Source organism: Solanum pennellii, chromosome 2 (genome assembly GCF_001406875.1).
Source record: "Solanum pennellii chromosome 2, SPENNV200".
NCBI classification, from domain to species: domain Eukaryota; kingdom Viridiplantae; phylum Streptophyta; class Magnoliopsida; order Solanales; family Solanaceae; genus Solanum; species Solanum pennellii.
The window spans coordinates 57714159-57783812 of record NC_028638.1 but is presented as its reverse complement, the minus strand read 5'-3'; the positions used below and the strand labels follow the sequence as shown (position 1 = coordinate 57783812).

Sequence of the window (69654 nt, the reverse complement as noted above, 5' to 3'; positions counted from 1 at the left end):
CTTATAAAAAATGATATTTTGCAACTTATAAGCTTGTTTAGGCTTCGAAAGAAATATTAATTACACGAGTGAAATTGAAAAGTTTTAAGTAATTTAAAAAACTATTTATAATAAAGTGAACAATAATATGAGACGGAGGAAGTTATCTAAGTTATAAGCTCTTTTTTTGTTATGCACTCAACTTTACGGAAGGAGAAGATGCTTTATAAGTGATCGAAATATTACAATGCATCATCAAGTCTAAATAGATCAAATACAAAAGAATCCTAAATTGCAAGCCAATTTTTTCTCCAAAAATTTGAATAACAGAATATTATAGTAGTAGTACCATTTAAAATGAATGCAAAGGAAGAGGAAAAAGAAAATCCAAACAGTAATTTAAGTTTGTATTCAGTTGGCCGTTGGGTATATTTAAAAAGGGTGAAAGTGACTTAAATTAGACCCGAGAATTTAAAACACATATAAATCAAAAATGGTCCTAAAAGGAATTTGTAAAAATTAATTACCTTAGCTGGGATTCCATTCACCATTTTGGGCTTGTTTTTCACTGCTGAAGAATCGACGGAGATTTTCTTTGAATCGAGAACAAGGCCTCCACTTTCCCTGAGCAACTTGCCAAGTTTCACACACTTCTTTGCAGCAAACTCTTTTAGTACATCTGGAAAAAAAAATGATCGATCAGATTATAAGAAATTATTGAAGAAAAAACAAATTGAGATATTTTATTTTTACCTTCGAAGCAGATGAGTCGATAAACTTGTCCAAGAAGCAAAGTATCTCCGGGGCGGAGAAGCTTAAGCTGCCTGACGGGCGAACCGTTGTGTGTTCTCTCAGTTGGAGAAGTGATAACAAGGGCGACGTAGTGGCCAGGATTCGAACTCATGACTTCATGTGCACTTATAGACCAGTAAATCCTCTCAATTTTATTGCCTGGGTGTTGAATCACTACAGTGGCTGCCTCTGCCGCTTGGCAATTCCCCATCTTAAACTCAAACACCGGCCGGTCGATCGATTGATAATGCAGAGTGCAAACTATATCAAAATGCACGAATTTTAATTTTAATTTTCTGCGTTATGTTAAAGATGAATAGAAGAAGATGATTGATTACTCCAAAACTGACTTGTCAAGTAATAATAAAGGAATGAAAACCGAGAGAACTCTGACAGTCTACACACTCACCGATGCAGAAGAATCCACACAAAAAATTCAATCACCAATAAGGGAAGAAACGGTTTTCAGTTGTGTAATTTTTTTGGAGTTTATATGAGCTAAAGAGAAGGAAGAAGAAGAAGTAGTAACAGGGGGGAATAATGATGTAAGGAAGCGTGGCAGAAAATGAAGTAAATTTGGTGGTAAATGAAATTAAAGGGAGCGTGTGAAGAAAGCATGAAAGAGATGAATGAGGGATTAGCTTTAAATAGAGAGACGTAAGAAAAAAGTATAGATCTGCCAAACCCCCCACAACCTGAGCTATATGGCATATTGTTGTCAAACTACAAAACAGCGGTAGGGGTAGATAAATCTACCGTACTTTCCAACTTTTGTGTTACTTGATCTATGTTGATTTAATATATTTTTCAAATATTTTAATAAAAGATATGTATTAGTATTAAATTAATTTTATTAAAATTATTTGAAAATTTAAATCTAATGAATTAGTTAAATGTTAAAATAATATGAATTATTTTTAATTTATTATTTAAAATAAAACATCTAAGCAAGTAGTTTATGAGTTACGACTTCACGTTTGCAGGTGAGGGACTCTGAAAGTCAGAGTGGCATGTGGACCCTCCTTTCTGAGACTTCTAATTTTTTAAGATACGATGAATTAGTTTAGGTGTATGTATGTAGTTACTATTAAATTTTAAGTCGATTAATAAAATTATACAAAAAAAATAGTAGTTGATGTTTAAGCATATATATATATATATATATTTGAGCTATTACAGTCAAAAAGTATAATATGAACCAAATTTTAGGCCATGCTACTATGGGAAAATTCCTAATTTCCCCTAATATGATTCTATTTTGCTTTCTATCTTTTGTGCATCATCTTGTTTAAAATATATTTTTCTTATTATATATTTTAGAACTTCTTCGTATATAATTTTTCTAATATCTCTTATCATTCATTTTTTTTTTACTATTCTCTCCGTTTCATTTTATGTGGCGTCATTTGATCCGACACGAAATTTAAGAAATAAATGAAGACTTTGAACTATTTACTAAATTGTTTTTCAAAGTGAATTCACTTTTCTCTCTCCTCATAAATGTATTATAGTAATATTTAAAATTAAATGGAACCAATAAGGGTAAAACAGATTTGTACCTTAAATACTTACCATATAATGCAATGTGACATTCTTTTTTGGACTGGCCAAAAAGAAAATGGTGTCACATAAAATGGGACGGATGAAATATATATTTTAGGACTCCTTAATTTTTAATTCCTCTTACCATATATATTTTTAGAATTCCTTGGTTTTAAATTTTGTAAAGATAATCTATATATATATATATAAATCTGGATATGAAAGTGCTGATGTGGCAGCCCTCATAGGCCAGCATTAGAATTTATATATTATATCTTTTTTTAAAGATTTTTTTTCTCTTTTTTTTTATCTTGATATGTTAGTTAAATTAAATAAATATCCTCTATTGATTATTTCTCTTTAAATTCCTCCATTAATACCTTTATTATTTTAGGTATATATAAGTTACAATTTATCCCTTTAAATATTTAAACCTTTCCCTATTCCTTCTTGAAAGTATTACTAAATTATAATTAAGACACTAATGACCAATATAAGTTACAATTGTAGGTATTGATTACTCCATTACTCTTTTAATTTATTTATTCAATAGTTAAGAATTTATGGATTACTATAAATACTAAAACCATGTCATCTTCACCAATGCAAGAATTTTTTATTTTATTTTTCCTTTCTTCATCATATTTATACTAAATAAAGTACATCAATTTGGTTATTTCTAATTTTATAATATATAGTTTATTTGTTACTAACTTTTACAATGTGGAAGATAAGATGAGCATTTGACAATTTTGGGAATTCAAATTCAATGAGAACAATATCTAATTTGAGTTACCAAGGTACATCACTTTGATTATGTCTAATTTTATATATATATATATAGATTCTTTGTGACTAACTTCTATTGTTAATACTTAACAGTGTGGACGAGTAGACGAGTATATGACAATTTTGGAAATTCAATTTTGATGAGTACAATATTTCAATCATGTTACTCTTTTTATTTCAGTTTGTTTGATGTCTTTTATTTACAATATTTTTTTTGTTCTTTTTTTTTTATTGCTTTTTTCCTCATTATTGATGATTTTAGTGTACTTATTATTTTGCACATTTTTTTAAAAATAATCTTTATTATTTATAATGGAAGACAAGATGAACATATGACAATATTTAAGTTTAACTTTCATAAACTCACAAGGAAAAGGAACCCTACATTAATGTTTATGTCCATTAATCTTCAAATGGTGTAGTGAACATTGAGAGTGTGTACAAATTGAATAATTAGAGGCTAGGATAATTTTCTTTGGTATTCCTACAAAGATTATTTTGTTTATTTGTTTAATTTTAATTTATTTTAATTTTCTTTGGTACTCCAACAAGGATTCTTTGATTAATTTATCTAATTATAATTTATACCTACACTAAATAATATTATTGAAATTTCAGGTATATTAATTTTAACTTTGAAGACTTGAATCGTTTTGTTTATTATCTTTTAAGGTTCTTTTAATGGTTTCAACATTGTATATATTTTATTTTGAATAATGAAATCAATTTTGAGGATTAGGCAATTTCACAATTTTTATTTATGTTTACCTTTTAGAATAATTTAGAAATTGTAACTAAAATATAGGTAAGTTTAAAGTTGTATTTTAGTTAATACATATATATAATTTGGGTTTAATTTATTTGAATACTTTATATTATTTGCGTAATTGAGACTATTTATCTTTCAATCTATTCATTTTTATATAAATAATAGGCAGTATATGACAATTTAGTAAAATTAGTCAAGATAGAAAATGATTTACAAACATTTCATAATCTAAGATTAGTGAAAGATGAAAAAAAAATTCATTACTAAAGGAAAGTATAATACTTTTGAAGGAAAAGAATAGATTTTAGAAAAAAACTATATTTACATTAAGCTTATTATATTATTAAATTAAATTTAAATTTCATAAAGAGTTCAACTTATTACATTAAATTTACTTTTCTTATTAAAATAAAGAGGATAAATTTAGGATTTTTTTTCATAATTTCGAAAATTCTTAAGCGATTTCAAATTACAAAAGATATAAAATTTAAGTACTAATAATAAACTTAATTAAGACTTAAAATTTGATATATTTAGATTAAAGACTATAAATAATCTTTAGAAATATATTTAGTAATCAACTATTCAAAAAAGTTAATTATTTAGCAAATTTAACGAGTAATTTTTTATCGCGCAAAGCGCGGCTAAGTTCACTAATTAAGTAATAATTTGAAGTAAATAGTGAATGTCACTTTTGTCTATTAATTGGGAGAAAAATTCAATCAACATTTTAAAAGACTTTCGTGCTTTTATTTAAAGTAACATAGATATATTCCAGTTAGACACTTAAATAATTATCCACACATGATAGAACATTTCTATTAGATATTTTCCATTCAAAATCTTTTTAAAATTAATTATGCATGTTCTTAAACTCTCATTGTGTCAATATATTAATCACATAAAATATATCACTTTTTAATTATTATTCTCAATAAGTTGTAAACTTCATATTTATTTCAAATTGATATCGTTGTATATAATTAAGGAATGATACGTATAGCTTAAGTGATTAATTTTTTTAGGTGCTTAAAAATATACAGTATAATTATTTTTTTTAAATGCATAAAAGTGTCTGATATAAATAATTTATTTGATATCCAATTGAAATGTGTTGTAATTATAGTGTCTAAATATATTTACAGCCAAATGTTAGGGGAAAAAATGTTGACGTACTTAGTAATTTTTAGTTCACGTGCACAAATTAATTTAGCATGAAATAAAGAAAAAAATTCAAGTCATACATATACTTATTTTAGTTTATTAGGATAAAATAAGTATTAAAATTAAAATATTTATAATTTTTACAAAAATAGTATTCTCTTTTTAAAACAAAATCAAAATTCAACTGCTATTTTTTTTTGGAAATATGAATGTTCTTATTTTTTATCAAAAATATGACCAAATTTTTTTTATTTAATAATGTCATAAATTTAAAGTGAAAATTATAGTGTCAAACGCCTACTAACGAAGTATAAGAGAAAAAGTATTTTGGAAGAATCAAACATTCTACTTCAAGCAAGGAGTTAATTTAATTTGATTTGGGAAGGAGAAATAAATAAATTGATCTCTAAATTTTAAAATATATATACGTGTTAAATTAAATATTTTACTCCCTTCAATATAATAATCTAGAGTTTGGAGGCAAAAGAACAACTTTTTTTCTTTAAAATACATAAAGGGTCACTAAATTTTAATACTGTCTAAAATTCAATCTTTTTCGCTGTAGGGGCAAAAATTGATGCATCTGTTCTCTTCCCAATTTTAGCACGGTTTTTTGATTTATAGTCAAACTTAATTATTATTTTTTTTATAAAATTCATTCTCTGCAATAATATTACAATATATTAATAGTCAATATTTTTGGTATCTAATTTTTTATTATATTTAACATTTTTATTTTAATAGAAAACAAATTAATTATTTAATATAAGAGAAAATGAGAGACTTTTTGGATGACTAAATCAGTGACATGAAGCTAAGTAACATTAAGTGATTTTTTCAAACAAAGGAAAAATAATGATTAATGCACAGTTATAGCAAAATAGACAGGTAGTTTTTGTTTTAAGGAAGCTTGTATTGTACTACCGACATAGTAAGAAAAATATATTTATTTTTGCCTTTAAATTTATCGGATATAAATTGATCGAACATAAGATTAAAAAAATATTTTTAAAATTAAAAAAAAAACAATAAAGTTATAATTTCAAATTTATATTAAAATTGATATTACATTAAGGACAATTGAATTAGACCGGCATGAATAAACAAGTTTATAATGTCCTGAGTTTATTTTTTAAAAAAAGAAAAATATATTTTTCCCTTTAAAAAATCGTATCAATTATTAATATAACTTTTTGTTACTTCATAAAATTAATACATAATCTTATTCAACTATACAAATAATTAAAAATAAAATCGTTCCTCCTAATAGATACTTTATTTTATAAAAAAAAATTGAAAGAAAACATATTAGAGTATTTTTTTTTATGAAATTGTTGTTGCTATAGTGATTTCAAAAGAAAAATATGAGTCGAATTGTTGCATCTGTGGCGATAAAGATTGAATTTTAGACATTGCTAATGGTGTTATAATTGAGAAAGGATCTCGATACTAGGGAATCGAGTTGTCCGTTTTGGTATTAAAAAAGTTTCAATGGTCCTTTATGCATTTTAAAAAGAAAAAGATAATTCTTATGATTCCGAACTCTAATAATCTATATAGCATAGCTTTACTTAATTTGAGAATTTACAAAATAACATTTGTACGATACTTCACTTCATAAATATTTTTAATTCAAAAATATAATCAGTCACCTAATATGAAATAAGTACATTATATTCTCCGATATGACATAATATGACATAAGTTGAGCTTGGATTTTTAACAAATTAGAGGCCTTATCGAGTGTTTGGGTCGTCTTGGACTTTATGTTATGATGACTAATTTATGTTTTGGCATACTTAATAATGTACATGTGTAACAAATGTGATGAATTAAAGGGCCTGCATAGTTTGTTTGTTTTTTTTTTAAAAAAAGATAAGGGGCATTGGTGCATGCTATGTTTAGTTGGTGACCACATTCATCTCTTAATTTGGTACCACAAAAGATAAAAGGAGTAGAAAAATAGAGGAAGAAGATAGAGCAGACTCCTAAGAGTCAAAAGGTTCCACTATAGAGGAAAAATACCAAAAATAAAGAATAACTAGCGCAACTTTGTGAGTTAACGTGGCGGCTCAATAAATCATATTATAAGCAAAGGTATATTTAGAATTTTGGCTAGATAAGTGCATAATTATGAAAAATGTATTTTAAATATAAATATGATCAATTTGAATTTAGATTTTTGATATGAACCAAAAAATTTAAAAATTATAGGTCTAAAATATATACGTACTATAAGTTTTAAATTAAAATATACACATTTGATTAAACTGTAAAAAAAAGGAAAATGCACAAATACCCCCTCAATCTATGCCCGAAATTTCAGAGACACACTTATACTATACTAAGGTCCTATTACCCCTGAACTTATTTTATAAGTAATTTTCTAACTCTTTTCGGCCTTAGTGGCATTAACTTGAAGAAAAAAAAGTCGACCAGCGTTGGGCCCACAAGATAGTGCCAAGTAGGCCGAAAAGGGGTAGAAAATTATTAATCAAATAAGTTTAGGGGGATAATAGGACCTTAGTATAGTATAAGTGTGTCTCTGAGATTTCGGGCATGGTTGAGGGGGTACTTGTGTATTATCCCTAAAAAAAAATTATAGTGCTAATTTTTTAAAAAAATTTCAATGTAATATATTTGAAAATTTTGAAAGATTAAAGGCTAAAAAACAAAAGCAAAATTAATTGAAACGTCAAAAATATAACGGACAACCACTTCGAGAGGGTTATCAAAAAGACAAGTGCACCCAATCATCATTGTATTATTATATGATACTTTAAACATGAATTCACATATTTATTTTTAAATATTTTTTAAAAAATATAATATTAATATATATGTTTAGAGAGAGGAACATGATTTCACACGAACCCACGGCACCTCCTCTAGATACGCCTCGGACTAAAAGTAATGCATTGTTTTATTCATTTATTTGCCTTTTTTTAATGATATAGGACTAAACGAAGAAAAATATCAGCAAAATACCTTTAAATCATGGTTGTTTAGATTTTAGAAATATCTTGACATGAAATAAATACATAGACAAAGAAATTTAAAAGTTCACTGATATAAACAGACATATGAATAAAAATGTGAGTTCCTCACGCGTGTTATTATTAAAGCCGTTAATATGGGCTAGGCCTGTTGGACTGGCCTGACCTAAACTGGGATTTAATAAGATTGGACTACGATTTTTGGAGGCCATTTGAGATTTTGTCCGGCCTGAATAAGCATGCTGATTTGTGGGGCTTGAGATATATTAGTAGAGCCCGCCCATGGGCCAATAAAAATTAATTTAAAAATATAATATAATATTAAAATTTAAAATTAAAGAGAGTTTAAACTCAAAACAATTAAGTTAATATTTTTTATTTAGTTATTTATACTTTTACTTGAAAAAGAACTTGATAAATATTATAAAAATAATTTTATCTGTGGATTTGATTAAAATTAGTAACATTAACATCATGTAGTATTGTTTTGACAATATTTATGATAATATTTTTTAAATTATAATTTATAATTTATTTTAATAATTCTAAAAATAATATAATTTTTAAAAAAGTAGACTGACCCGGCAAGTCTGTAACCCGCGTACTTATGGGTTGGGCCGGCCTTTTTTTGCCCCACACCAAAAATGGGCTAGCCCGACCTGACCCATAAAATGTCAAAGTCTGTTGAATTAGCTCCGATGTGGTGGAATAACCCATATTGACGGCTATAGTTATTATATTGACGATGAAAAAAAAATCTCTTTTTCTACCAAAAATCTTTGATAGAAAAAAAATAAAAAAATATTTCTTTTTTTCTTTTTGGTCTTAAGAGATGACCATTATGTCTTTTAATCTCTATCGTCTAATGTTTATTGTGACTCATCCATGTATCTTTGGAAATCCACTTACCTTAAATGGATTTCTCTGTATATATGTCGTTCCACCTTTTTACTTTGACCCACTTGAAGTGCTAAAACACACCGTTTACTAACCACAAGTTGTTGTCATGATGGCTAACTTTTCTGATGTCAATAAGTAATTAACAATTACTCCTATATCTTTTGTTTTTAAAATCTTAAGTGCAGATTAATTAAATTAAACTATAGTGCTTTGTGCTGTTTTTCAAAAGTAAAATAATGTCAATATGTAAAAACATCTCTTTCGACGTGACGGATGAAAAATGTCAGCCTTCTAATTGGAGCTAAGGGGGTTAATCGAAATTCATTAGATAAAAAATTATACAATATAATTCAAGATTAAAATTATTTGCTATGTATATATATATATTATAGATGGAGGCTCTTGATTTTCTTTGTGTACTATACCTTTTATTTATTTATTAAATCTTCTTAATGAAATTTGGTAGCATAATCAAAACAACCTCAAATTGCAATTAGCTCGTGTCCCTATTCTTAGTTCTCTGTATGTAAGCACTTGCGTGTAGTGGTCAGGTCAAAAGAATTGGCCAAAATCAATCACCAGTCACCACATTTAATGTGACTTACATGTGCATATTAGCTTGTCCTCTGTTTCTTTTAGCAGATTTTAACTCACAAAATTGAAGTGTATGAATAATACATAAATCTAATTCACGTAATTAAGGTATGACAAAAAAAAAAAAAACTTCCATTACAAAATTTAATTTTACCCCCTCTATTTGATATTTTTTCTTTGTACATGGCAAAATTCAAATTTCACATAAATTAAGGTTAATATGATTTATTATTAGTTATTTAAGAAAATATCTTTTCCATTCATTTTATACGATACTATTGGCACAACACTTGATAAATTATTGACGATTTTACATATACAGTCAAGATAATTACTTTACTACTGGATAAGAAAGACGAGATATTTGTTAGTTCTTTAGAATTCTGTGTGCCTGTAAATCTTCAAAGGCATTTTAGTGTTTTTTCTATGAAATTTACTGAAGATCTCGAATTTTTCCCAAAAACAAAATGAATTTATGGTTCAAGAATCTTTCACTTTTATGTAGGGGTGGGCATTCGGTATTTCGATTCGATTTCGGGTTTTTTTTTCGATTTTTTCGGTTTTTGTAAATTGTGTACCGAATATCGAACCGAAATATTCGGTTCGGTTTTTATTATTTCAGTTCGATTTTGTTATTTCGGTTTTTTAATGGGCCTGCTTAGTTGGACTTTTAAAAATTTACAAAATTTTTTGTTTGATTTTCAGCTTAATGGGCTAAATATAGTTATATCAAAAAGTCTTTTACATTTTAATTTTAAATTATAATATTTATTATTTAATATTAATAATTAATATAATATAATATATTTCGGTAAACCGAAAAACCGAATTACACAAAATTACATATCAAAAACTGAATCGAAATACCAAAAAATACAAAAATATATATCGAATACCGACCAAAAATCAAAATCAATTATCAAAAAAATTCAGTTCAGTACGATGTTTATGTCCAGCCCTACTTTTATGTAAAGCTCTTACATGGCAAATAGTTGTCTTCATGACAATTAGGTCCAAAAGAATAATAAATCAACTGGGCTTGGAATATGCCAAGTTTCAATAACACATGGCCCATCGTAAGGTTTGCAACTTTCAATCATTGCTTGTACAAATATCTTCCTCTTATTTTTGGTCTCCACTTTGAATATATAGCCACTTATACACTATAGTATATGCAACAACTTCAGATCCGTCAAAAATTCAAAAGTTATAAGAATATCACAACAATAGTATTTCAAAAGTTGTTAACAGTTTTACATTAACAATTTTTAGAAGCTTCTTTAATTATTTACAATAAACCCAATGATTCATCATAATTATCATCTAGATTTTAGTTTCATAAATTTAATAATGAATCAAGTTTATTCTAAAAATTAGATGTGTTCCTTAATATGGCAAGCTCTAAGTATACTTTTTAGTAAATTCAATTGTTTTTATTTGTTAAATAAAATGTCTAAATAAATCGCTACATTTGCTTAAAATTAAATACTTAAATAACATGTGAATATACAGTTAAATAATTTTTTAAAAAAACATGCAATATAATATGCGATGCAATTTGTAAGTATCAAAAGACAAATAAATTTTGTAAGTATATGTTTGGCAAATCTGGCATTGGCAGCAATCGTGCCAAAACCAGAAACAATTAAACAAAATCACCTCAGCATCTATTTTCAATCAGACAAACAGCCCCAACCTAATCTATGTATTTTCATAAACGAGATAAAAATTGATTTTAAAGAAAAATTTGAAGCATTTTAGTCTTAATGGTTTTATTTATGAAATTTTTAATAGTTTAATTATTTAACTATTCGAACTTATTGATGACAAAAGAAAATGTAATGAGTCGTTTTCTCAATTTACTGGCCCTTTCTTTTGCGTCTTGTATTAATAGGTATACGTTGCATCGACCACGTCGAAGTTTCTTGTGAAATTAAATCCCCCCTAAATTTGGTTACACAAGAGCTTTTTTTTCTCTTCTTCTTGTTCATGCCAAGAATCACATCCCCTAATTTCGTCCAAAGATTAAGGGTTAGGGTTCTACGATCAAGGAACACGTTATCAACTCTGTTGGTTCTTGAATTGTATGTTGTATTAGCAATTTCTCTACGAAATTCTCATTTTGTTATTGTTAGGACTCGGATCTGTTTGTTTGTTCAGATTTTTGTATTGACAGATAAGGAATTGAATGTGAAGATGGGTAAGGGCAAAGAGAAATTGACTGGTAATGGGTCAAGGGAGGATAATGAATTATTGTCTCCTTCCAAGGAAGGGAAAGGAAAGAGATTATGGAAGAAAGTGAAGTACCAGCTTGTGGAGTATCATTCATTGCCTGGGTATTTGAAAGACAACGAATACATTCTGGGTCATTACCGGGCCGAATGGCCATTGAAGCAAGCATTGCTCAGCATCTTCACAATTCACAATGAGACCCTCAATGTTTGGACGTAAGAGTTACTTTTAACAATCCTCTTATTAGTCCGCTTTCATTTTTTTTATAGGATACTTGTGTCTTTCTCTTCCTGTTTACATTCTTTTGTTTAATTGACTATTCCCCGATTAGAAAATGCGATAAGTTTTACGTATATACGTGTTGGATTAATTGAATTTTGGACTCAAAGTTCTTCATCTTTCATTGTTGAGGGCAGTATTAGCCCATTAGGTCCTTTAAGTTGTTGAAAAGGGGTCAATCAGTCATTTAGCTGCTGTTCTAAGATGAGGATCTGTACAGGCTGAAAATGTACCATTTATTATTCTTTGTTTGAAAGGGTTATTGGATCGATTGTTATGATTAATAGAAATTTGATGATGATTACATCAAGTGTTTCCTGCGCGATCTGACTTAGGATAAGAATGCTACTTCAGTCATTTACATTCTGTCTTAGGAGAACTGATCTATACAGTTGCCACAAAAATTAAGAAAATGATGAGAAATACTAGGTAAGTCATATTCAAAGAGTAAACTATGCATTCTATCATTGTGCTTTAGAAGGTGTTTAGGTACTAGGCTGACCATAGGCTCTACTCTTTGAATTTCCTTACTGAAGCGGCAACTGCTGGTTCCTTAATGTTATTGGTTCATTGCTTTGCCAAATGTTCTGTCTATGTTATCCTGATCCTGACCTACTGATTGAGAAAAAAAAGCTATAACAGATTGCTGAACAGGATCTTGATTTTTCTACTTGTTATAGGCATTTGATAGGGTTCTTCCTCTTCCTTGCGCTCACCATTTATACTGCAACCAAAGTTCCCAAGGTTGTAGATCTACATTCGTTACAGAATCTGCCTGATGTGCTAAGGAAGGCTGATTTGCACAAATTACAAGCAGAACTTTTAACCTGTCTTCCTTCTTTGCCGCATATGCCTGATTTGCACAAACTTCGAGATGGTTTGCTACGTTCCCCCTCTAATTGGCATATTATTGACCTCCTGCACAACTGTCTGCCTGAGCGATTTTCCCACAGCAACCATACAGATGTTTGTGTACTGGTAAGAATGCCTTATTCAACTACTGGTTACTGTATAATTATTCGGACACATTGTATTGCTTGTTTAGTTCGATTTCATCTTATTGATACCATTTCGATCTGTAATAAATGCTATCAAGACGAATTTGCTTGGCTAGGAATTCACAAGTCCATTGTGGAGTGTGCATCTCATGGACCTGTCATGTATCCTTTAATGAAAAAGAGGACATGTAACTGTTAGAAAGTTCGAGTTACTACTGATGCTTAAATATAAGAATTCTTCCAAATGATATTACTGCTTTTAATACTTCACCCCTGAAAAATGTAATCTAAAGTTTTCCTTGCTCTGATAATTATCGATAACATTGTCTCTGGTTTGAAGTTTACTTTTACTCTTGTTAGGGTATGTTTGTGGTATTTAATTTATATAATTTATTGATTTTTTTCTTATGGGGCTGGGCTGGTTGCAACCCCACTCATTTTTCATAATAAGGAAGGTAAATCAATTCATCATAACTGAAAACATAGTAATGTTGAATTCTTCTATTATTATAAATAATTGACATAAGTAGTAATACTGTTATGTCTAATGTGGATCACTCCACTAAGCCATAGCATATCAACTAGCTACTCTTAGGCTGCATGTTAAAGCAATAAAGTCCCACATTAGTGGTTAATGAGATGGTGAACACCTTTTAAGGCTTAGGCAATCTTCTTCCCTTTGAGCTAGCTTTTGGGGTGTGAATTAAGCCTAAATCCTAATTTAACACTGCCTCTTAGTAGGCTTGAGCAATTCAAACTAGCTTTTAAGGGGTAAGTTAGGCCTAAGACCTAATTTAAGACTGCCTCTTAGTAAACTGATATTTCACTATTGTTATAATCTTTGCAGCGGAGTGTAAAAGAAGATGTGGCAAATATATTAGCACCATTGCTGGTGAGACCAATAACTCGCTGGCCATTCTATGCCTTCCTTGGTGGGGCAATGTTTTGTTTGTTAGCAAGCAGCACATGTCATTTACTTTCTTGCCATTCAGAGCGGTTATCATACATCATGTTGAGGCTCGACTATGCTGGTATTGCTGCCCTGATATCAACTTCATTTTACCCTCCGGTCTATTATTCCTTCATGTGTTACCCCTTCTTTTGCAATCTGTACCTGGGATTTATTACCCTCCTGGGAATTGGCACAATCTTGGGTTCCCTACTTCCTGTGTTCCAGACTCCAGAATATCGAGTTATTCGAGCATCTCTATTCTTTGGAATGGGCCTGTCAGGTGCGGTACCTATTCTGCACAAGCTGGTTTTGTTTTGGCACCAACCTGAGGCACTTCATACGACTGGATATGAACTTTTGATGGGCATATTTTACGGCATTGGAGCACTGGTATATGCCATGAGAGTTCCAGAAAGATGGATGCCTGGGAAGTTTGACATTGCTGGCCACAGCCACCAACTATTTCATGTACTCGTGGTGGCAGGGGCTTATACGCATTACCGCGCTGGATTGGTTTATCTGAGGTGGCGGGACCTGCAAGGGTGCTAAGATCCACTCAAAAACTGATAAGTCAATGAGAATTCTTAGTTCAATTGTACGTAAACGTAGAGAAGATGTTTCGTTTGCCCATCTTCGTTAATAAATGTTCCATTTAGAAAGATTGATCCTCTAGACTCTAGTATAGTATATGATCAGTCTCAATATGTACTAGTGTATTATGTTTGGTATGATCTGTATTTAAGTTTTTTAGAGAATCATTTGGAGGAATAAAATTAGATTTACTTGGACCAAAAAAAGAGTTACAAAAAGGAAAAAAACCTATTTGCTCTCGTTGAGAGTCGAACTCAAGACCTCCCGCTTACTAAACGGGTGCTCTAACCAACTGAGCTACGAGAGCTTGATGACTTTGATCTCTTGAATATTTTAGTTGTCTCATTTAAATTTTTCTGCCAATTTTTACTGAAAATCACAAAGGCAAGGCAAGGAGATAATCTTTTATAAGCTTAGTTTTAGTTCTATATGTCTCTTGTTACTTGAAATCTATAAATGATTTTGTAATCTTTTATAAGCTTCTTATGTTAAAAGAAATTTTCATTTTTACATACAAAAATTTGAAAATTATTTCGTCTATTCAATTGTTAGAGATAATTTTTACCAAAGAAAACATCATCATCTTTTGTTTTTAGTCAAAACAAAAATGGTCAGCTGAGACAGAATGCACTAACGCCTCACACGTGATAAACCAACTCTAGCTAGTCAAAAGAAAAGTATAATTCATGTTTGAATATGTTTTTTCAAAAAGAGAGAAATTGTGGGCGGAGAATATTCACTTACTCATGTAAAATCACTTTGCAAACCTTATTCAAAATTTCTTTCAAATAATCAGTCCAACATATAACAAAATGTTGTATTAAATTTTTTTCTAAAAGGAAAAGAAATTCATATGCAACTGAATCTCTTATTAGAATAAATAAATAAAAAAGTTACAAACATCATATCTCCTCAATGACTATGCGTTTTAAGTGACCCACCATATTTGGCAGATGATGTGGTATTGCAAATTATGTGCCTAAGACCTTATTTAAGCAACAAGCATCTACATTTACGTTAGAACAATAAAGAAAAAAGGACAGGCTTAGCCTCAGATATATATGACTTCGAAATTACAAAACTGGTCGTGTTCAGAATACTCGAAATTACTCTTTAATTTGGATGAACAAAATTTTGAAAAAAATGAAATGAAGAAGAAAAAGATGTGGGGGTAATTTCTGACGCAAACACAAGAAAGTCACGTGGAAAATTGAAGGGAAGGCGGATATAAATAGGTAGGTAGGCCTTGCCTACTAAGTATTAATCGAGTAGTATTTATTTTCGGCATGCGCTGGATTAAATTTTATTTTCTTTATTTTAAATTATTGAGGTATTTTATATTTTTTTAAAAAAAATAATTAAAATATAAATTAGGTCTAATTTTTCATATTTATCCTTGTTAATATTGTTAAATTTATAATTGAAATAACTAAATATTAATTGATACGATTTTTAATTAGTTGTTCATTTTTGAATTGATATATTTATCAAAAAATTAATAATTAACACAGTAAATTTATCATTTTATCCTTATTAATTACGAATTGAGTAAATTAAAAATTTAATATTTTTAAGAAGTTAATTAATTGAGAGTATGATAAAAAATAAATTTATCATTTTTTTTATGTGTCAAAATAGAGAAGTTACAAGAACTAACTCAAAAGAGAAATATGGATATTTATCCAACGTTCATAGAAACAAATCTATATATTTAGTTTACCCTCCTCACCCTTTGGACATAAATGCAACCTGGAGTACATAGTTTTCGCTGAGTTACACATCATCATCATCCATGTTAATCACTTATTTTTTGGGCAAGCCATTTTATAATTTGCTTAATGTACATGAAGGTAGTCGAATACCTCAAAATCAAAGCTAGTTAATATAAATATTGTTGAAATTCACCTTAAAGTAGTAAGTATTTTTGTCAATACACTAAACTCTTTTCATTTATTTAGATTCAAAACACGCTAATTTCTCATAAAAAAATAATAAAATAAAACTAAGTAATATCGATTTCTTTTTACCACTATACATTTTGTTAGAGAGAGAGTTAAAGAGGTGGTTGGTGGTATTGTAGGTGAAAGGATGGGAATTTTACGGTTGAAGAAGTTCAAGGTTGGGGTATTAGGGGTTGAACTAATAAAACAGGATCAATATGCTTCTGTCACGTTCTTGAGTGAGATTCAAGTAGAGAATTATAGTCTATTTAGTGAAAGACAATTAAATATCAAAATTTAAACCAATCTTAGTAGAGTCTGAAAATAATAAATATACTCTATTATCTTTACTTTAACAGTCAGCTCAAGTGAAAATTATTATAGCAAAACGGTAAAATGAAATGGTTAAAACACCATAATCTTAGGGGAAAATGATGTGGTTTGTCGATGTGGCTATTAACATTATTACAGTTGAAAAAAAGTCATTAAAGTTAGAATCAAAAGTAGTAATAAGACCTGATTTGCGACTAAAGCCGACAATTACTCTGAATCAACGGAAAACTTTCCATTACCCCAAGAAGTATCGAAGATGATCCCCGTTCCATACGAATGCAATTTCATGGTAAACATTTTTAATTAATTATTAATCCAAAAAAATCAAAAAAGCCTAAATTGTCGGTATAATTTCCACGTGTCCCACCTCTTTTAGCACACCTCAAACAACATAAAACCAATATTTGGGCCCCCAAACTGAGCTAGAAAGCAAGAAAACCCCATTAAAAGCCGCACCAAACCGACTGAAGGCCAGACAATGGCAGCAAGTTTAGTGAGGTGATAAACACTTGTTTCTAGTCACTTCACTTCACCGACACCCATCTTCATATCTACTTTTCTGTCGTCACATTCTCAACAAAATTTGTATGCTTTCTTAGTTACTGCCAAAATTGCTCTTCTAACTATCTTCTTAACACTCACAGAACCAAAGCTGGACACAAAGTCCAGTAGATGGTGACAACTTTTCTATTGCTACTAGACGAAAAGCCAGCTTGCCTTGGTAACGTATGCACTCCCTCATAAAATGGTAACGCCTCAGTTGCCCCAAACTCATACATCTTACACATCCATGGCTAAGCAAAACTGTAGAAGTAAAATTTCTTCTATTTTCTCTGATGGATTTCTCTTTGCTGGTGCAAGTATTGTGGCTTTGCTAGTCGTATGGGCCTTTTGGTCCTTCATGAGCACTAGTCCAAATGCCGATCCCAGCTTTTTAACAACTTCCGCCGACCACAACTCCGCCTTGAAAACTCAGGTAGACCCGGTTTCATTAGGCTTCAATTTACGGTACGACCCGCCCGACCCGACTTTCTATGACGACCCGGATTTGAGTTACACTATGGAGAAGCCGATTAAGAAGTGGGACGAGAAACGAAGGCAATGGCTGAATTTGCATCCCTCTTTCATCCCCGGAGCAGAGGAACGGATTCTGATGGTTTCCGGTTCACAGTCGACGCCGTGTAAGAACCCAATAGGCGACCATTTGCTGCTTAGATTCTTCAAGAACAAAGTAGACTACTGCCGAATCCACGGGTACGATATTTTTTACAATAACATTTTACTCCAGCCTAAGATGTGGTCGTTTTGGGCAAAAATGCCGGCGATTAAAGCTGCCATGATAGCTCATCCTGAAACTGAGTGGATCTGGTGGGTCGATTCAGATGCTGCGTTCACCGACATGGACTTCAAACTTCCTTTGGATCGTTACAAAGACCATAATTTCGTACTTCATGGTTGGGAAAAGTTATTATACGAGCAACAAAGCTGGACAAGCATCAATGCCGGAGTTTTCTTGATTCGGAACTGTCAATGGTCCATGGACTTAATGGAAACTTGGGCGAAAATGGGGCCACAGTCACCGGAATACGACAAGTGGGGTGAAATCTTACGTACAACTTTCAAAGACAAGATATTCCAGGAATCGGATGACCAATCCGGTCTAGCCTATCTACTGTTGAAGGAAAAGGAAAAATGGGGTAAGAAAATATACGTAGAAGGGGGGTATTACTTCGAGGGGTATTGGGTAGAAATCGTGGGAACGTATGATAACATCACCGACAGGTATTTAGGAATAGAGAAAATTGAAGGGAGGTTAAGAAGAAGACACGCAGAGAGGGTGAGTGAGAGTTATGCTAGTGTATGGGAAGAACAGCTTAAGGAAGCTGGGTATGGGAGATACAGTTGGAGAAGGCCATTCATCACACATTTCACAGGGTGTCAGCCATGTAGTGGAGATCATAATCAGATGTATTCTGGTGAAACTTGTTTTGATGCTATGCAGAAAGCTTTGAATTTTGCTGATAATCAGGTGTTGAGAAAGTATGGGTATATGCATAAGGATCTGCTTGATTCTTCCTCTGTTTTTCCTGTTCCTTTTAACTTTCCTGCCTAATACTTCTTTCTTTTAAGTTCTATGTATACACATGTATCTACCTATTTTTGTAGTAGTTTGTCTTCGTATTTTTATGGTGCAATGTTGTAAGCTAGTTGCAATATGGAGTTTTAATTTATATATAGTCACCACTTGAAGAAATTTATACTATTAAAACAGTGTATTTTTTTTTCTTCGTATTGTTAGGATGAAGAAATTTATACTATTAAAACAGTATATTTTTTTTTCTTCGTATTGTTAGGATAGAAGATTATTTCTATTTGAAAAAAGATCCTTGTTATTTGGAGTTGATATCCTTCTCGTCATGAAAGTGAATCATATATATTCTTATCATCATATAAACGATTCATAACGTTGATATAATGTCGAGCCGACGGAATCAGGTACCAGTAGTTACAATAGTAAAGGGGGGCTGGACACTAGTTGTGCGAGTGGAATGACCCAAAAATACAAGAACTATATAAGAGAAGTATCTACACATGTGAGTGTAATTTCATGAAGGACAAAAATGCAAGGGTTGAAAGCAACTTGTATTGATAAAAGGACATTGTCACATGTCTTTCAATTTAGAATTAATTAGAAGTACTGTGATTTGTAACATGGATATGTTCATGAAATCAACACATTGTGATTGAAGAGTTTACGATTAGAATGACTTCTTTTTTCCGTTTTTCTGTTTGATGAATATGACTAATTTGAATTTGGAAATGCTTAGTTTCACAACAATCCTTTTCGTGGTAGAGCTGAGTCCTGATGAAATTGACACATTGTTATATTTTTTAATTTTTTGACTTAATGATGTATTCATCTTATGTTTTTTTCTAATAAAAAATAAAAGCTACAGGGACGATACGAGAAACGTTTTTTTCCTTTTTAATAATGAAAGATAGAGAAATCCTTGTGTCTGGAAAACGAATCTTTTAGTGAGATCCGGCATGGTTATGTGTTGTTTGTTGGATAGAAGACTTGCATTGTCTGTTGGCACTTTTGATTCATAACAGTGTTCAGAATCAGAGAAACAAAAGAGGCTCAAAATTATTACAACCCCACTCACTATTCCATATTATAATTATAAATCTATTAAACGACAAATCAACAAGTGTTTTCAATCAAGATTTTCCTCTTATAAAAAACAACATGTGTGGATAATTTATATCTACTTCCTCCATTTCATTATGCACTATATCCTATCTGATTAGACACAAGTTATATTAACATACTCTAGAACCTTGTATAAAATAAGTTGAGATATGATTCAACGGTTGAGTAACACTCATCAATCATCATAAGAAATTGATTTATGATTCCACCTTCTCAGAATCTAAAATCAATGTAACCAAATTTCGAAACTGAATTTTAACACAATAGTATGTTGTAACTCAATGTAACCAAATTTCGAAACTGAATTTTAACACAATAGTATGTTGTAACGCAGTTGGTGAGTTGTCCACACGTTCACAAAATCCGCATACACTATGGCACGTGTGAGAAAAAATAATTAATGAGCAAGGCTGAAAGCAACTTGTATTGGTAAGAACATATCCACAAGGTAGCATGTGGTGTTGTGCTCAGAAACGTAACGCCAGCTGCTTCATAATGACCAATTAAATGTGTAATACTAGATTAGGATGATCGAGCAGCACGAAATGTGCTGATTAAATTTGTTAATTGATAGTAATTATTAGTTACCATTATAAGATATGGCTCATCTGTAAAGCCATATTTTGACTAATACCCAATTAAAGAAACGGAGAGTGGATGAGGGGACCATAAACCTTATGAAATAATAAAATAGACAAAATTATCAGACTCATTATTTATTGAATAAAAGCATGTCACTGCTCTAATCTCACAACTTACTAACAACATGCTTGAAATAATCAGGCTCTAATTGAACATTGGGATATATGTGATGAAGCAAACGTAAATAATAATAATAACAATCCGTAACAATTCCCAGTACATGATTAAGCCATATATTATATTTTTAGCCGTAGATAAGTACGCAGTTTAATTCTATAAGTGGGGTATAGAAATGATAACATATATGTAAACTTTACTTCTATCTCACTGTTTTTGTTGGCACATAGACGTTTCTGATAGACTCAAAAAAATGAAATTACTCGTGAAAATGTTGCTAGAAGAAAAAGAAAGAAAAGACAACAAAATATCAAACTGAAAGAATAATCCCAAAAAAAAATATTCTTGCAAATGATTTAAGGTAAGAGTACCTTAAAACAAATCAAGTTTCATAAAAAAAAAAAAAAACTATTACAATGCACAAAAGCAATAATCCACAATCCTATTTTGTTGTTTATAATGCAATATACCCCATTCGTAGCATAATGGGCCTGTCCAACCACTAAAGGGCCATTTTGGTTTGGGTTGGAGGAGGTATAATCTCCACATAAAATTCATCATAAAATTGTAGTATTACCTTCTTTTGTTGGTTTTGAAGTAATTTAAATCAACATTAAGTTATGTGATATTTGGTTGGGAGTTCTTTCATCTTTTTCATAAATAACATATATTATTTTATTCGAAGTCAAATAGGTCTATTAACGATGTCTGGATTAAATTTAAAATGATAAAACTATCATAGTAGAAAGGTCATTTAAGAAGAAAAAAAATAACTATACTAATTCATATATTACTAACACCTACATTGCAAGCTCAAATTACTAATTCTCCTAATACTGATCCCTGAATTACCAATCATTGCATTATTAATCCGAAATAAATGACCCTTAAGGGTCTCTACTGCACACTTGGGGATGTGAAAGTGGGTTGCAATATTTTGTAAGACGGACTTGTGCAAAATTTCGCCAGCACAAGGCCCAATTATGTTCTCAATACTTTTATGTGTAATAGAATATAAGAGGAAGTGAACAAAATAAAATGCAAACTCTAAAAGCTTGGGCTTGGGCAATGATTAGCAAAGTCAGCTCAATTATGTGTTTAGTTCATTTCTTGTGACAAAAGAACAAGTCACGTAGATAGAGAGAGAGACAGCAAGACGATTTACTAGCACAAATTATGGAGTGATTTCCGTTTTTTCTATTTTAAGTTTGTTATATCTCAACTAATGAAGTCCAAATAATATTAGTTTCTCGTTTATTTTTTACTTGTCATAATTTCCTTTTCTTAAAGTTAAATTATAAAAATTTTAATTAAAATTTTATGATGTATTTTTTTATTATATTGATATGTAAAACCTATAAAAGAAATTGTATAGTTTTTAAATATCTAATTTTTTTGTTTAGAATATCAAATTAATGTAGTCTAATATAACTTTGAAAATTAGTGAAATTGATTTTCGAAAATCACAATATGACAAATAAAAATGGATATTTTATAAACATGTGTCTATGTTCTTTCAAAACGATATAAATGAATAGTCTTGTTTTATGCGTTTGTGCTCCATATTCATGAAACACTTCACCCGATCAAGAAACATAAAATTGCGAGTTTTGTTGCTTCAAAAGTATGTGGGAGTCCCAACCCACTTGAGTCTCTCGTAATTTCATTCCCAAGAAAGGGTAAATGTGGATCGCTCCTCTTTTTATAGACGAGACCAGTCAATAAGTTTCTGGCAGACATCACAGCTTCCCTTTTCTTTTTTCCAGTTTCCACTCATAAGAAACCGAAAATTGAACTCCAATCTTCAACCACAAGTATCTTTTTCAACTTTTTATGTTATAATATCCCATGAATTTAAAACAATATTTACACAATCAGATTACTTATAAGATCAACTGCACTTCAATGTCTTGAAAACTCTGTTACTATCAACTTCTTTTTTGAAAACTAAACAAGACAAAACCTTTGTGGTCATTAGTTTTGTTCAGTTGTTATCTAGAGAGTTACATGACTCAAAAAACATTGGCAGTGAAGTTGGACTCAAAAAGGGGAGCAAAACACAAGCAAATAAATTAGAAAAAAAATAATTCCTTTTAAAGATTGGTGGAAGTTTGCACACAACTTTGGCGTGACAATTTTGACAAATCTCTAAACAGAAACACGCCACTAATTAAGGGGAGCTGCTAATTCTTTTCTATTTATATAAATATAATGACCCTATCTTCCTCGATCCTCAGTCAATCAAGCCCTCTTTTTATATTTTTTTTTTTGTCAAATATATCTTTCGTTTGGAACTGGAAAATCATCGGTTGAATGATGACCCAGAAAGCAGTCCACACTTGTCCACAAATTCTTAAAATATGAATGGACTTTTGCCTTTTCAATTATTGGTTGCCTTATAATGGCAGATTAAGACACTTTTATTTTACATCAAAAATAGATATTACCACGAAATAATAAAATGGATGGTAAAAATAACTCCACAGTGACTGGCAACTTATCCCATTGTTTTTGTGTAAGGGATTAAAAAACATTGTTTACTATTACAATAACTATCAAATACATTGATACTGAATTAAAAGAACATCCAAAATTCACAGGACTTGTGTCTTTTTAATCCTACAGTAAAAACCTGAGGTTATTTTTTTTTTCTTTCACACGAATTCTTCACTGTCTTCAGCTGGAAAATCGAAATTTAACGGAGAGACTGGGGAATTACTTTTGATGTCATCATGCATGAACCCAAAGTTACGTAGCACCTGATTATCCGCAAAGTTCAACGCTCGTTCCATTCCCACCCAACATGAATCACCCACATACTCCGTCGCGTGGTCCCCACTACATGGCTGACACCCCGTGAAGTGCGTGATAAACGGCCGCCTCCATCCGCCCTTCCCGTCAGCGCCCTCCGCCAACAAGGGCTCCCACGCGGCCGCGTAGCTGAGGCTCACAGCCTCCGCGTGTCTCCTCCGTAACTTGGGTACATCTCTCTCAATCTTCGTGTAATTCGCTGTTATGTTTTCAAATCTGTTTACTATTCCTAGCCAGTATCCGTGTAGAGAGTAATCAGTAATTGCGTGAATTTTGCTGCGCCATTTTTGTTCTCCTTTCAGTATTAAATAGCTCAGTGCTGATTGGTCGTCGGACTCCGGGAACGTTTTGTCCTTGAAAGTTGTTCGTAAGATTTTGCCCCATTGCTTGTATTCTGGGCTTTTGGGGCCCATATTAGCCCAAACATCTAAGAAATCCATGGACCATTGACAGTTTCGAATAAGAAAAATCCCAGCATTTATCGCGACCCAGCTTTTCTTCTTAAAAATCAAATCAGGCCAGCCGTGGACGATGAAGTTGTAGTCATTATATTTGTGTAATGGAATTTTGAAATCCATGTCAGTGAAGATTGCATCTGAGTCAACCCATAGAATCCACTCGGATTCAGGATGAGCCAGCATGGCGGCCCGAACAAGCGGTATTTTCGCCCAATAAGAACGCATTTTAGGGTGAAAAAACGTGTTTCCGTAGAAAATATCGTAGCCATGGATTCTACAGTAGTCAACTTTGTTTTTGAAAAACCTTAACAGTAAATGATCACCTCTAGGGTTTTTGCATGGTGTGGGCTGTGATCCTGAGAGGAGGAGCACACGGTTAACTCTTCCGGCGGCGAACGAAGGATGAAGCTTCAGCCACTGAACTCTCTTTTCGTCCCAATTTTTTATTGGTTTGTCAATAGTGTAACTGAGTTCCGGGTCATCGTAGAATGTTTTCTCCGGCGGGTCGGAACTCCGGTCAACAGCTTCCCGTCCCGGTGGGCAATATTCCGGTGAACTAATATTCTGATTGTATAATAAACCTGATAAGTTAGGCAAAGGATCAGTAAATGACCAAATAGCACAGACAAGTAGAACCGCAACTATGACGGCCGCGAACAGAGATTTGTCTCTCGGAGAAGACGATTGCTGTTTGGCCCGAAACACGTTATGGGCCATGGCCCGTGTGAATGAAAAGGAAAGATACTGAAACTATGGTATGTGAGTGAGAAGGTCTCAAAGTCACAAGGAATGCAATGTGTGCTTTAAATGGTTTGTGAAATTTAATGTATGACTGGCACAAGAAATAACAATATGGAGGTAGAGCGTATTATATATTAGTGAGCTGGATGAATCTGACTGGTCATTTAATTTGTGGGTTGGGTAAGGAAAGTTACTGAAAATAAAAATGGAAAAAAAATAATGGTAGAATCAAAGAGAAGGAATAATATTTAGTAATATAATAAAGTTGGGCCTAGCATCTTATAAGGAAACTAAGATCTGTAATTAATTCCCTCACTTGCTTTGCTTTGCTTATAAAAATAAAAAATAAAAATTGACAAAATGGGCAGGCCAGGGACTGTTGAGTAAGAGGATTTAATGGCAAGAGTATAGGTGGGAGTTTTTAATCTTTTATGTAAGGGTTGAGATTTGTGGACTGTTGAGACTGTTTCCATGTGCAACATGAATTTGTATGGGGAAGAGGAATATAGTTTCTAAATTCTTCAATTTTATGACTTTGGATTGAGCAAATTGAGGACGGAGACTTGATTCTCACGCCTAACTTTTTTTAAGAAATATTTTTCTTGTGATTTTTCAAGTAAAAGATGGTGTGAGTAACATAGTCGCGAAATTCTCGTAAACATATATTTTTTCACGGTACTTTAGCGAATATCGCTATAATTATTGGATTGATAGGTTGTGAAAATAATTTTTTAATGTTAAGCTAGACCACTTATTGTGATATCATATTCAGACTCATCTTAATTATTAATCTATTTGTTCAATGACGGACATTTTCACTTCTAAAATGCTTGTATAAATTACAATATTCATACTTTTTCCTTTTCTAGATATAATCCTTTGAACGGACCAAGTAATTGTATTTTTTCCCCCTCTGTTTTGTGTTTTTTCTTTATTAGTACTACTAAAATAATCCTTGTTACAGAACTGGTCTCTGTTTGGTGTTGTTAATTATTATCAGTAATTTTACCTATAATAATGCTCTTTACTGTTGACAATTTTTGTTGATAATTTGAAAAAGTGGTAGTTTCCACTTTCCACAAGAGCAATAGTGCATATATTACCTAAATGAGGTGCAACTTTTCTTGTGGCGGCTAGTGCCTAGTAATAGTAGGAACAAGTATTGGAATATGTTAATATTATTGACCAATGATATGTAATAGAGCATTGATTTTTGGGGATAAGAACAAAACAATCTTAAATGGGTGCAAACCCCACCTCTTAGTACAAAAATAACAAGAAAAGGATCTGCCTCAGCAGTTTACGCCATACCTTCCGCTAAGCTAAGATCCTTAATTCCTGGAGTTGACTTCCTCTCTTACTTTGTGGAACTGCTTATCAACTATCCAAAAAATAGTTATCTTTATCACTTAATGAAAAAAAATCCTATTAGGATGTGTTTCTCCTTCAAATGAACCTTACGGGGTCGAATTTGGATTAGCTAGAGCCACAAGTGGACCTACTAATGGCCAGGGTTCATCCGAACATGATGTTGAGCCCCTTTGACTTCTTTGTACGTCTACCTTTTCATATTTTAAACCCCGTCAATAAAGATTCTGATTCCACCACTGATGGACTCCGATGAAGATAAGGGACACTGGATGGGAATCCAAAAACGAGATAAGGAACAGTGAAGAACAATTCTTCCTTGCGGCCTCACAAATCTTACAAGTGGGCTTTCCATTTACACCCACCAAACAAACTGTACCATTTACAAGCCGGTTGAGTTGTGTCTGGACAAGGTTTTCTATAACAACTTACAGCCCAGATAAATGGCCAATAGCCCAAACTAAGAGTGCATAATGTAATCCATGATAAGTTTTCATGATCAGCCGATCAAAAGTTTTCATAATTTCAACATTTTCACTTTGCAGTGACCCTTTTTTAAGCAGTCAGTCAAGTTTTCTTATCCCTCGACCAAAGAAATGAAGCTTTCAATTCTTGTTGCCATCCCCAGTTGACTTTGAGCTACCACCAACCAACCGTTTAGCCATTCTTCTTTGTTTTTGTTTGTTTTGTTTCAGGCAAGAATCTGCATCATCTGAACAATGGACACTAGCTAAAAGTTCTATATATAGACGGTTAAAGCACACTAACAGGTGTAAAATTTTATTTCCAAAGCCAGGAATTCAAAAAAAATGTTCTCCTGTCTCAACTTCTTTCATATATATGCAAAAAAATCATTTTTCCCCTATCTAAATTTGTGTAATTTTTCAACCAAGGTGAGGGGGTGTTCAATTGACCCCTTGCATGGTTGCACCCCTCTGGCTCCGCCCCTGCTTCCACTAGATATAAGTTACGATATTCAAAGTGAAATGGAAGGAGCTAGACAAGAAAACTATAGCTATTGAGATTTTTTCTTTTTCTAACTCCTCAATGCCTACCTGTCTCGTTCGCATTTTGTCGAACACCTTGTGGCTCCTCATCTGGCGTACTCACATTTACACCCTCTAGATCACTCTCTTCAGTAGGCAACAACGGCCCTATTATATTCTGGCCGCGTGAGGAAGCTTCCTTAAGCTTCTTCCGTCGAATCCTCTTCCTCTGTGCCCTTGTGAGCTTCTCAGGCCCATGATTAGTCTCTTGGTCGCCAGAGGAGGAAGAACCCCTATCCTCTTCCAGTTCATCTGCACATAATACTCAATCATTTCAAATACATTTGCCAATCAAGAAGTGCAGAGACATCAAAATTATACCCATGTTAGCAAGAAAACCTGGAATTTGATCGCCTTGTTGGAGAATGTCAAATGGTTCGTCGTCATCGTTTTCTTCCTACAATAGTAATACTCGGGGTAGAGTCAAGTAGTATGAAAAAAGAAAAAAAAAGCAATGAGGGAGAAAATTAATTACTTGGGAAGGAGGTGATGGTGGGGGAGGATAGAGCATCCTAAGGAGCCTTTCATGGAGCTTTTGCCGTTTCTCTTCTCTCTTCATCCCTAAGCTAAATTTAAGTTTCCCACGTTTTCTCTACACTTGTAATGTATCCCAATTGAAATACAATTATATTTCGTAAATATACACATGCAATTCATTTCTCTCCTCTCTCCTTCTTTCTCTCAATTTCGTTCGTCTCTCTCTTCCCTTTCAATCTCGTTCGTCTCTCTCCTTATTTAACACATAGCTATGAATTATAATTATTTTACCAAATTATGTTTTTAGTCTTAGTGATTTTTGAAATTTCCTCTAAAAAATTGTAGTACTTGTTATAACTAAAGATCAACTCAAAATAGGACTAGAAGTCCAAATGGACCGACCCTTTCATTTATAAACAGTTTCCGTCAAATGAAGAAGCCCATTTCGTAGTCATCAAAGAGTAGGAGTGCTTCATTCAGCCCATAAAAATTGATCAACAAGATGTTCAAACAGTATAATCATAATATTCATAAGATACTTCTTCACCAAATAGCAGATTGCTAAAATGCTTCTTGTGTTAGTAAGGTTAAGGGGCTAAAGATTATAAATTTAGACAATGTTGACATCTGATATGAAAAAGCTAAGAGTAATCTTTTCTTACTTTTGCACTATAAATTATTTCACGGAGAATGCTTTTATCTCTTTATGTATACGTTGAAATGTATACATGAAAACTTAGAAAGCATGTGTTTATTCTGTTCTTTATTCTTCATTTGGAAGTAGGACTTTATAACTTTTGACCCTAAAGGACTCCTAACTCATATAAATTGAACTTTTATTCATTAATCATTTTGAAACTAACGTCACCTCACCTAAAACAATTAATTGTTCACAATAAGTGAAATTAGTAATTTTTAAAAATAATATAAATGACCTGTTTAATGGAAATGTCTAATTTTTTTAAACTAATGAAATCCACTTTTTTTTTTCTTTTCTAAACATGTTTATTTATTACATCCAGTTCCAATTCTTTGTATGATATCCTTTTCAGGAATTGAGGGGAGGGGGGTGTCTAAACTCTAAACCAAAGTGCAAGTCATTATGATTTGCTGAATTAATTAACTAATGCTGCAGTTAATATAGCAATTAAATGGAATGTGTCATGATTATATGCATATGCAAAGTGCCTCTTGTTGAACCACAACACTTTTTATTTTAAAAGAATAGTTTGTGCCCACAGCACATTGCGGCTGAGCATTTAAAAAATTAAACGAGAATATCATCAAAACCTTCCTTTCTTAATTTTTTTTCCAAAGCTTGATATTCGTATTGAATTTTTAATAATTTGAATCAAATAGTACTTTAATTAAGAGAAATAATTTTATTATTACACTATAATATATATTGTCTTCATTCTTGATTATTGCCACCTTATCATCATTAGACGATTACGATGAATTTGTTTTAAAAGGCATTTCATAATAATAAAATTTAAATATTTTTATTTTATTAAAAATTTATAAAATTAAAGTCGAAGATAGAGTTATATTTAATTATAATTAGTTTTTGCTAAAGAGAGAAGATAGATAACAGTTTGTTTGAAAATTTTAAAGTTGAAGTTGAAAAGTAAGTGTAAAGCACTTCTTTAAAATTTCTCAAAAATCATAATAAAATTACACATTATTCTAAAAAAAGTGTATAAAATTTTGCAAGAAAATAAATTTTCTGCAAATTTTCATACTAATCTCTGAAAAAATCCCATATAATTCCTATAGTATAAAATGTCATCAACTTTGTTCGATTAATATTTAAAAATAGAATTAAGTCACCTAACAAGAGGTAGGCAAGAGCTTTTAAGGCAAGACATCAACTTGCCAAAAGAAACACTTATCTTTCAAATTTCTCTCATTATTTTCATAAATATTTTAATTGACAAATTAGTGAGAAAAAAATACTATATTTTTGCACGAAAAATTAGGGAACTTTTTGATATTTGAGCGAATCAATAAACATTTATTTTTCATTATATTTTTTTCTTTAGTGAGCTAGTTCAATAATGTGTAGAATACTTATATTTTATGATAACAAATTTTCTATTAATTTAGGTCGAGCAAACGAGTGTTTCTATTTCTACTAGTATACTCTAAGTAGTGACGATACCCGTACAGAATTTATTTTTTAAAAATTAAAAAAAAAGGGTTGGTTGGTTTACCCGTGACGATTGAAGTGGACAACTAAAATCAATAGTGTAATTTAAGAGAGGTTATTTGCACATAATTAGACTTGAACCACTTTTCACCTGTCATAATTTATTATGCTTACCTCCTCTCATATCAAGTGGTTTAACTAATTTAACATTTTTTAATATCCACATTAACTATCCTTAAATCTTGATATCTATGAAAAACCTCATTGCCTGCTAGGTTTTTGTCAACATCACTTAATAAATGAGAAACTTAGTCCAACAAACATTTTTTAGGGGGTTTAATATAGGAAAAAGTGTTAAACGATAAGAAAATTTAAAAAAATTATAATATATTTTAATTCTAAAAATAATTAATTTTTTCCCTATTTTTTAATTAAAAGGTATTAAAGTTAAAAGAATAAAAATGTTTTAAAAGGTGAAATAACATTAAAAAAAATATATGTATCATTAAATTAACTGGCTAAATTTATTTTTTCCATAGTTCAAATTTATTTTTTTACTACAATTCTTTATGTCATATCATTAATTAACGCATAGAAGTGCTCTTATGCTAGTGATAGAATCTTGAGATTCCATCCACAAGACTAGTGTTCGAATTCTACTAAATCCTCTTTTATAAAATCAATTTTAAAAAAATATATCATTATTTAAAGTCTTGCAAATATTTCTTTGTTGAGTAATAGCAATGTAATTCGAATTAAAAGGAAAAAATAATACTTCATTTGTCTCAAATTATATAACTCATTTTATTTTTAAGAATCAAAAGATTATATTTAATACATTAGATTTTAAAATATTTTAATATAAAAGATATATATTTATAAAATACATAAAAAATATTATAAATTACGAATATTTAACTATTTAAAATATTTAAAAAGTATATGAAAAATCAATCTTATATAGGCTCAGTTGGTAATGACATACAATTTTTTTTAATAATTTGGATAGAGAACTATAGTTTTTACGCAGACATTTTTAAAAAAATTAAGAACTGACATTTTATTATCATCTGTGACGCTACTTGCACAGCGGAGGACACTTTAGGGCACCGGACAGATCTTGTCATTAAGAACTTTTTTGATGAGAAAACAGGAGAACGTGACAAAGAAGACTCACTACATTATCCAGAGTTAATATTTTAGATAATTACTCGATTAATAATTTTTATCTTATAAATTTATTTTTACTATTTAAAAAAAAGTAAAAAAACTGAAATTTATAAAATATTTATTAGTAATAACTATTATTTAAGCAATTACAGAAAGAAATCAAAGCGATCATTATACACATAAAGTTGACTGCAAAGTGAATATGTATATGCAACAACAGTGAAAGAGAGAGCATAACAAAAACAATCCAAAGAAACAGTCAAGCAGATAATTGACAACAGCAAGCCTTGTTTCCTTCTTCCAAATTCTCTTCCTCTGTTTCAGAACACCCCTGTTTTTCTAGAAGAAACAGCACAGCTTCTACTTCTCAGAAACAAATCTGTATTCACTTTCACATCGTCACCAAAATCACATGGCTTATCTTCATCGATTCTTCCAATTGCAACAGATCGACTCCGTGGCACCGCATCAACATTTTTACTAGCAATTGATTTTTGTCTCAGAAGCTCTGTTTCCATTTTGTTTACCAGACTTTTTCTGGAAGCAATTCGCACCAGCTCCCTGAAATCTTCGTCCCTGCTACTAGATACAGATGAATTTACACTGAAACTTCTCGGTAAAGCAGAGATTTGTGGAACACCCATAACACTGCCATACCCAATTTTTCCAGAACAATCCATCAAGCTATGGACGTAACAGTCTCTGGCTTTAATTAAAACTCTAATTGGTGCTTTTATGCACCTCGTAAGTCTACTCTCTTTGCTTCCCTTGTTTGTACTCATTTTCAAACTTTGATATCTAAGAATTTGAATCGTCGAATGTTGAGTGTTATTGGCAAATACAGATATGCAAGAAAAAAGGACTGATAAGAAGAAAATAAACAAGTGGGGAGAAAACAGTTTAATGCTTTAATGAATGAAGAAACTATACTGGTGGGAGTATTTATAATGTGTTCGTTGGGACAGATTGACATGAAATAGGAATATAAAAAAGGGTTCGAAAAGGATTTGGCTGATAGAAATTATATAAAGAAACAAGGAACGAGTATTTATCAATAAAGTGAAAATTTAGATAATTAATTAAATAAATTACTAAAATTTTCATACTAAAATAATATGTTTAACTTGAAAATGAACAGGTTTATGTGGGACGTGATGGCCAAAGAGTTCATAATGAATAAGCGGAAAGGAAGAATAAAATTATGGCTGAAGTATGGACCATGTCAAATACAGTTTAATGTTCAATATATATTTAAAAAAGATACACGCCGTAATCGAGATGGCAATGATGATTAATTTAAGTAAATATTTTGTTAAACAGTGCACGCATAGGTTGAATTTTCGTATTACTAATAATGTTAATGACGATTGACGACGGAGAAAGGAACATAATATAATATTAATAAGAAGAAGAAGACTTGGAATTGCATTTGCAAAATGAAAAAAGAAAAACATTTTTTTCAAATTCCCCAGTCAACGTGAGAAGAATACGTGCCATTTCATATTTCTTTAAGCTCACAATAGATAAAAATTAAAAGAAGATAATATCAATTATTTCTTGAGTCAGTTGTCGTTCAAATGTAGAATTGACATTTTTTTTCTCATGTTGCTATTAGTAATAGTTTTGAACAAATTCTTGTAATTATTGGTAGAACTGACATATGAGATTTCTAATTACATAATTTTTATATATTATTTTACATTTTAAAAATATTTTTTTTTAAAATTCAATTTTTAGGACGAAACATGACTAAACGCCTACTTAGGCTAAATATTTCAAGATCCGAAGCCTAAAGGATAAAAAAAATTTGATAAAAATTTCAAAACGACATATTAAAAAAAATTTGACCAAAGAGGTAAAATCGTTACACCAGTAGCGATTTTTTTTTATAAACAAGAGAGTAAAAATGAATTTGTCCTTCCTAGTTTTGTAGTGCGAGGTCTAAAGTCAAACATAGCTTATGGCCTATTTATGAATTCGGAAACTTCAATTTAACTAGAAATAGTAAAACTTAAAGCAAGTAATTATGCAATGTGTACAAAAAAAATTACACATTGGAATATATAAATTATATAAAAAAATTACACATTGGAATATATAAATTATATAAAAAATTATACAACTTGGAATATATAAATTATAAATTAGCTTAGATTGAAAACAAATGTTGAATGTGCCTTATGTGTTTGTTATAAATTTGTAATAAATTCATGATCTCTATGAATGAATTACAAATTCAGTTGGAGTATTCATCTGTATTTTTCTAAAAAAAATATATTTTTCATTGAAAACGTGTGAAATGATTGGCAGTGGCTTGGCCAACTCGGTCGAGATTTATTTAATAGAAAGAGGACCAATATAATTAAGAGGGAAAAGGACCGTTAATTCATGTTTATTTGAGGACAAAAAATATTGGTAGAGGTCTGGTGGACCTTAACTTAGCAGCACAAGGCAAAGTCTGCAATTTTTGTGAGTTAAACAATTTATCTCTTTAAAATTTAATCGTAATGGCTATTAATTAATAATACTTCATATCTAATAGAGAGAATAAGAGGTATAAGATGGGATGAAGGGGTTTTCATGGAAAATTGACAAGCCGAATCCAATAAAAATTTAAAATGAATTAGAATTTCTTTTTATAATGATTTTGGAATTTGAAATATTTTAAACCAACAAAATTCAAATCAAATTAGTTACTCCAATAAAATAATTTTACATATGCTCACACATCTAGTAAATAGATGCATATATTTGTTTTATTCCTATTATTATTGGGAAGAAATTGTTAACTCATTTGTTCAATTGCGACATCTAGTAACTAGAGACATATATTGAAGTCATTTCATTGCAATAATAATAATAATGTTTATTTGATTTGCATTAGTTTTTTTATTTCGATATGTAGATTCAAAAAAAAATTAGTCTTCTATTTTGAAATGAGATCAATCTTGTTTAAAAATCTGATAAAACACCAAAATTGAGAGAGAGAGAAAAAAGGGGATAAATTCGATTCAATATAAAAAACGGATAAGGCCAAAAATACTCCTAAACTATTCGAAAAGGTTTAAAAATGCTCCTCATCCACCTATTGGATTAAAAATACCCCTCAATCAATCTTTTTGATCCATTATTACAATTCAAATTAACAATTTTATATTTTTTAATTATTATATTTAATAAATATTACGTGACGTATTTTTATTAAATCAAATTAAATTCCAACTCATCGAATTTTCTCTTACCCGGTACCCACCGACCCATATTAACATTTCTTCACCCAAACCTGATTAAAAGATCCACCACAAGTAAAAAAATATCTTTTAATGGAGAAGGGAAGATATCTTTTTTATTTATGATGGATCTTTTAATTGGGTTTGGGTCAAGGAATGTCAATATGGGTGGGTTGGGTAGGAAAAAATTTAATGAGTTGGAATTTAACTTGATCCAATAGAAAGACACCACATAATAATTATTAAATATAATAATTAAAAAATATAAGGCTGTTAGTTTGAAGGGTAATATTAAATCAAAAAGATTGACCGAAGAATATTTTTAATCTCATAGATGAATGAGGGATATTTTTAAATCTTTTCAATTAATACAGATATATTTTTAATCGTTTTTCCTATAAAAAATAATTCTCGGATTTAACAGATTAACTTACTTAATTGATCACATTTTAAATAATATTAGTTCCAACCAAATCATAAACATCCCTACATAGGTGTAATGGAAGAATTGACATATTTATTAGATATGCAACTTATATATTTACATTGATTTTATTTTGACATTTTAATTCAGACTTATTTTAGTTAGATTTCTTTAATTCATTTCAAAAAATATTACTTGATTAATCTTGACTAATTAGTAAACAAAATAAAGTGAGTGATCTTCACTCACAATAATATAGCTAAAATATCTAATGAAATAGACACGTGAATTTGGCTAATTAATCCTAACCCCTCCCTCTCAAAAATAAAAATAAAAATAAAATTATCTAGCCTCTTCCATCACTTTTCTTCTCCAAATTAAAGGGTAATACATGACTATTTTATTAAATAACTCTCGCACCCACCCCTCTATCATCTCTGTTTCATATTTTTCAGAGATGGACATCGATCGTTTTAAATTTGCATCACTATTATGTTTTCTCTTATCAATTTATTTTACTGTTTCAATGAGTGTAGGTGTTAAAATTAATGTAATATTTTAGTGCTGATAGTATTATGGACACACACTTTTATGATTAATAAGAAAGAGTACTAAAGCTGCCTTTTATTATGATGTATTTATTGTTTGGACCTAGAAATCCTACACAATTTAAATGTCGAAGAAGATCCTAAAGTATTAGATATTTCAATAAACAAATGTATATCAACTAATTAAATATGAGTAATTTAATAGGGATTGTAAAACTTGTTTGTTGATCAATTATACCGACAACAATGATGATAATTACATCATCATAAGGTTAATAGATGATGGTGGTCGTAATTTGTGAATCAAGCTATAAGAGTTTTCTTAAAGGGATACCGTGAGTTTAGTAGATTTGATTTTTTTTTGATTTAAAATATTTTTTCAGATTGTGGTACGTTTTTATAGACTTTAATTTTTTTGAATTAAATTTTTGTTCATCTCTCTTACTGGTTCTATGAATTTCAACTACTTCATATTTCTGAATAATTTATTAAAATTCGTAATTTTTTATTTTGATAACACAGATTGACAACACTTACACCGTAATTAATTGACATGTATATGCAAAAACAGATGACTAACAATGGAAGACAGGACAGAAATTACAAGCCAGGAAATTAAATTGACATCGGAAACAACATAACTTCTACTTGTTGGATAAACATCTGTATTCATATTGACCAAAATCACAAGGCTCTTCTTCATCAATTCTTCCAATGGCAACGTAACGAGTCCGAGGCACAACATTCATCCCTTTTCTATCGAGGGATATTCGCCTCACGTTCTCCAATTCCACATGTTTTTTTCTCGAAGAAATTCGAATCAGCTCCCTGAAATCATCACCATCACTAGACGCAGATGAATTAACACTGAAACTTCTGGAGGAAGAGGAGATTTGTGTAAAGGCAGGACATGAGCCAATGGCACCTCCGTAGCCCATTCTGCCTGAACAATTCGTCAGGCTCCGGACGTAGCAATCCCTGGCTTTAATTAGAATTCTGATTGGCGCTTTCATACACTTCTTAGTTCTGCTTACTTTGTTGGCCTTTGTGCTCATTCTTACGCTTAATTAACAATCGAGCCCTTATGAACAACACTGGAATCGGGAACGAGATGAACAGAATTTTACAAATGAATAAATACAAAATTAGTACTTGTGTAGGAAAAAAAAATAGGTAAGTGGGCAGCAAATGGGCATTGTCAAAAGTGCAATTAATATACATCAATTTTTAGTGCTCCCTTCCGCACGTCAGATTAGACAGGTCCATACCATGTTAAATTAGTTTTTAGATTTAACTTACGCCTTAAAAAAGCTAGCTGAAAAGTAAGATGATTGTTTAAGGAATCCTCTCATTCATTAATCATTAATATAAGACTTTTTTCATTGTTTAACACACCCTCCACATATAAAAAAGATTTACTTTCCCCTTTTAAGTTTGTCTAAAAAAAACGAAATGATCTGGTGACCTAACAATTGTATATGTTTTCTATTCTGAACTCTTTCACTTAACACTTTGTCCACTAAATTCTTAAATTCACTAAAACACAATATTTTAAACTCGCTTCTCATTAAGTCACTGTATGCGTAATCCAATCTCTTAAATGTGTATTTCATGTCATTTTTCAATGACACATAAGAAATTGTATATCAAGAAAAAAACAAACAAATATTTAACTTTTGAAAATTTTTAAATAGCGCCATGTTTTTCAGTATCCATATATGCTCACAATTTTCGGGTAAGAAATTCGCACCTGACTGAGATAGTCCTCTCGATACCTTATTGGAGCTTTGTAACTAGTGGCCGGTTTCCCGTCGCGTGAGCACCAAATTCATGTCTAATAAATGAAAATTTTCTTTATTAGACAATTCTTTTTGAAACATGGAAGTATGGAATATTGGATACATATATGTTGTTGAAGTATTAATAAAGGAAAATACATAAATTCCCCCTAAACTTATATCGAAAAGTTATTTACACGCTTATACTATCATGATGATTTTATACAGACTTTTACTATTTAAAAGTGAATTTAATACCACCCTGAAATGTGTAAAACCACTTTCACATGGTGCAGTGTAATACACTCGCCGCTACATCAGCGCCTTGCCAGAAGTTATAATTTTTTCTATATTTTTTCTTTATTAATTACTTTTCTTTTGTTAACAATATTTTACATTGATTAATTTCTAATTAATTATTAAAGTTCTCTAATAATTATACCTTATTCATCACAAAATCTCACCCCACTCGATCTCTTATCTCACGGAAAAAATCATATCCGACTACCTTATTCACGATTGATTCTTTGTTCTTCACCATCACCATATCACATCCAATTCTTCTTCTTCATCGCCATTCACCAATAATATCACCATCACCATTTCCAATATTTTTTTTTCTTCTTCGCCATATTCAATTTTCACTTCTTTTTTTTTTCAAAATCGTTACCCAATGCCACCACACTCATAAAGTTGTCATCATCACCAAATTGAAAAAATTGATTAATCTTCTTCACCACCTTCAATTTCCTCTTTTGTTTAATCCATTACCTAGAATCACCATACCCATAAAGTTGCAATTACAAACAAACCCTAAAACTGATTAACAATCAAATTTTATTTAACAAAATCAAAAAATAGAAAAGATAGAAACAATCAACCGAAGTCACCTAAACATAACTTAAGGATTTATTTATTTAGGTTTATCCGAAATTCTTTTTAGATTCTTCCTTTAGTAAAAATATCAAAAAATACAATTGTTCACTAACAAATCTATGAAAATAACCTAATTGCTAATTAATCAAAAAGAAATGTTGTACTTTGAGATTGTGATGTATAAAGAATGAAGAAGAAGAGATGTGAAAAAGAAGAGGAGGTATGAAGAAAAGGTGAGAGTAGGGGTGGGGTGGAGGAGGGTGAGGGAGGGTGGGTTAAAAGTTGATTCTAATTATTATTTTTATTTTTATTTCTATTTGACACGTTTAGTTTTTACTTTTACTTTATTTCTTTGTTATGTCAGTTTCAAGGGGTAAAATAAATTCACTTTTAAATAATAAAAATATGTAATATATTATTATAATAATTTAAGCATATAAATAATTTTTTGATACAAGTTTTTAGGCTGACATAGGATATCTTCTCCAGGACCCAGAAAAGGAAATTTTATTAACATAGAGTTATTTTTGTTCTTTATTAACTCAACATGGCCAAAAAAATTAAATTGATCAAGTAAGGAACAATGTACATACTCCATTTACTGTATATGCAACACCTGTTCATCATAGACATGTCGTAATCGAGATGATAAAGGATAATCTATATTATTTCACAAGTGTATATTTTTTATTCAATTTAAATACTGAAAAATATTAGACATTCGATATTAAATTCTTTTTTGTTTCACTAATATGTTATTTATGAGTTATGAAGAAGAAAGGGACATAATTGAAAGTCTTGTCAATTCAATTGTATGGTATAAAGGATAAACACAAAACACAATTCTATAAGGTTTTCTATTTAAATTTGTTGCATAAGCTTAATAAACTCCAAAGCCTTGTGAGATCAATTCAATTATAGCAGACAACACATCATGAGATTTAAGTATTGTTTATGATTAAGTGATACATATATATTACAGTATTAGTTATTTATGATTAAGTGATAATTATGTATACTTAACACATATCATAAATTTCTTAATTTTATTATATATATATATATATATTTTCTTATTATATAAGAGAGAGTCAATGCTCATGCAGACACGTCTTTGTCGATGTATCTACTTCATTGTCTTTCTGGAAAAAAAATTTAAAATAACTTTTTTGGTTCTATTTTAATTTAATTAGTGTATAATTGTTTTAATATTATGAAATTCTTTTTAGCTAAAAATTTTAAAATTGTTGTGCGGGCTTCATGCTTAAGTGTGTCTCGAATTTTTTTTTAAAAATTATTTCTTTTGTTCTACTTTAATTTAATTAGTGTCTCTTATTATCTAAGAGGGAGTTAGTGTTCAAGCATGCACGTCTCAGTCGACATTCCTGTTTTAGCGTCTTTCTGAAGAAAAAAAATCAAAAATATTTTTTTGGTTCTATTTTAATTTAATTAGTGTATGATTTTTTCGAAATTATGAAATCCTTTTTAGATTTGACTTTTATTATCAACATGGCTGCTTCAGTGTGTTTCAGAAAAATTCAAAAAAATATTTCTTTTGTTCTACATTGAATTAGTTAGTGTATATTATAGAATCATTTTTAGCTCTGACTTTTACGTACTTCTCCGGCGACGTGTCTGCTTCAACTTATTTCAAAAAAAAAATTAAAAAAATTATTTCTTTTATTCTACTTTAATTTAATCAGTGTATATTTTTTTCAAAAATTATGAAATCCTTTTAGCTGTGACTTTTAAAATCGATATGCCTCCTTTAGCGTGTTTTGGATTATTTTTTTAAAAAAAAAGTTATTTGTTTTGTTCTATTTTAATTTAATTAAATCCTTTTTAGCTTTGACTTTTAGTTTTAAATTAAAGATTTCACGCTGAAACATGCACGTCTTCGTCGACGTGCCTGCTTCAACGTGTTTTGGATTATTTTTTTTTAAAAAAATTCTACTATAATTTAATTAGTGTATAATTTTTTCAAAATTATGAATTCTAGTTAAGCTATAACTTTTAGTTTTAAATTCATATTCTTTAGTTATTGCTTTATTATTCTAAATGTCACTAATATATGTTTATATCTTGTAATTACTTTTAGTAAAAACAAACAACTGGTGACAAAAATATTTTAACTATAGACATCTTAATAGACCTCTTCACAATTATTTGTGTAAATAAAAAGTAATTAACCACTTATATATTTGAAAATCATACTCCCTCCGTCCACTTTATTTGTCATGTTCCGTTTTTTGAAAGTCAATTGAATAATTTTCAAAGTTAAATTAGATTACATTAATTCGATATTTTAAATATAAAATTTAGATATTCAAAAATATATGAAAAGTACTATAAATTGCAAATTTTGCATATCAATATTATAAAAAAATACATCTTAAAATTTTAATCAAAGTTTTTAAGCTTGAATCTAAAAATAGAAATCATGACAATTAAAAGTGGTCGAAGGGAGTATAAAATTTATTCAACTTTCTAAATCCTATATATATCACATAAATTAAAATTAAAAAAATACTGAAATATTGGACCCGTACAAGCACAAACACATGTACCTAGTATATATATAAAATCACTTTATTCAATCACTATTATATTAATTGATATGACTAGTGGTGACAAATGAGCGGGTTGGATCAAATGTGAGCGGATTGAAAATGGATAAACAAAAAATGGGTAATAACTCAATCCACTGATACTTGATATAGGTAAAAATTGATTGGGTAATAAATGAGTTGGGTAAAATACTAATTTATTCATATTTTACCCATGTTTTCATGAATAAATTGTATTTTACTTAAGAATTCAATATGGAGAGGATATTTAAGTCCCTTTTTAGATGAAAAATGTTGAATATACTTCATTTAGTTTTATTGTATCATAAAATAAAAAAAATCCTATAACTTTTCAATATAAAATAAATTTATGTAATAACAAGTTGAAAATATTTTTATTTCAAAGCAAATGAATATTTGCATTTTATAACTAAAACATGTTTAATGCACTTTAAACAAGTCAATACTAATGCATGATTTGCTTATTTTACGTTATTATTGATTATTCAATATAAAATTAATTAAATAAATGTAATGTAATTATAATTAACAAAAGAATGTACATTTGAATTATATGTTTTTGAAGGGTCAAAGACTTCACATTGTTAATTATAAAAAAGAATAGTTAATTTTATAGAATAACATAAAAAAAAAAGTTGTACTATATTTTTAGTGATATCGTGAATTTTGAGTGAACCTTAATTCATTCGATTAATTCATATTTCACCCATATTTTAATGGGTCAAAATATGAGTACCAATTCATTTTACCTACTTAAAAAATTACTCGTCCAACTCATTAAAATATAAACGAATTGAGCGGGTTACCAGAATATACTTAAAAACATCGATACATGTAACTATGTTGTTTGTTTTAAATTTTTTGAGAAGAAGTATTTATAAAAGAGGAAAATCAATACTCTTTTGCAATTTCTTCATTTTTTAAAAAAAAATTTACAGAAGTTTCGAAGTAACAAACACCCATTATTAGGCGACCCCAAAACGCGACGTAGCTTTGTCTTGCTTGTCTGTCCTTGAGCTCATATTTGCTTGTCGATTGCGAAGTTCCCAGCTGTCTTAGCCAAATTAGTCTTCGCCGGCGAACTGTGAAACCTCCACCTTACAATGTCCTGGTTTGCTCGATCTATTGCCAGCACTCTCAGACTTGAAGACAACGACGATGACAGAGACGACGCCGTGTCAAGCAATCACGATCACTCTACTGGCAAACCTACTACGGAGAAGCAACAGAAAGATGATGATGATTCATTGCCAGTATCACCGTCACGCGGCGTTAAGGATGACTTCTCAGAGCTCACCAAAACCCTAACCCGTCAGTTTTGGGGAGTGGCCTCTTTCCTGGCCCCACCGTCCCAATCCGAGCCCGACAAATCTTTACTGGATCCGAATTCAGAACCAGCTCGAGATTCGGATGACGAGGAGTCCGATTCAGCGGGGATCGCGGGTTTGCGGAGTGATATTGCTGAAATTGGGGGGAGATTCAAGAGTGGGATATCTAAGCTTTCGAAGAATATTCCCGTGTCGGAAATCACCAAAATGGCGTCCAACTTACTGCAACTGGGACCGGAGGAGGAAGAAGATAAGAGGTTTGATTCAGGTAGAGGTGCAGTTGGTGTTACTGAAGAAGTAGTGGCTTTTGTGAGGGACATTGCTATGCATCCTGAGACATGGTTGGATTTCCCTTTGTTCGAGGATGAAGATGACGAAGGTGTCTTTTTATTGTTCCTTTTACATGTTCACCTAATTTTAAACCTGTGCTTTGTGCTTTCATTGCAATTTTTCTTACTCATATCAATACTCGCTACTTGTGCAAAACTGATTTTGGTTATTAGAATGCTCTATAATGAATCTTTGACATCGATGTAATAGTTTGGACTGCTCAATGCGTAGGTGCCACACAACCTGACTTGAACATGGAAGATTTTCCTCTCTTAGGCGAAGATGATGTGAAACTAACTGTTTGATAACAAGCAGATTTCAAAGGTTAAATATACTCTTGGAGATTTGTAGCTTGGAAATAGATCACTCATCAATCCACACTGGCCTTAAAACTGAAAACACTTTAATTACTAGGTAGCAGCTTCAAAGATAGAAAAAAATGGAAGCTTTATTTAGGTTTCAATTTGATTATTGCAGGATTCAAGGTAAAGAATGAAATGCTTGTTTGAATACTTGAAAGTAGAGTGGTAAAGTTTCTAACTTTGTGCATATATCTTTCGGATGTGCAGAGTCAAACAGATGCTTGTTTATGTGTATTTCATGGTGAAACATAAACCTCCAGGTGTTTCCGTGACTGCCCTTTTATATAACGATGACTTTCCTTATCAAAGAAATATATATATTACGATGACTAGGTCAATATGTACTTGTTCACCCTGAAGTGGATGAGCAAGATGCTGAAATTCTATTAATATATATATATATATTTTTTATTGTTGTAAGTTTTATTAATACTCCCATTATGATGGTGACATGGAAATATGCCGACTCCCTTTCTCACTTTTATTTTCTTATCTGTGTCCTGTTTTTCTGGTTAATCTCAAAACCCTTACCTAAACTATTGGTTATCATACATGACTGTTACTCTTTCTCACTAATGTGACTGTCAGTACATTATTGTGTAATGTATGCTCTGCGAGACGTATATTTAAAGATGGAATATCTAACATGTCGATCTATATATTACAGTAGATTTTGACTTGTCTGATGCACAACAAGAGCATGCATTAGCTGTTGAGCGTCTTGCTCCAAGACTGGCTGCTTTGAGGATTGAGCTCTGCCCAGGCTACATGAGTGAGGCTCGCTTTTGGGAGATTTACTTTGTTCTTCTGCACCCTAGACTGAATAAACAAGATGCTGAACTTCTATCCACACCCCAGGTAAGGCAGTGCATGTAATGCTATAAATGGTTCCATTTCTCATTTACAATCTATTTAGCACTTTATATGATGCTCTTTTTATCTCCTTTTATAAATGAAAAAAATGCTTTATCTGCAAAAGTAGTAAAAGACAGTCCATGCACAACTTACTGTTTTTTGAATCATTGTCTCTGATAACGATTGGCACTACTTACTGGTTCCTAATGAGTAGAATGTAGTTTAATGGATACGTTGTTGGACCTGGAGAAAGGCTGATTAGGATTTAATGAATGGAAGGTCACTTGCTAAATCTTTCTTTGTTTCGAGTTAGTCAAATCTTCCACACCTTTTTTCTATTTGATATGGTTGGCCATTCACTCATGTAGTCCCCATCAAGGCCATTTTTGTCTGGGCTGGTTATGAAATAAGAATTGAAGTTTTTATAGTAGAAGTGGGACAAATATGTGTACAGCTCTTACTGTGAAGTAGCTCTTGTGTTGTTGTGTTACTATTTATAATGGATGATTGAGTAAGTATTAAAGAGCAGAAGGAGAAAATCCTTGTGAAAAATGGATACAGATGGGACTATTCTAAACAGAAAAGTTAATGTGGGTTAGAAAAAACACCACAAATCATAGTTATTTATGGGGTTTAGAGAATTGGCCTGGTCTCATCTGATTCTAGGGTAACAACTCTTATACAGAAGTAATTATTTCTTTCTGGTAATATGTATGGGTCAGAATAGCTTTTTCTCTAGTGAGAAGATTTTATGCTTATTTTTTGCTAAACCAATGCCAGTATTGCTGTAGCTAGTATTTAAACAATCCATCAGAGCTTAGAGATTATTCATTTTCCCATTTCCGACTCATTGCTATTTTTGGGACTTTACTCCTGTACATGTTCAGCATATTGATGTCATATTGACACCTCGCTATTCAGGGGAGCTAGTCAAAACATCTTCCTACCTATCTTTTTGCATCAAATCCTTCTTTTTTGTTTTGCTGCTTATGTTGCTACTTGGAAATTCTTCTTCTCCTCTTTTTAGCAGTTGAAAGCTTCAAGGTTGTATCTTTTTATCATTACTTTTGGTATTTTCTGGTGATCGTCCTATTGACATTTTTGGGCTTCTTGTTAACCCCCTGGACCCCTAATGTGTACCGTAAACATGTATTTTTCAGTAGTTGCGCATGTGGATGAGTAGGGAGGGAAATTATACTCTATCCATCTATATATAATGAGTATGAAACCAATAGTAAAACAGAGTGATTGCGCATATGCTTGGTTAGTTAGCATATGAACAAAGCATGCCTTCTAAAAAGTAGTCTACAGTTCACTAATCCTTTATTTCTTGTACTAGAGAATAGTTATTGGTAACCTTTGGTGCTGAAAATGCTAATCCTGTGTGCAGGTATTCAATGCCAGGGCCTCATTATCGCAAGAGTTACATAAACGAACCAAGCCAATAGAAGGAGATTGGTCAAAGGAGGAGACTTTTAAATCAACTGACAGGGGTGGTTCTCAACATGAGGAGATGCTTGCTGTCCCTTCTGCTCCGCTCTCCGCGGATGCGGTTCAAGACATGTCTAGTGTGGATGTTTCCTCTTTATCTGTAGTGGTCGGCTCTGGTACCGATGTGCACCCTGTCATTAGTGAAAATCAAACAGTTGATAGACTTGTGGCTGAAGAAGGACCTATTACTCTAAGCAAAGATGAAAAATTGCAATCTGCATCAGCGACTAAGTTAGAGGAGAGTGACGAAGAGGATGCTGACGATTGGTTGAAGGAAGAAAACACGGAAATTACAGGTACCAGTAAAACCACCATGTCTTTTGAGGATGATGAGGACGTGTCTTTCAGTGATCTTGAAGAGGATGATTCAGATATGCCTGCAAAATCAAAAAACGCAGCTTACAGCTCTGATAAGGACTCACAAGATTGGGTCCAGTTGAGGAAAAGCTCCACCGACTTGTCTAGAGATACCAGCTCCATCAATCAGATTAGTTCTGTTAAGGAAAATTTGCAGAATCCTGATAGCAAAGAATCAAATGATTGGCTGGATATTGATGACCTTGAGGTGGCGTGAACTTACGTAAGATTTAAATATAGTTGTTGTTCCGCTCATTTCTTGTGAATAGTTATTCCCCATCCTCCAGTCCGTACTCTCCGCTGAGAACTCCTAAACTGTATTGTTTGTACATAGAACGCATAATGAAAAACAATCAGATTGTAATATAGTGTTCATGATATTAATTGATGGTAGCTTCCTGCTTGTGTCACTATATGAGCATATGTACTCGGAGAAGTTCCAATTCAAAATATAAGCCACTATATGAGCATAGCTTATCCAATTCAAAATATAATTGTCAAGCTTAATAAATGTAAAGCTTTATACCGATGACTCTAGTTGATAGGATTCATACGCCACCCATTTAATTTTGGAATTTCCAATGGTTTACCCTGCAAAGATAATGTACATTGTACCATGCGTCTACAATTATTTACCACTGTTGCTAATTATTTACAGACGGAGGTTGCTAATTATTTACAGAAGGAAGTTGCTAAATATTTACAATCAACATGGCCTAAACACAGTAGGGTCTTCAAGATCAGCACTTGGAATCTTAGGATTTTATAGGTCTGAAATTGCTGGAAAGCCACTCAAGCTGAGACCAGAACATGCTTCCCAATGAGAAACCAGGCTTGTTGTCTTGCTTGCCACTGCTACTGCTAGGGCTTGTATTTGACAAATCTGTTGATTGTGAAGATGGCCTCTCTGAGGATTTATTTGCCACCAGGACAGTACCTCCAATTTCTCGTCTTACTATCTCCAAGGTTTCTGAAGTCACATCTTGCCCTGAAGTATCTTTTACATAGAATGTGCCAACTGCTTGCTCTCCCTGTACCCCAACCTCAGTCCTGCTTATGGATAATCCGTTCTCCCGAAACACTCTTGTGACATCTGCTAACAGTCCTACCCTGTTTTGAGTAGTAACATCCAGCCTCAATTCCTGTACAAATCATATAGTCACTTAATATATATCTCATTAGAGCACTTTGTTATAGGGAGTGGGGAAGTAGATTATAAAGATACACTAAACGGTGTTCTAATTAATCCATTTGAAAACGTACATGAGATACTCTCCTCTCAGTAGCAGCCATCAGATTTTGGATCATTTTCCGTCTTTCACTTTCTGAATCCAAAGTCCATCCATTCTTGTGTCTCACATAGTATTCCTGTGTTTTTTTTCATGCACACGTAGAGTGTTAAAAACAAAGATTTAGGGTTTTTTTGTACTGTCTGGACCTGAACCACTATGACTTTGCGGGAGCAGTTAGATAAAGAGGGCAAAAGTAAACGATTACCTGAATGGCAATGGATTCAAAAGAACTGATGGATGCATGGAACACGACATATTGCAAGTCTGTCAAGGTGCAGATAGTGTCAAATAGCAATTTGGGTCTGTCCATACTCCTCACAGTAACAATGGAGTAGCCCTTCTCCTTGCAATTTTCTATCTTCACTTCTGTGCTATTAGATCCCTTCTTCTGCCTGTGAGCTACATCATCTCCACTTGAGTCATAACCACAGGAACAACATTGTTCGTAGTCCCTATCAGCAGCCATCAACTGATGAAGCCGTCTTTCGGTATGGGTCTGGCTAGCTGCAGGGGCTGCCAACCTCACACTCCGTCGCTCCCCTTCATAATGGTGGGCCTCAACAACATTCTCCAGCTGGGCCTGTATTTGTGCCACTCTATAGGGGTCCATGATTGGCCCATGCTTCAGATCATCTTCCATGTAAACAATGCAGGCTGCTCGCTTGTTATGTGTCCATGCCACGGCACCAGAGACATGGCATCCTAACTCAGCCAGCACAGCAGATATCTCGGACATTAACCCTGGTCTATCTATTGCTGTCATCTCCATAGCTGTGTGCTCCATTGAGACATGCCTGGGCCTTACATTTCTACCAACACATGTTTGGACTTCCCTGGACCCTCTTCTACTTGCACAAATAGCCTGTAAGCATTAAGGTTGTTTTAGTTTAATGTTAATTTGTAAAACGAAAAATAAAAACCTATTTTTGGATAACAGTTGCCAACACACTTTATAGGCCTTTATCCTAAAACCCACAATATGGGTTTCTTGAAGTAGTATAATTCAAGTGAATAAAGCATACACTAACCTGTTCGATGTAGTGGATGAGGCTTTCGTCAGTGATTTTGTTCCCAAGTTGGTCAGTTACGTGGAAAACTGGAAAAAGATGCAAGAAAAAACAAAATACTATAGTTGTGAATGACTCAGCTATGGATCAGAAAGTTGTTACTTGCATCTTTTTTTTATTGGATTATAATATTCAAACCAGCTGTAAGGGAGAAAAGGCATATATAAAAAAGAGAACTAACCATCCATTAACCAGCCACCATCAGAGGATATGTATGATCTTAGAATCAGTAGGTCCAGATCCGTCAGAACTTGGACCATCTCCAGCAATATACCATGTTTGTTCGCACTATCAACCTGTGGTCCAAAAAATAACAATAACTACGTCATAATCCCAGACAAATAAGATTCAGCTATATGAATTCTCACTTCATGTTTGCACAATTTAAACATCTCAGATCAATATTGCACAACAAAAGAAATTGCAGCTTGCGTAGTTGAAACTGAGCAGAAATTAAACTTCAGTTTTCTCAATCATTTTCTGTTTAGCTTTTTGGTTACACCAGAACTGGGTAAGAATATTCCCAATCCCTTAACGATAGTGGACCCTATAAGAAAGTATTTTGTGTAAATACTATTTCAATTAACCATCAATAAACAGCTGCAGTATTGCAATCTGAATTTTATAAGTGGAAAGTAGGCAAACATAAGCTTTTCCTGTGGTTCTCCGAAATTCCTTGTGCGAATTTGGTATAATTATTTATCTTCTAAGAAATTGTTCAACTATAACAGTACATGGATTAATCTTAAAGCACTAACACAAGAAAAATATATAAAATTATCGCCTAACTAAATTGATTACCGCCTAACTAAATCATGGTAATGCAGGTCTTTTTAGGCTACTATTTCTGTAAGTTGGCCCCAGTATATACTGTTTGGGATCTAAGAGGGAATCCATTAGCTGGTTAGGTATTCAAAACTTAAACAAAAACAAATCAAATCAAGTCATTATCGAAATCATCGAAATGAGAAGGGAACATATAGAATAAGAGAAAATGATAACGATTCTTCCTACCTTCACAATAGTACAGTTTCGGCAAGTATCATTATCAATGCACACCCTGAAAAGCCAAAGCCAAAACCAGAAACAAATTAAGTAATGAAGCCAAAATATAAACAAGGGTTCAAATTCTATGCAGTATAAAAGTTACTTACACAATACTTAAATCCAACAAGGTGGGTGTATCAATCAAAATTATAAAAAAAAAATTAGACAGTAAGATTGAAGTTAAAACTAAACCTGGGAGGGTGAATTCTTTCAATTAGTGATTGAAATTCATGATCACCATAGGGTTTGTAAACAGAAATCTCCATTTGCTTTTGCTTTCTGTGATTGATAAATGTACAACAACATGTGAGAAAAATCCACATTAATTTATAGTACATACAAATATAACACAGCTAGCAGCTGTTTGTCCTGTTTTTGAATCAACAAGTTTGAAAAAGAACAAATTTTTACTACTATCATCTGATTTCTTGGTTGTCAATCGATACAAGTTTTCTGTATTTTCAAGAAACACACGACAAGTAGTTCAAATGAAGTAGTAATCAAATTACTAAAAGTAGAAACCCGTTACTTTCTTGAAAAAGCAAAAAAAAAAAACACAGCAAAACGGCCAAATAGATTGAATGCAAATCAAGATTTTGACCAAGAATTGATACTAAAAATTTACCTGAGAAAGGTGGAATCTTGAAATTTGAATGTAAAATTCAGATTTTGATGAAAGAAAACAGAGATATATATATAAAGGGAGATTAGGAGACAGAGTCAAAAGAGGGATCAAAAACTGGAGGAGAGAGTTAATAAGTATTTGTGTGTTATATAAATATGTGGCTCTCCTAATTATATACAATACAAGAGGGGAGACAAATCCGTACTTACTCTTTCTTTTTTTCTTTTACATCCACAAGAAAACTCCCCTTTTTTCACATTTTTCTCCTTTTCTCTCACTAAATAAATTTCTCTTTTATTTATTTAGAAATATTTATTTACTCTATTTCTCCAATTTTCTGTTTTATTTATTGAAAATATTTACTTAATCCATTTTCTCCAAATTACAAAGTCAAATTACTTTATTTTGACGGTGAATTTGGAGAATTCGAATATATAATTTATATATTTAAAAATTACATAAAAAACATTTAAATCACAAATAAATAATAATTTAAATATATGAATAAAATATTATAATTTTTTATCTGACTTATACATTCAAACTATATGATATAAATTTGGGAAGAGAGAGTAATTCATTTTGGTAGTGCTTGCAGTTGAGGAAGTGTACCAGGAAGTAACGACTCACCAGCTTGATTAATAATTGTGTGCTGAGATGGTAAACTCATAAAATGGAAGTTTAAATTTTAGTAAAACTTTTGATTTTATAGTATTAAGTGTTTTTCTTTTTAACTTAATGAATTTGATAAGAAAAAATTTAAAATACTCGATATAATGTTATATATTAGTAAGTAGTTAGTATTAGAAGATTTTGATAAAAACGAGCTTTATTATTAGTATTTTGGTCACAATTACTATTAACTATTTCATCATTATATAATCATTTATAACACACTATTATACTTGTCATCAATCGATATTTTCTTTCTAAGCAACAATCAACACATTTATTAAGATTACAAGTATACATTACGATCACAACAATCTTATAATCAATCAGATCGCCATGTTGTAAACCATCTCTGGATATTATCACCGAATATATTTCTCATCAGGCCACAATTACAATAACTATGTTGCCACCTCCCATGACAACCATAATCATCCCTTACCAAGACAAAATCACATCATTGATTCTATTTTATAATTTAAGAATTTGTTGATACAATATCCGATTCCCCATTAGATTTTACATATGTAAACCTAATTTCGTTTGTGTATTTAAGAAAATATCATATCCCTTTTTCTAAAAATTGAAATTATGCGATTTTTTTTTTTTGCTTTATTCCTGATAATTTAATTTTTTTTATAATTTTATAGATGTTAATAACATATTTAATATCACACGTCTCTACATATTTAAAAAGCATGACTTTTATCTAAAACTTTTAAATGGCTTTTCATTTTATTTTTAGTGAAGAGTTTTATATCTTATAAATTTAACGGCATATTTATAATCATAAATTTTAAGAAAATTATAATTATATAAATATTATGACTAATTTAAATTTAAAGTTTGTGAACTCATCTCTTCGATAAAAATTATCATTGTCAGTCATCATAACATCTTTCCTTTACCGTTATAGGTCTCGTCATAATAAAATTGCATCATTGATTCTACTTTATAATTTAACAATTTGTTTATATAATATTTTCATTAGTTTTAATGTATTGGTTTGAAATATGTGAATTGTACGGGTATGTCACGATAACATTATTAATTGAATATTTCTTTTTTTTTCTTATGATAATTTGAATAAAGATTTGAAGATTCTTAATATTATTGTAAGTGTACATATTATTATTATTATTATTATTTTCATTTGATGTTCAAAATCCAAGTCTGAGGTATACCTACCGCTCACTATTTTTCGTTCCTAGCCTACACGAGTCTAAGTAAATGGAACAATTATAATTTAAATAGTATATTTTATGAAAAATTAGTATAGTTTCATTGATTTATTCTCAATCAAAATGATCATATTTTGTTTAAATATATAATATGAAAACTATATTTCAGAAAATATTTTGAATCAAGAACTAAACAAAATACAAAGGATGATAAAGAAGAAAAGATACTAACAAAATAAAAGGACAATAAAATATTAAGAAAAGAAAAACATATATTATTGATAAACCTAATATTGAGTGCTTTTGTAAATGTATTTTTCTAACCTAAATAGATTACTCAATAACATAAGTAATATTAATCATTGATTAAAGGAATTCTAATTCTAAAGTGATTCTTAAAGCTTCATTACCAATTTCCGCATTAAAAAAGGAAGAAGTTAAATGAATTTTATTTTAGATTTAAATTTTTCTCTTTCACTATAAAGATAATACATACTAGTATTTTTTATACGAATAAGTTTTATCCCTATTTTTTGGTCCTTTTTTGCCTTTTCCTTTTAAGGACATTTTAATTTTGTTTTCCTTATTAGTTCTGAAAGTTTTTGACTATTTTCTTATGGATCGATTATTTTATTTGAAAGATGATCGTTTCAAGCAAAATCAATGTTCAAATAACATTATTAAGGACTTTTGTGCTTTTAATATATACATAAATGCAAATCTAGTTTTCTTTGTCCGTTTAAAATACATCATAACCCTTTTCCAATCATTGGAATTATGCAATTTAATTTTTTTTATTTATTCTTAATAAAGTTTTTCCATTTTTATAGATGTAATAATACATTTAATATCACATGTCTCTACCTACGTAAAAAGAATGACCTTTGTCTAAAATTTTGAAATAATTCAATTAAACTTTTTTATATTATTTTTAGTAGGAATTTTTTATATCCTTATAAATATTACGACATATTTCATATCGTAAATTTCAAGAATTACAATATAAGTATTATGTCAATGATATATATTATACATATATTATTTTATTATTTTTTCATAAGAGTAAGAGCGAAGAAAAAGAAGAAAAAAAGAAAAGGTAAAGGTGGGGAGAGCACGAGTATAAGTCAAATATGGCGTGGCAAACTTATAGATCAACCGCGGCGGCTCGGGTCGTAGCTGTCAATTCCTAGCATAAATTGTAGCCGCGAACTTCTTACTCGGCACGTGCTTTTTTCCTTTTATAGTTATGGGTCAGGTGACCCTTTTTTCCCGTCTCTTACCAAAAAAAGAAATACTCTTAAATATTTTAATTGAATACAAGGACTTTAGTTATATCACGTCACCTACTAATTAAGTTGTCAAAACTTTTTAGTATTACCACTACACAATGATTAATAAGTTGATTAAGCAAAAGAATCATTATTGTGAAAAGCCGTCATTCACATTTGTCTAATCTGAAAACCAGCTGATGACGAAACCTTAGCTATAATTGAATTACTAATCAAAATGCTCTTGATTTATAAGCTTGTCATTATGTTCTAGGCATGTAGTGAAAAAGGACTCAATCAAGTTTTATATGATTACTTGAGAGTATTCAACGATTATTCAACATAAATAATAATAACAATAATAATAGTAATAATAATAATAATAATTATGTATTCCCACTGTTCTTTTGTTTTTTTTTTTGTTTTTGAAAACATCAAAAATTTTGTAATCGTATGTAATGTGTAAATTCACTTTTATACACCCGTAAATTATACGAGATAACAAAAATCACATTAGACAACGCCAATATATGCCGTTGGCAGGGGAAGCAAACCGAATTGGAGTATTCTATTTGTAAATGATCTAATATTCGTCCAAGACGGTATGGGTTCACATCATGAATGAATCTGAAATAGGTTGGAAGGGTACGTGTTATAATGAAAAGAAGTTGGGTTGTGCACTTGTCCTTTTTATTGTCTCTTATATCAAAACGGAATACGTCTTACGTATATCATGGTGGGTGATTATTTGATTGAATCTTTCTTTTGTTTTTGTATCATAACCACAGTTACTATTTTTCATACATACATATTACATGCCATGCATTATGAAGGAGCGAGTACGAGTTATTATATGAGAGAATCTTTCAACTTAAAAATGAATGTTTCACTTTGATATAATTAAGGGATTGTTTGATACATAGGATAAGGTGGTGAGATATTTCAGAATTAAACTAGGGATAACATCTATTAAACATACTATAAATTTAATCCCATAGTTAATCATGATTTGTCCATCTCCTAAGGGAATAAATTAGTCAATCAATTATAACTGTAGGAGCATAATAACGAAATATTTTAGTCTACATATCAAACGACTCCTATATTTCTTCTACACGTATGATTGATGTTGGGCTTTTCCCTGTCTTTTAATTTGAAGGCAATTGCCAAACGTAATCCAATTCCTCTAGTTGTGAATTGGACTTATTTGGTCCTGATTGATTATCTATATTTCTGTTCGGAAACCCAGGCCTGCATCATCCAAGTCGTAACAAAGAGTGATATTTCTTCTGTGATATACATAAATGTTTTCAGACTTCAGAGCATAATATTCCCGACAAGTTATGTGATACACGATTTCAATTAAAAAAATTAATATCCCACTAAAGATAAAGTTCAATTGCTAAAACTAATGTTAGTCTATTTAAAGGTAAAAACGTGCATTTTAGAATCGTAAGCTTACTTGATTAGTTTTAATGATTGAACGAGTTAAATATATGACTTTAATTTACATAAACTTTAATTTGTCGAGCTCAACATGAAGCATAAATAATGATATGCTTTGTTTATTTCTTTAATAAGGTTTGTCGATGAAATGCTATAACAAAATCGCTTTGAACACTCCCTGGTCCGTACCTTAATTAGAAAAATACATTTTGAGTTTTTAGGGAAAAAATGTCTTTCCAAATAAATTGAAAAAAGAAGAAATAATATCTAAAATGATACATAAAAAGGGAAAGAAGAAAATGGAAGTCCCGGGACACGAGGAGCCAGTTGGTTGCAACCACTTGGCAAAAGAAGACAAAGCCACGTCACCAAAGATTGTAGCTAATTATGTACACCGCTTTTTGACTCTAAAGATGATAGTGGGACCAGCCATGAACGTGATCATCTATATCCTTTCAAGTTCCAATGCCATTTTCCTTGCATTTAACAGAATACCTAACTCTTTAATATCCAGAATTCTCCTCATAACTTATATCCCTATCCATTCACAGGGGCGGCTTCACAAGATTTTCAATATTAAGAGAATATAAAATTTTTCATTATGCTGGCAAAAAATATATAAAAATTTAACAAATATCTGACTAAATGAATTAATTACATCAAATTTCACTTAAAAAGAATTAAAATTTGAATATTTATTCAATTTCAAGATAAGACCACTAATATGCTTCAGCTATCGCTATCCATTCCCCCGCACACACATCCCCACAAAATTTATCATTCAATCATATTATATTAAAATATCTGTGAAATAAAAAATAAACAAATGCAGTTAACAAGGACGTAGCGTAAAAGGTGAAACAGAGTAGGCCTAGTAGTAGCTGTCGCATTTTAAGTCGTTCTTATCAATCTACAATGCATAATTTATACAGTAGTTCTGTGGTGGATCATCCTCTTTTTTTTGTTTTCCCATTTTCTCTTCTCTTTTTTCTCTGTAGCTGATGCCCAACTGCACCAGGATCTAGATAGTCAAAAACTGCTTTGACGTCAGCCTTGAGCATATTCAGGTTGGAATACATCTTTCCGCTTTATTTCTGTTAACAAATTCCCTGAATTTTGTATCTATTGAATAATTTCTCAAACCCGTTTTGAGGATTCAAGTCCAGAATCCAAGATTTTGGAGATTTATGGCTTTGAATTATGCGGATTTAAAGCTATTAAGGAAGGGTTTAGACTATACTCGGAGAAATAGGAACTGGGTTGTTGCTTTAGGAGCTCTTGGTGTTACTGGTTATGGCGCTTATAGAGCTTATTACTCACCCTCTATGGTTAGAAAGAGGAACAGATTTTTCAAGCTCATAAGTGCTTTTGTTTCTTTAGCTGAGATGGTGGCTGATTCTGCTGATGTAATTGGGATTGTTTCGAAAGATCTGAAGGAATTCATTTCGTCTGACTCTGATCAAATTCCTAGAAGTTTGAAACAAATTTCTAAGATTGGTAAATCAGATGAGTTTTCACAATCTATTGTTAAGGTCACTAGTGCGTTGACAGTAGGAGTCGTGCGAGGCTACCAGCAAGTAACTGCGGAAAATGATGTTTCTGCGGCTGCAAATTCTGGGCTTTTTGACCAGGTTTTAGATAAACTGTTTACTGATGCAGGGTCTGGTTTTGCTTCTGTAATTGTTGGGAGCTTCGCGAGGAATTTGGTTCTTGCTTATTGTTCGGACAAAAAAGGCAATGCTAGTTATTCTGATATTGAACACTCTGTTCCAGGATGGGTTGATGTTCTATGCCAGGACAGGTGCAGAGAACTGATAGGAAATTGTATACAATTGTTTGTGAGCACTGCAGTTGCTGTTTATCTCGATAGAACAATGAACATCAACACCTACGATGAAATATTTTCTGGGTTAACTAATCCCAAGCATGAAATGAAAATGAGAGATATGTTAGTAGCCATATGTAGTGGTGCCATTGGAACTTTTGTTGAAACTTCTCATCAAGTTTTGACAAATAGTGACATGGATACAACTTCAGAAATGTATTCTTCTTTGCCACTTAGTTTCAAAGCTAAGAAATTTTTGGACGAAGACGAGAACATGTACAGTGGGTGGACAAATAAAGTATCTTCTGCTTTGGCTTTCCCAAGAAATAGGAGGTTTATTCTTGATTTGACTGGGAGGGTCACCTTTGAGAGTGTTAGATCTTTCTTGGAGTTTCTGCTAGAAAAGTTGTACGAGTGTATGCGAAAAAGCATAGATGTTGTCCAGGAGGAAGTGGTGACACTGAGAAGAAGTGTAGATGTTATACAAGAGGAGGTGGTTGATAAGAGTACTGAAGCTTGCAGGTATGTGAGTGGGAAATCATCTACTGCTGTTAGTGTATGCCTCGCGCTGTGTTTGCACATACTCAATGGCCCTTGGATCCTGGTTCCAAATTAGCAAGTTTCGAATAGAATCTGGGGCTTTTTATTTGTTAAGCTTCCTAGAGTATTACATTCTTTCCCCAAGGGAATCTTGGATAGTACAACTGTATATGATTTGTCTCTTCTTGTTGATTGATTGTATTTCAATTCAAGTATGTCAAAGTGAATGTAATTATGCCTCTAACTTTTCTGTCTCCTGGCAGCGGTTCTTTGCTTTTCTTCATTCACTTGAGGTGATCATAGTTCTAGCAAGTAAAGAAAATATTAAAAGCCATGCAACCAACAATCAACCAGTGAAGTTTTTGATCTCGAGTCAGGTGTTTAGTAAGGGCATTTGTTGTATGAGCCAGTGGTATGAATTATACAGTAAAAAGGAATATCAGAATAGCTTCTGATAATGGCATGGTCCATTGTCAACAAAATAATTGACAAAATCAGTGTTGCAATAGGAACCCCTCAAAAGTTGATAATCCCGCTATTTTAGACCCACAGCTTCATGGTTGCACCAAAAGCAACTAAGTAGGCTGCAATAATGTTTGAGATACGTTTGAAGCAAACTCTATGTATTGGTAGCCTTCCTAGAAGAAAAAAAAAGTGATTTTGACACATTTCAGCTTTAATTGTCGATTCAGGAGCTCAGCGCTAATGTTCTAAAAATTTTATTCCATCAAGCCATTGGATAACAGAACCATGAAACAGACGCATACTTGTGCCAAGTAAAGATCCTTCCAAATTAAAGAGGAACCAATTGTGTTTCATGATATTACATTCAGTAACCACCATGCTTTGTAAATGATCAATTTTGATTCTGATCACAAATTCTTAATCCAAATACCTCAAAGAGGATGATTTTCTTGGTTCAAAGTAAGATGCAATAAGCAGTGGAAGGAAAAAAAAATAAGAGACGTAAAGTAACATAAGCACAATATTATTCTAATTGACATATAATATTTCTCCTGAACCATAATGCCACAGTGGTTGCTTTTGCGTGTCTATTTTCAACAACAACAAAAAAAACCGGATATAATTTTGATGCACAGTCTCATACAAGCAACTGAAGGATGAAATTTCCAAATCATCATGGCGTAAACTATTTGGATGAGGATGTGTCTGCAGAAAGCATTTCTAAAGAGCAACTACCAACAGAAAAATACTAGCATTATATTAGGCTCAGATATGCGTCTGATCGTTCTATGAGGTGCTTAAATCATTTTCTTTTGCGGCTGGTTCCTCCTGAAGTTTCTTTTTCCAATATTCATCAAGTGGTTGTGCAAATATAGCTTTCCCAGATACAACTCCAATTCTACAGATTGACCAAGTAAAAGATCAAGCAAATGGAAATAAAAACACAATGCAAGCATACATATTAATTATTGACTGAGGTCTAGAGGATGTAAGTCGTAATTTCTGAACTGTAGAGAATAAACATCCAGATGTCAAAGCCGTGTCAGGAACTGCTTTGGTCAATAAAGGCATGAAGCTGGTATACTGGAAAAATACACTATATCTAATCACCCATAGTTGTTACTTCTACAATGAACTATATACTCCAGAAATATAACTTAGGTTCCAACAAATTCAGCGCATACACATTTTGTTCATTTGCATAGTAAATATTTGATTAATTAGGTTAATCATGCCTCAGAAACACCAAGCTGAAAAAAAGGTGCCAAATTTATTAAGGTAATGATTCAAAAAAGGCAGAGGTATCAGTATTTTCGAGAGATTAGAAGATAAGAAGTACCAGTACATCAATTACTTAACAGGAGGAAGAGGAATAGAAACTAGAAAGGGTATATGCAGTAGTTATTTGTTAGTGCTACAAGAGAGTACTAACAAATGCACTCTTAAGTATTAAAAGACGCAGCAATAGCCCTTAAAAAACATAAGACAGCCTTCTCTTTAACAAGGCCCCTCACAATCAAAATGTTGGCAAAAAAAAAGAGCATAATGAAACACGGTGTTTGACAAATTTAAGTATCTCTATTCAGGTTTAGCATACAAGCACCTTGGCTTTCTTAGAGTAATGTGCATTGATGGTTCAACAGAAAAGAGCTAAAGTATTACAGGGATTATACACTTGCATTGGGTGCCTATGTGAAAGCAGATTTCTTAATTTGGGTGTCTATGTGAAAGCAGATTTTCCTACTCTTCCCTTGAAGAAAAGAGGAATCCATCTGCAATTTAATATTTCACCTGAACCTAAGTTAACCAACCACTGTTCCAAACTAAGAAACCCGACTCCTCCCTGCATGCATGCGCCACATCACACACACTCAGAGATAACCCCATCCAAACGACCTTGAAAGTCATACCTATGTTCTTTCTAATAGTCAGATGGAACCCTTATAAAGGAAAAAAAACATAGATGGAACAATGGAAAATACACTTCTACTTATCTCTGAGTATGTGATGAAGATTCACAAAGCAGTACTAAGGATGTGGCAGCTCCAACCTGTGAATTGTGAAGAGCACAGGTAGCGCCTATTAATGATTATTCTAATTTTTTCTTTGATAAACCCCTTTTCTACTCTAGCTTGTCAATCTGTCAAAATATACAGAAGTAAATGTGTTAGGAATGGTGCAAAAAATGCATACTTCCCAACCATACACCAAATATAACAAAATATTGTCGCACTGTATGATAACCAAAGCCAGGAAGACAAAGGGGTAAATGAGAGAAGGAAAATATGTCATTCTTTTACTTTTTGTCTATTCCTATCTCTCTATTTTGTTGGAGGGGAGCTTGATATTGAGGATGTTCTCCAACTCACTTTCAGCCAATGGTCAGAGGAAATTCGTTGATCCACTGGTTGCGGCCATCTGCATGTCGGGAAGGTGGAGGAGCTATTTCTAATGGATTGTCTCGTACTCACTATTCTAACCTAGTAACCTTCCCAAGAAAAAAATTGGGAGTTGGATCAATATCTATTCCCAAAAACACTTAGAAATTTCACCGAGGTTCTAGGCTCAATTTTAGTTGCTGTACAGGATAAGCTGTGAGCGCAGATTTCCTAAAGTTGTAGTATCTTCAATTTTCAGGAAGTCCAAAATTTTGTCTACGCAGGTGAATCGAGCTGAAACAGACTTTATTGTTGGAGAACAATAGGAAATACAGAAAACAAACAGCAAGCTAAATTTAGGACAAGTCAAAGATGCTCTCTACAATTTTTGATACTAGAACCTATACCATACTTAGAGCTATGAACACAACCACTGGAGGACCAACCCTAGAAATTTCTTTATCTTAATCATCATGAAAACTGGAGTTACCAGCATATGACAGTTCATTTAGGTATTCCTTCAAACACCTTTGCTCCAATTCATGATAATTTTTAAAAACCTAGATTACGCAGTATGATGGGTTTCTTTTCTGGTTTTCCTCTTCTGTCTGGGTACCAGGATAGGTCAGTAATGAATCCATATACAAATGTTAATCTTAAGCAAGTATGTAATAATGGTAATACGAAACTTACATAACTGCGCCAATTACCAGCGGAAACGACAAAAATCTTCTCCTGAACATCTTCCCTTTATCTTCGTCTAATCTTCTCTCTCTCAGTTCAGTAGTTTCCGTCTTGAGAAGCAAGAGATCGGAGCAATCGGCAATTCGGCATCGGCTATAGCTACTGTTTTGGTCAATTACCTTCACCTATTCTATTCCTTAAGAAAATTACACAACACCCCTTCTACTTTCAAAAATTACCATTCAACTACTCTCCAATTTAGTTATCTTTAACTACTTTACCCAATGTAATTTGATCTATTCCATTAGGTTATTCACGATATTTCCAATTGGTCAAACATTTACCTACAATTAGCTTTTACATTAAAATATTTGTACAATTTATTTTAGACAATCGCAAAAAAGGTAATCTCAACATTATAATTATTTCTACTAATATTTGTCTTTGTCATCCAATTTGCTATATGATGATACTGCAATTGAACTGTGGGAAAGTGTCATGTTGGTCCATTGTTAGTTATTTCTTGTTAACTTATGAGTTATGAATTGTGGCATGCTATCTTAAAGAGTTCCTACAAGATGGAACTAGTTATATAATGAATAAAAATAAATAAATTTTTATTATATGAATTTAGGATACTATAGTCAAGAATCAGCTTAATATTTGTAAAAATAAATAAATTGTAATAGTGGTGTACTAGAAATACGTACAACCACCTTGAGATAAACCAAATTCAACTATCTGCAAATGTCAAAGATGGTTAAGTCCTACCATCCTTATTTTTATCTTTGATGAGGCAGGAAATGTTATTCTATTGATCAGATAGATGTACTATAATTTAACACGGCTCGTTTCAGCAATTATATAGCCGACCTTGTGCTGTTAAAGCGTCAACAACTTGCGTCATCAGATTAACTATAACGTTTAATATTCTGCAGTGTTTTTCCCTAATTTAAAATGTTTAACAGCAAATATAAGATTCATATTTGTATGTTATAGCAAAGTTTGTATAATTGCGCTCCATAACAAACATATATATGTATAATTCGCTATACATATACAATTGAAGCGAATTGTATAAAACGAAGTGTATAAACGAGAAAGAAGACATGGGCAGAGAAAACAAAGTGTATAAAACAAATTGTATAATTATAGGTGTATAAGACGATTATATAAAATTTGAATTTGTATAAAAATGAGAAAAGAGAGAAAGGCAAAAGAGACTTGGGCAGGGAATATACAATTGAATAGAATTGTATAAAACGAGAAATAGAGAAATTATATACAATCTGAATTTGTATAAAACGAGAAAGAGATAAAGACAAAAGAGACTTGGGCACGGGAGTAATTTTTATTGTAATTATATGTGCATAAGATAAAAATATGTGTATTTGCATGTGTATATACAATTTTCTCTCGCTTTATACAATTCTATTGTATAAAGTAAGAGAGGCGAGCGACAAGAAACGAGCGAGAGAGGGAGAGTGGCGAGCGAGAATATGAGGGAGAGAGGAACTGACAAACAGTTTGCTCTGGAACACAAGTAAATCAAACGGTAACTACTATATTTATTTTATGTTATTAGTTTATTATTCTATTCAATTATCCTATTTAAAAGGGCCCGTGCATTACGAGGTTTATTTAACATGCTCCCAACTTATTTTTTTAAAATTTTTAAAATTTAAAACCCGAAATCTTGATTGAGGAAATTTCAACCATTCCACACCACCTATGTGATTTCTTTCCATGTTAAGCTACTCCTACAGTCCTACTAGGTCCCAATATTGTTCTCCATATAGCAAAACATTTTAATTTTTCTAGTAAATTTCTTGAATTTAAATTTGAGATATCAATTTGTCCCTCGGTGTATTCATTTTACAGGATGTCATAACAAAAAAAATGATAACTCTATTTTTTTGAAAAATTCCTTAATTTTGCTCTTAATAATGTCAAAAACATGTTTATAATTAGAAATTTAAAAACACACATGTAAATATACAAAGAAGGTTTTATTCCGTAATTAAACCATACGCCTAGTTGAAATATCGCCAAATACAAAGCAAAACAGAGAGAGTATTATCTAGGACGGAAGAGGAAAATTTGTATGCGATTAATACATTTTAACGTACAGGAAAAATCAACGGGAACAGATGTACAGTAAGGTAATTTTAATGTGTGATATATAACTGTCTCATCTACTTTCAATATACCAAATGGCAAACTAGTTCACGGGTTCTGATCTTGGGTATAGATATAGTCAAGGTGAGCAGCCAAATTCCTTCTTTCTAAACATTCTTCATCCTGCCCTCCGTTGCAGCTCTCTTCGTTTGCAAATTGTTTTGATTCCCTAACATGATCCTGAAACGTAATAATAACAAAATTTTAGATCATCGTCTAATGTTTAATCATAAAATTTATCGAAAATTTCACTGACATATTGAACTTTGGTTACCTGGTGGTGATCAATGTTGAGGGATGCCTCGTGAAAAGCTGGGGCAGGACGAGAAGCATAGGACAGGGCAAAACAGAGGAGAAGTATAATGAAGAAAAAACTGGTGTTGGCTTTAGACATGGTTAATTAGAACGTTAATTTAATACTAATACTTGTTTCGAGTAATATTGCTATGTAACTGCAGCTCTATATGAAGAATGGCGTTATGTGGTGACATGTATTTATACTGCGAATCTCAACGATTGAGTGTGAACAAGGATGAGTTAAAATGGGCGACTTTAAAGATATTTGGGTAATGGAGAATCAGGAAATTAATTGTTCTCTCAATTTGGACCTAAATATAAGTATGTACGAAGTCTTTTATTTTTTTAACAATAAAGATGGCAGAAGAAGAAGAAGGAATCCTCGAAGGAGTATTAATTAACGATAATTTATTGATGAAAGATAAAGTTCATAGCTACGTACATAACGCCATTGATAAATGGTTGTTACGTTTCCTGACTATTGCAACTAGTATTCACCTTTTTTTCAATTGGAAAGGCATTTATGCTTTGCTGACCCAATATATATTTAGAAAAAGTTGGGGTGCGACTTCTTTTGTGATGAGCGTAATTAATGGGAAAATTAATAAAGCGGTGTCTCAGAGCCAAGACATCGAAGTTTGATTATTGTTATTACCAATGGTTGAATTAAAATTTTCATCCCGTATAATAATTTCTCAACCTATGAATGGCAATTGAATATGGAGAATTAAATTTTTAGGTCATTTAACATCTTTATATTTATATATGAAAGATCTGAAAATGGTCATTTTCTTCTACTACTTCATTCATAAGTGACCAAAATATTTTATTTCCTTCAATTGACTCCCCTTGAATAAGAATAGCTATCGGGTAAAAGGCCTTTCCCGAGTACAACATGAAGGAATTAGAAAGAACAATAGAATAGTAGTTCATGAGGAGTATTATTGTCAAACAGATAATGAATAATCAAAATTCTGAGAATGAGATGCAAGTTTTAGCATTCGATTTACACATTGGTCTAAAAGATTTTCATGATACCAGGGGCGTTTTATTTTTCTACCTGGCCCAATCTAAGCATCTTCCACATGAGTAAAAACACGTGTACAATGGTCCACATATTCTAGAATAAAATAGAAATAAAAATTTAATCACAGCTAGTCTTCTCGTTATATAATAGTAGTATTATTATTTTGGTTTTATACTTGTATAGTCTTGTGGATATTCTGGAGGAAAGCGAAATATAGGAGCAATATGCATGCATCTCAATTTGCTATGACTCTTTGGAAAACTCTAAATATATAGTTGACTGAAATAGAATAAGCGTCATGGTCGAACAGGGGTGGCTCTGCCGTTTTCAAAAAAAAAAAGATATGTGTCTTAGGTTCTCAAATTTAAAGGGCCTTATTTTTAATAATAATAGGTTATAAGTTATTGTTTTTTAATAAATATTGAATATTATTTGTAGAAAAAGTAAATATTTCATGAAAAATGAAGGAACAATAGAAGAAATTTGACATATTTGAAGACCAGTTTAAATTTTTTTTTTACATATTTGAAGTACTATATCTCATGAAAAATAATTTAAAATAAGAATGGTTATATTATCAATTGAGAACAAGAAAATATCAATTATATAACGTTATTGACAATTAAAATTTAAGATGTCATTTAATTTTTACTTTAGATCACTAATATGTTTGAGCCCCTCCTGTGATCGAAGCACATTTAGTATAGCAGGTTGACATTTTTTTATTCTTCTTCATGATGGACAAAAAATCATACATATTTGTTTCGATATAAAATGCCACTTCGTAATCACGACATGATCATGAGGAGGAACTTGGAAATATGAGTCCACCTTAGAGAAGCCATGTAGATAAAAGGGTTCATCCGAACTTCCTTTAACAAAAATTATATATTTTATGTGGTTAAAATTATCTTTTAAATTTTAAATATGTAATTGATAAATATTAAACCCCTTCATCTTCTTTGTATTTTAAATTCGGTAGAAATTTTGGTTTCCCAACTTAATACAATTGTAGACTTGTGGTGCACTGATAAATTTGATAGCTTGTATATTACTCCCTTCATCAATTATTAATTGTCATATTTTTCTTTTTTTAAGTCAAATTATAAAATTTTAACCAATATTTTAGGATATATTTTTTCATCATATTGATTTGTAAAATATTGCAATGTATAGTACTTTTTGTATAATTTTTAAATATCTAATTTTTTAAAAAAAATTAAATCAACTATAAAAACAAGTCAAAATAAAAAACATCTCTAGATAAAACCAAATATATGTCAAACTTTTAAGTCGTCATTCTTATTGGTACCAACTTGAATTTATGATAATATACAAATCACTATATTAGGATTTTGCCACAAAAAAAAAAAAGTACAGGTCCAATGCTCACGTTTTATTAATTCAACAACTAACAACCGGTCTTCTCTCGTCTCCGTAGCCGAAATGTAACTTTGACGTGGGGTATTGCGATAAGTTTAATTAGTTTAATACAGAAATCCTATACATGATAAAATTAAAATAGAAACATTAAGTACATACTTCTTGCATCAAAAATAGATTTTCTCACTGTGATTTTTTTTTTTCCAATTAGTAGTAAGAAATTAGTGAACTTGCTCTACTAATCGATCAACTTGCATACAAGAAAATCAAGTAGACAAATTAAGTAATCGATCAACTTGCATACACCAGAAACTTCATATGGGATTTATTAACGTACAGGGGAAAATAAACAAGCAACACACCAAAAGCAATACTATAAATATATGTGATAACTCACTCGTTCTATCACTACTTTAGTGAAACATGAATTAACGTTAAACTTAGGTCAATTAATCATTGTAAAACAAATTAACTGATCATTTTGGTCCTTGGGAATCGTAAAGTTTCTTCAAGGGTTCTGATTTTGGGTATAGATATAGTCAAGATGAGTAGCCAAAGTCCTCCTTTCTAAACATTCTTCTTCCTTTACTCCTTTGCAACTCTCTTCCTTACCAACTTTCTTTGGTTCAACAACATCCTGAAATTATTCAAAATTATTTAATACTAATACCAGACTAACTTATTCGTAAATAATGATAATAATAACGTTCTATATTTAACGACGTAACTAAGTTTTTTTAAGATAAGATAATCATATAATTCAATAATCAGACTACATACCTGGTGTTGAATATTGTTGAGAGTAGCCTCGTGAAAAAGGGGTTGAGGGCGAGCAGCATAGGACAGGGAAAAACAGAGGAGAAGGATGATGAAAAAAAAGCTGGCAGATGCTCTAGACATGATGCTTAGTTTTTGAATATATATGCTGTCTATAGCTCAATGGTCTCTGTGTTATGTGGTGGCTTCAATTTATAATGAAATGGAGAGAATGACAGTCACAAATTTCTAGGTGTGAACTTGAATGAGTGAAAGGGAGACTTTAAACATATATCCATGTCAGGGGAATGACGATATTTTATCTTTTAAGTGGACTACAATCTATGTAAAATACCAAAGTTTTTTTAGAAATTAAAAAATAATGAGGAGAGAAAGACATATACTAAAAGGGACATTAATTAAAGCAGACAACAGGAATAATTTAATGGAAGTACAATTAATTTACTGGTAGATAAATAGATACTAATAATTTATACCTTTTTGTTTAATATATAGTCGTTGATTTCCGATTGAAAGTAGAAGTATTTATCAATGATAATTCAAAATGGCATTGTCTTGCTAAGAGATTTTAGTTTTGGGCTAACACGCCTTCTGGGGTCCGTTAAACGTGAATTATTGTTTTTATTTTCGAGTTGTTAAAGGGAATAGGAAAATTCGAATGAACACCATTAACTCGAAAATTGACATTTGAATTTGTTTCTGTCACTTAATTTTGTGAACTCTCCTCATCCATAAATATGACGCCTTTTTGTGGCCTAGGTTGAAGGGAGTCTCAAAATAAAAGTAAATTATCTATGTGAAACTAGTCACTAATATGTCATAAAAGATTGGTTCCATGCTTTTCATGAAATGCTTTCTGCATTGAGGTGTTCATATGAATTCTACGTTGGGTTTAATAAAGTGTGAATGAAAAAAGAAAAGAGAAAATATAAAAAATGTGAGCGAATTAATTTGGAGGAAAAATAAAAAGTCATTTGTAAGTCATTTCTCCCATATCGGCAAAAGAAAGAGAATTGTTGTCCTTATATAAGGAAACACTTCCTTTACTTTTAAGAGCTAAGAAGAAGGTGCCCCTTGCGCCATCGTTGCTTGGAGATTGATAAATTTTTTGGACAAAATTTATTTAATCAATTTTTGTTAATATTATCACTTATAAATTAATTCAGAACGTTTAATCAACAGAATTAATTCGCGTATAACGGTAACATTTCAAAAGGTTGTTACTCTTTTCGAAAAGTCGTTACTTTTTGAAAAGCCGTTATTTTCCTAACAGACCCATTTTCCGAAAAGTTGTTATTCTTTTTTTCAAAAGATGCAACTTTCTGGATAAGACGGTCTGAACAGATTTCTCTAAATAGACACGTTTTTTTGCTGAAATGGCTATAAAAGGAAGTCATTTTTCGTTTTTTCATACACTAAAATTTCTTCTCTGCATATTTTTTTTTCCTCTCAAAATCAAAGTGTCGATCGACTGAGTCTGTGTGACTTGTTGCTCTTCTTAAGTTCACTGAAGTTAAAGAAGTTTGAGGTATCACTATTTTTTTAACAAGATTAATCCATTTTATCTTACCACAAATTAATCTATAACCTTGGGTACAGTGAGGAAATTAAATTTCTTAAGGAGACACAATAATTTTTGTGGACTCAAATTATTTTATATTCTGTCTACTTTATTTTATTTCTATTTCTTTTTATTGGCTAACCTTATAAATACAGGTTGACAACATTCCAAGAGCGAGATCAATGCAAGGTTGAGTGTTACTATTCGATATAGACGTACACTTCTGTGAAGCAACGTACGTATGATATAATATCAGGATTTCTATATTTTAAAGCATGCATAATAGATCTGCTACATTTCTCTAGAACAGCCAAGAAGGTTCTTTTAACGGTTTTCTTCATGATCAACCGTCTTCCTTTTATTACTGGTTCTTTTGTTAGGTAGTTGAGAATTTAAATATTTTGTGTAGTCTTCTTGTTATGATTAATTAATTTGTGGTGCCGTGTGTAGTACGTAGTGTTATGGGGATATCATATCTAGAGGACAGTGAAATATGGGGACCTGCCAATTTATTTCATCAAACTAATGTTAAGGACTTGGTGTGGCTAGAGAGCTCTGAAAACGCTACAGAGTTGCAGAATCGCCGTTTAAATTGAAGAATATCTAGTAAAAGTTGACATTTTTGTTTCACATTCTTAATGATGAATGAATAGTTCTTACATATTTATTGTGATATATAGGCCAATTTCCTTATCTGTCTCTTGATTATCATGGCCCCATTTGATATGTTACTTCTATTTCAAACTGAAAACGATCACTGTTAGCCTTGCAACCATTATATTAAAGATGTTTTTAAAACAAAATAATCAACAGATACAATTACCATACAGTTATAACTTCTTTCTAAAAAATGAAGTTGCATGTCGTGCATGGAAGTTGTACATAAATTTTTAATTTCAGCATTTCTGTTTGTTCTCAACTTAATAAAGAAACATTAGCCTCTCCTTGCTGAAAATTATACTCTCTCCGTTTAAAAAAGAATAAATTTTTTTTAACATTTTAATTCTTTTCACATGACATGTTTAAGACTACAAGATTAATTTTGTTCATTTGACATAACTTTAATTTAGGACATTAAGATTCAAAAGTCTTCTTGATTTTCTTAAACTCCATGTCAAGTTAAACTAGATCATTCTTTGTGTGACGGAGGGTTTATTATTTATACCCGGAAATAAAATAAAATTATATATAGTAGATGTTGAATCTCAGTCTTGCTTCTTTGTTTGTTTAATTCTTCATATTCAGAATATCGTTAATAAAAATTCTGACCCGGCCACTGACCAAATCAAGCAACAAAGGTTACGTGCATTGATGAGGTGCTAAGCTTTAGGCTTAGCCAATTTACGTGGTGATGGATACAAGAAAATATACCAGTCCAGTTGTGCCTTATTTAGATACTTCTAATTAATATACAATTCACTCCCGGTCTTGTCCAACCCAAAGGCCAGCTTCTTTAACATAAAGCGGACTAAGCAATGTGTTCAATTAACTTAATTAATAAATAAATCATTATTCTAATGATCATGAGATGACCATCACCAGAAGTACTCAAGTACAACAGCTTTGAATATTCAAATACAATACGCTAACTGAATTAATAACTAAAAACGCACTTCATTAAATAGAGTTGTGGAGAAAAATAACCTAAGTATGTCCTATTCACCAAAGTTGACCAAACGCGTAAGGTCATATATCTAAAAAGTCATGTTTTCATATATACTTTTGCTTTTAAGAAATTGGATGTGCCTTAAAAAATACCAAGTGAAAAGAATGTTTGAAGTTAAAAAATTAAAGGCAAATATTCTACCAGTCAAAAGCTCTGATCCGTTAAGCACTTTCGGCCCCTAAAGCACAAATACCTTCTCACAAATTGCTTAATTCCTACCTTTTGTATATTTTTCTTGATTAAGCAAACAATATGTTTATATATGCTGCCTACCAAAAAAAACAAACAAAGAATGGAAGAAAAAAAGGAATTTAAGAATTAAAGGGTTTTAACAAGATCTTCTAAGATTGTGATTCGGCGTTTTTTTGACAACTTTATAGTGTGACAATCATATGAGCTGACAAAGAGAAAGATTGATATGCTTTTGTATATAGGCCGATAAATTTCTGAAAAAAATGGTTGCATATTACACTTTTGGCGAATATTACATTAAAATGATAATGAAAAATGAAGAGTTTAATAAGTTACAACATAACTTTACATGAAATGCACGTTTACATTGGATGATATATAGTATGAAAGGCAAATCCAGGAGGTCTATTAGACTAAAGCAGACAATACGTGTTATCAGTAATCTAATTTGAAGTCAGACTTCCAGCATTCAAATATATGCACGTATCCAAGACTCCAAGTAAAGGATATACGGCTAGTTTAGTAGAGTGGATTGATTGAAGTGTGTTTACTTATTTACTGCTTAATTTGCAGCAATAGGAAAATAATTGTTACTTAGCATTTATTTATACTAAACTCAAACAATTTGATCTTAAGCGTTCTAAATTAAGGTGGAAAATATATTATTTTACCGACGCTCAAATGAAAATAAAATAAAATATATATATATATATATATATATATATATATATATAATTGGACTTAAGATTCTTTTGAGTTGTAATCGTCTGTCCTGTATATATTTAGCTTCTCCTTTCAGATATTGGGTTATCATTTACTACATCTTCTGATTACTTGATACTTGTTGTCTTGAGATTCTGTCACTGAAAAACG

The 69654-nt window shown here is 31.4% G+C and overlaps 12 protein-coding genes, 1 long non-coding RNA gene and 1 other non-coding gene across 16 annotated transcripts in view; 4 read left to right on the top strand and 10 right to left on the bottom strand.

Annotated features, from left to right (window-relative positions):
- Positions 1–1444, bottom strand: part of LOC107009437 — a 3185-nt gene extending 1741 nt beyond the window's left edge. The window contains exons 1-3 of the mRNA XM_015208775.2: positions 1181–1444; positions 733–1032; positions 507–658 (exon numbers count right to left, since the gene is read on the bottom strand). Coding sequence (XP_015064261.1) covers positions 507–658; positions 733–982 — 402 coding nt within the window. The 5' untranslated portion in view covers positions 983–1032; positions 1181–1444. The remainder of the gene's footprint in view (positions 1–506; positions 659–732; positions 1033–1180) is intronic.
- A 9928-nt stretch (positions 1445–11372) lies between these two features.
- On the top strand, positions 11373–14776 carry LOC107008910 (heptahelical transmembrane protein 4-like). The gene is made up of 3 exons (XM_015208123.2): positions 11373–11972; positions 12717–13014; positions 13882–14776. Exons 1-3 carry the CDS (start codon positions 11515–11517, stop codon positions 14533–14535), a joined length of 1410 nt encoding a protein of 469 aa, XP_015063609.1. The 5' UTR covers positions 11373–11514; the 3' UTR covers positions 14536–14776.
- A 34-nt stretch (positions 14777–14810) lies between these two features.
- TRNAT-AGU lies at positions 14811–14884 on the bottom strand. Its single transcript has one exon. It is a non-coding gene; the product is annotated as a tRNA-Thr (tRNA).
- A 2214-nt stretch (positions 14885–17098) lies between these two features.
- Positions 17099–19119, top strand: LOC107008865 (putative glycosyltransferase 7). Its single transcript, XM_015208067.2, has one exon. It carries the CDS (start codon positions 17596–17598, stop codon positions 18961–18963), a length of 1368 nt encoding a protein of 455 aa, XP_015063553.1. The 5' UTR covers positions 17099–17595; the 3' UTR covers positions 18964–19119.
- A 4190-nt stretch (positions 19120–23309) lies between these two features.
- On the bottom strand, positions 23310–25318 carry LOC107009236 (putative glycosyltransferase 7). Its single transcript, XM_015208538.2, has one exon. The coding sequence runs from the start codon at positions 24807–24809 to the stop codon at positions 23478–23480; it is 1332 nt and encodes a 443-aa protein (XP_015064024.1). The 5' UTR covers positions 24810–25318; the 3' UTR covers positions 23310–23477.
- A 675-nt stretch (positions 25319–25993) lies between these two features.
- On the bottom strand, positions 25994–27950 carry LOC107009613. 2 transcript variants are annotated; one of them, XM_015208961.2, is made up of 4 exons: positions 27723–27950; positions 27569–27644; positions 27257–27499; positions 25994–26913 (listed from the first exon to the last, which is right to left on the bottom strand). In XM_015208961.2, the coding sequence occupies exons 1-4, from the start codon at positions 27804–27806 to the stop codon at positions 26807–26809; spliced, it is 510 nt and encodes a 169-aa protein (XP_015064447.1). In that variant the 5' UTR covers positions 27807–27950; the 3' UTR covers positions 25994–26806. The 2 variants fall into 2 exon arrangements, with proteins under 2 accessions (XP_015064447.1, XP_015064448.1); XM_015208962.2 differs by having other exon boundaries at positions 27587–27644; positions 27723–27940.
- A 3199-nt stretch (positions 27951–31149) lies between these two features.
- Positions 31150–32054, bottom strand: LOC107010430. The gene has a single exon (XM_015209715.2). It carries the CDS (start codon positions 31823–31825, stop codon positions 31364–31366), a length of 462 nt encoding a protein of 153 aa, XP_015065201.1. The 5' UTR covers positions 31826–32054; the 3' UTR covers positions 31150–31363.
- Positions 32055–35786: 3732 nt separating this feature from the next.
- On the bottom strand, positions 35787–36419 carry LOC107010611. Its single transcript, XM_027914984.1, has one exon. The coding sequence runs from the start codon at positions 36298–36300 to the stop codon at positions 35890–35892; it is 411 nt and encodes a 136-aa protein (XP_027770785.1). The 5' UTR covers positions 36301–36419; the 3' UTR covers positions 35787–35889.
- Positions 36420–41325: 4906 nt separating this feature from the next.
- Positions 41326–45623, top strand: LOC107011424. Of its 2 annotated transcripts, none has more exons than XM_015210930.1 (3): positions 41326–42194; positions 43175–43365; positions 44753–45623. In XM_015210930.1, the coding sequence occupies exons 1-3, from the start codon at positions 41591–41593 to the stop codon at positions 45425–45427; spliced, it is 1470 nt and encodes a 489-aa protein (XP_015066416.1). In that variant the 5' UTR covers positions 41326–41590; the 3' UTR covers positions 45428–45623. The 2 variants fall into 2 exon arrangements, with proteins under 2 accessions (XP_015066416.1, XP_015066417.1); XM_015210931.2 differs by having other exon boundaries at positions 41401–42194; positions 43178–43365.
- Positions 45624–45751: 128 nt separating this feature from the next.
- LOC107011425 (ACT domain-containing protein ACR1) lies at positions 45752–49398 on the bottom strand. Its single transcript, XM_015210932.2, has 8 exons — positions 49242–49398; positions 48809–48895; positions 48584–48629; positions 47751–47865; positions 47531–47598; positions 46708–47364; positions 46474–46578; positions 45752–46352 (listed from the first exon to the last, which is right to left on the bottom strand). The coding sequence occupies exons 2-8, from the start codon at positions 48880–48882 to the stop codon at positions 45966–45968; spliced, it is 1452 nt and encodes a 483-aa protein (XP_015066418.1). The 5' UTR covers positions 48883–48895; positions 49242–49398; the 3' UTR covers positions 45752–45965.
- Positions 49399–54627: 5229 nt separating this feature from the next.
- Positions 54628–56435, top strand: LOC107008951 (protein PHLOEM PROTEIN 2-LIKE A10-like). Its single transcript, XM_015208177.2, has one exon. The coding sequence runs from the start codon at positions 54996–54998 to the stop codon at positions 56247–56249; it is 1254 nt and encodes a 417-aa protein (XP_015063663.1). The 5' UTR covers positions 54628–54995; the 3' UTR covers positions 56250–56435.
- A 705-nt stretch (positions 56436–57140) lies between these two features.
- On the bottom strand, positions 57141–59895 carry LOC107009158. Its single transcript, XR_001455367.2, has 2 exons — positions 59710–59895; positions 57141–57536 (listed from the first exon to the last, which is right to left on the bottom strand). It is a non-coding gene; the product is annotated as an uncharacterized LOC107009158 (long non-coding RNA).
- Positions 59896–61690: 1795 nt separating this feature from the next.
- Positions 61691–62675, bottom strand: LOC107010667 (phytosulfokines 3-like). Its single transcript, XM_015209958.2, has 2 exons — positions 62153–62675; positions 61691–62058 (listed from the first exon to the last, which is right to left on the bottom strand). The coding sequence occupies exons 1-2, from the start codon at positions 62270–62272 to the stop codon at positions 61927–61929; spliced, it is 252 nt and encodes an 83-aa protein (XP_015065444.1). The 5' UTR covers positions 62273–62675; the 3' UTR covers positions 61691–61926.
- A 2166-nt stretch (positions 62676–64841) lies between these two features.
- LOC107009364 (phytosulfokines 3-like) lies at positions 64842–65550 on the bottom strand. The gene is made up of 2 exons (XM_015208686.2): positions 65366–65550; positions 64842–65222 (listed from the first exon to the last, which is right to left on the bottom strand). The coding sequence occupies exons 1-2, from the start codon at positions 65483–65485 to the stop codon at positions 65094–65096; spliced, it is 249 nt and encodes an 82-aa protein (XP_015064172.1). The 5' UTR covers positions 65486–65550; the 3' UTR covers positions 64842–65093.
- Between the last annotated feature and the right edge of the window lie 4104 nt (positions 65551–69654).

Excerpts from the sequence above, each read along its gene's own strand:
- LOC107008910 (XM_015208123.2), top strand. The coding sequence starts at position 11,515 with ATGCCAAGAATCACATCCCCTAATTTCGTCCAAAGATTAAGGGTTAGG. Across the intron at positions 11,973-12,716 it reads GAGACCCTCAATGTTTGGAC|GCATTTGATAGGGTTCTTCC; the intron begins GTAAGAGTTACT and ends TACTTGTTATAG. Across the intron at positions 13,015-13,881 it reads ATACAGATGTTTGTGTACTG|CGGAGTGTAAAAGAAGATGT; the intron begins GTAAGAATGCCT and ends TAATCTTTGCAG.
- LOC107008865 (XM_015208067.2), top strand. The coding sequence starts at position 17,596 with ATGGTAACGCCTCAGTTGCCCCAAACTCATACATCTTACACATCCATG.
- LOC107009236 (XM_015208538.2), bottom strand. The coding sequence starts at position 24,809 with ATGGCCCATAACGTGTTTCGGGCCAAACAGCAATCGTCTTCTCCGAGA.
- LOC107009613 (XM_015208961.2), bottom strand. The coding sequence starts at position 27,806 with ATGAAGAGAGAAGAGAAACGGCAAAAGCTCCATGAAAGGCTCCTTAGG. Across the intron at positions 27,645-27,722 it reads CACCATCACCTCCTTCCCAA|GAAGAAAACGATGACGACGA; the intron begins GTAATTAATTTT and ends TTACTATTGTAG. Across the intron at positions 27,500-27,568 it reads AGGTTTTCTTGCTAACATGG|ATGAACTGGAAGAGGATAGG; the intron begins GTATAATTTTGA and ends TATTATGTGCAG.
- LOC107010430 (XM_015209715.2), bottom strand. The coding sequence starts at position 31,825 with ATGAGTACAAACAAGGGAAGCAAAGAGAGTAGACTTACGAGGTGCATA.
- LOC107010611 (XM_027914984.1), bottom strand. The coding sequence starts at position 36,300 with ATGAGCACAAAGGCCAACAAAGTAAGCAGAACTAAGAAGTGTATGAAA.
- LOC107011424 (XM_015210930.1), top strand. The coding sequence starts at position 41,591 with ATGTCCTGGTTTGCTCGATCTATTGCCAGCACTCTCAGACTTGAAGAC. Across the intron at positions 42,195-43,174 it reads CGAGGATGAAGATGACGAAG|TAGATTTTGACTTGTCTGAT; the intron begins GTGTCTTTTTAT and ends TATATATTACAG. Across the intron at positions 43,366-44,752 it reads AACTTCTATCCACACCCCAG|GTATTCAATGCCAGGGCCTC; the intron begins GTAAGGCAGTGC and ends TCCTGTGTGCAG.
- LOC107011425 (XM_015210932.2), bottom strand. The coding sequence starts at position 48,882 with ATGGAGATTTCTGTTTACAAACCCTATGGTGATCATGAATTTCAATCA. Across the intron at positions 46,579-46,707 it reads TTGAATCCATTGCCATTCAG|GAATACTATGTGAGACACAA; the intron begins GTAATCGTTTAC and ends AAAAAAACACAG. Across the intron at positions 46,353-46,473 it reads CTGAGAGGAGAGTATCTCAT|GAATTGAGGCTGGATGTTAC; the intron begins GTACGTTTTCAA and ends TGATTTGTACAG.
- LOC107008951 (XM_015208177.2), top strand. The coding sequence starts at position 54,996 with ATGGCTTTGAATTATGCGGATTTAAAGCTATTAAGGAAGGGTTTAGAC.
- LOC107010667 (XM_015209958.2), bottom strand. The coding sequence starts at position 62,272 with ATGTCTAAAGCCAACACCAGTTTTTTCTTCATTATACTTCTCCTCTGT. Across the intron at positions 62,059-62,152 it reads TCAACATTGATCACCACCAG|GATCATGTTAGGGAATCAAA; the intron begins GTAACCAAAGTT and ends ATTACGTTTCAG.
- LOC107009364 (XM_015208686.2), bottom strand. The coding sequence starts at position 65,485 with ATGTCTAGAGCATCTGCCAGCTTTTTTTTCATCATCCTTCTCCTCTGT. Across the intron at positions 65,223-65,365 it reads TCAACAATATTCAACACCAG|GATGTTGTTGAACCAAAGAA; the intron begins GTATGTAGTCTG and ends GAATAATTTCAG.